This window comes from Vulpes lagopus, chromosome 11 (genome assembly GCF_018345385.1).
Source record: "Vulpes lagopus strain Blue_001 chromosome 11, ASM1834538v1, whole genome shotgun sequence".
Classification (NCBI taxonomy): Eukaryota; Metazoa; Chordata; class Mammalia; order Carnivora; family Canidae; genus Vulpes; species Vulpes lagopus.
The window spans coordinates 64,945,233-64,996,365 of NC_054834.1; the positions used below are offsets into that span (position 1 = coordinate 64,945,233).

At 37.9% G+C, this 51,133-nt stretch overlaps 3 protein-coding genes and 1 pseudogene across 3 annotated transcripts; 1 reads left to right on the plus strand and 3 right to left on the minus strand.

Annotated features, from left to right (window-relative positions):
* Positions 1–670: 670 nt before the first annotated feature.
* LOC121471641 lies at positions 671–8,950 on the minus strand (annotated as a pseudogene).
* A 5,359-nt stretch (positions 8,951–14,309) lies between these two features.
* On the minus strand, positions 14,310–15,220 carry LOC121471877 (olfactory receptor 4C12-like). Its single transcript, XM_041722751.1, is given in 2 exon segments — positions 14,310–14,800; positions 14,803–15,220. Coding segments are annotated over 2 exon segments (909 nt in total).
* An 18,123-nt stretch (positions 15,221–33,343) lies between these two features.
* On the plus strand, positions 33,344–34,272 carry LOC121471900 (olfactory receptor 4C46-like). The gene is given in 2 exon segments (XM_041722783.1): positions 33,344–33,623; positions 33,626–34,272. Coding segments are annotated over 2 exon segments (927 nt in total).
* Positions 34,273–41,029: 6,757 nt separating this feature from the next.
* Positions 41,030–41,959, minus strand: LOC121471972 (olfactory receptor 4C12). Its single transcript, XM_041722908.1, has one exon. The coding sequence runs from the start codon at positions 41,957–41,959 to the stop codon at positions 41,030–41,032; it is 930 nt and encodes a 309-aa protein (XP_041578842.1).
* Between the last annotated feature and the right edge of the window lie 9,174 nt (positions 41,960–51,133).

Here is a 51,133-nt window from a genome sequence, read left to right on the forward strand (position 1 = left end):
AAAAGTAATAATATGAACAGGAATGGATACATTTATTGTGGTACATATTTATAAGTGAGTAATATGGAGTACAAGAAAAACTAAAGGATCTACATGGACTGGTGAGGGATATCTTCAAGATGTCACAAAAGATTTCACTTCCATGTGGAATTTAATCAAGAAACCAAAACAACCAAAGAACAAAACCAGACTCATAATACAGAGAACAAACTGGCAGCTGCCACAGGGGAGGGAGTAGAGGGATAGGCGAAATAGGTGAAGGGGCTGAAAGGTACAATGTTCTGGGAATAAAATAAATAACTCACAAGAATGAAAAGTACAGCTTAGGGAATATACTAGTAATATTATAGTAACTTTGCATGGTAACAGATTGAAGCTACACTTTTCATGATTAGTATTTCCTAAAGTTTTTTTTTTTTACTGTGTCCCAGGCTTCTTTATTTAAAAACAAAGTGATAAGTGATGTAGGGATTAAAAACAAGAGCATCCTTGAACTTAACCTTCCCTCCAACCCGTTCCCCCCAAACTCTGTTCCCACACCCGTTGTGGTGCCAAACCCTTTCTACAGTGAATGGAGAACTTTAATCCCGAAGCCCTGGTACTAACCCTAGGTTCTCATTCCCTAGCTCTTCCCCTTCCTCTGCCCCCATCCCTGGGAAGGGCTGGCTCCTCACTTTGAATGCAAGAGAGAGCCCAGAGCGGTGACCGACACAGAGGAAAAGGCTTCACCCTCAGAGAGAGGCACCAAGGAGACCAAAGTAGTAAAGTGGGGGCCCCCATAGCCTGGGGTACCAGAAAGGGGCCCTGGTGCCAGAGGGAAGGATACTGGTGCTCCTGAGAAAAGAGACCCAGCAGCCTCAAAGTCCTCTCCTTGCCATTAGTCACTACTAATTACAGAAATAAGCTTGGACCACATCCTGTTCACGCCCAAGCTGCGGGCCTGATCGGAAGCACAGTGGCTTTCCAGCCCTGCAGGAACATGTTCTCCAGGTTACCTCACTCGGTTCTCCATCCTGGTTCACTTCCTCTTTGCAGCCTGCACAAGGATCCTTGCTTTGTACCTACCTCCCCTGCAGATTTTCATTTTTGTCAGCTTCTACCCACACTTCTGCAGCAGGAGCCACAGCTTACATGTGTTCTAGAAATTGCACTGTTGAGCTTCAAAGGGACAGATGACTGTTTGGGGAAACACATTCCAAAGAGAATCAGCAGGGTGAGCCCCATATCAGCCTGAGTATATCCTAGAGTGATCCGCTTCTGCTTCAGGGGCTTGGCAAATTGTTCCAGGTCTTTCTGCAGAGCTTTGCTGTCCTGGAACTCCTTGGGATTTTGCTCCAGTTTTTCCTTGTCTGGCTTCACAGATGGATCAGCGCTCTGCCCAAGGAAGGCACCCCCGGAGCTGACTCTCCACCTCGGAACATGGCTCGCCCTTCCACTGAGAGGACTCCAAGTTGCCTTGGGGCACCCATCCCAACCCAACATACAGTCCTCAGTATGCTCTCTCCTGCAGAATTCAACTTCCTCTTGGCATTCTTTACCTCCAAATTTCTGAGTACACAGGTTTATGTTTAACAAAAGAGTTACCATGGATTCTTGGCTTGATCAGTGGAGAAGCTGGTGATTGGATACAAATATATAAACACTCAGGACACAATATAAGGCCACTACAGTGACATGAGGACACAGGCAGATATGGCTTTGGGTCTCACTCCAAGCTACAGGCCCTCAGGGAGGACATGATGACCAGCTAGGAGACCATCAAGAGGAAAATGTTCACAGGCAGATGAACGCACATTTGACAGCAACAAAGAGACCAAGGGTATGAGTGTCCATGCAGATGGCTTTCAACCAAGGATTTACATCACACACAAATGGTCTATAACATTGGAGCCACACACAGGCAGCCACAATGTGACGAGGACCTGAGTGGTTGCAAGGACAAAGCCTCTAGCACATGCCACCTGAAAGACAAAGCTGTATCCCTGTCCTTGTGATGATTTCATACTACAGGGATTTGCAGATGGCCACATGGATGCTCAGCAAAAATTTCAGTCCTGCACCCTGTAAAAGAGATGGTTTCTCTATTGCAAAAATGCCAGGCAGCATTTCAGGGGTCATGGATGAAGAGCAACAGATATTTGGAAGGGTTGAGCTACACAGGCAGAAAATAGAAGCAATACCCAAGCTTATGAAAGATGAGTTGTTGAATGAAAAGATCCGTCCATGGATAACGGTTCTCAGTACTTGAAAGCTGTAAACTCTTCTTAGATTAAACTCCTTAAATTGAATTATTGAACCTAATAATTGACTTTGTTTTGGAACTAAACCATGTTAAACTTATTTTACTCAACTTATTTTAATGTTAAGATTATTTATCTTATTTGCTAAGTTATTTTTTTACACTTGAATTTGAAATATATATATGCAAGACTAGGCATAAATCTGAAAAAGAACAGAAATAAGTAATATTAGTCCCATCACAAATCAAAATGTATTATGTATCAAAACAATGTACTGCATATCAATTGAGCCATGAACAAAGAAGTCAGTAAAACAGAATAGGGGATCCCAGGTGGCTCACCGGTTTAGCACCTGCCTTTGGCCTAGGGCACGATCCTGGAGTCCCGGGATCAAGTCCCACGTCAGGCTCCCGGCATGGAGCCTGCTTCTCCCTCCTCCTGTGTCTTTGCCTCTCACTCTCTCTCTCTCTATGTCTATCATAAATAAATAAATAAATAAATAAATAAATAAATAAATAAATAAATCTTTTAAAAAATAAATAAAAATTTTAAAAACTATTTAAAAAATAAAATAAAACAGAATAGAAAGAACCAAATATAAATGGAATATATAGTCAGGAATCCAAGTCAAAAGATAACTATGCAACTATAAAAAAACTATGCAACAAAACTTTAGGGGAACAAATAAAATTCAATCCCTACTTAATTCCTATGTCAAAATAAATTTTGAGGCATTTTACATCATATGAAAGAAGTTAAAAATATGACAAGCCAGAAAAATAATGCATCTACCATAGTAAAAGGGATCATTTTTTAGTATATAAAAGACTCAAAAATCAGCATTGGAGATATCAACAATGAACGAAATAGTCTTTAATAGTTAATCCACAGGAAAAGAAGTACAAGTCATGTTAAATTTATGAGAAGATGTTAAAACTCAACTATATTAAAAGGATTTTGAAAAGCTGTGGTCATCAAGACAGTGTGGTACTGGCACAAAAACAGACACATAGATCAATGGAACAGAATAGAGAACCCAGAAGTGGACCCTGAACTTTATGGTCAACTAATATTCGATAAAGGAGGAAAGACTATCCACTGGAAAAAAGACAGTCTCTTCAATAAATGGTGCTGGGAAAATTGGACATCTACATGCAGAAGAATGAAACTAGACCACTCTCTTGCACCATACACAAAGATAAACTCAAAATGGATGAAAGATCTAAATGTGAGACAAGATTCCATCAAAATCCTAGAGGAGAACACAGGCAACACCCTTTTTGAACTCGGGCACAGTAACTTCTTGCAAGATACATCCACGAAGGCAAAAGAAACAAAAGCAAAAATTAACTATTGGGACTTCATCAAGATAAGAAGCTTTTGCACAGCAAAGGATACAGTCAACAAAACTCAAAGACAACCTACAGAATGGGAGAAGATATTTGCAAATGACGTTTGAGATAAAGGGCTAGTTTCCAAGATCTATAAAGAACTTATTAAACTCAACACCAAAGAAACAAACAATCCAATCATGAAATGGGCAAAAGACATGAAGAGAAATCTCACAGAGGAAGACATAGACATGGCCAACAACCCCATGAGAAAATGCTCTGCATCACTTGCCCTCAGGGAAATACAAATCAAAACCACAATGAGATACCACCTCACACCAGTGAGAATGCGGAAAGTTAACAAGGCAGGAAACCACAAAGGTTGGAGAGGATGCGGAGAAAAGGGAACCCTCTTACACTGTTGGTGGGAATGTGAACTGGTGCAGCCACTCTGGAAAACTGTGTGGAGGTTCCTCAAAGAGTTAAAAATAGACCTGCCCTACGACCCAGCAATTGCACTGTTGGGGATTTACCCCAAAGATTCAGATGCAATGAAACGTCAGGACACCTACACCCTGATGTTTCTATCAGCAATGGCCACAATAGCCAAACTGTGGAAGGAGCCTCAGTGTCCATCGAAAGATGAATGGATAAAGAAGATGTGGTTTATGTATACAATGGAATATTACTCAGCAATTAGAAACGACAAATACCCACCATTTGCTTCAACGTGGATGGAACTGGAGGGTATTATGCTGAGTGCAGTAAGTCAATCGGAGAAGGACAAACAGTGTATGTTCTCATTCATTTGGGGAATATAAATAATAGTGAATGGGAATATAAAGGAAGGGAAAAGAAATGTTGGGAAATATCAGGAAGGGAGACAGAACATAAAGACTCCTAACTCTGGGAAACGAACTAGGGGTGGTGGAAGGGGAGGAGGGCAGGTGTTGGAGGGGAATGGGTGACCGGCACTGAGGTGGACACTTGACAGGATGAGCACTGGGTGTTTTTCTGTATGTTGGTAAATTGAACACCAATAAAAATTAATTAAAAAAAAAACTAACTTTGAACAAATAATTGAATCATATTTACAACAGAAATAAGCAGTAGTGTTTTTCCTCTGTACATATGTAAAATTTGCTTATTGTTTTAGAGTAGTATTTACTGTGTTACGCTGCAGATCATTAGTTAACATGTTTTCTCTGTGTTACACTGCAGATCATTAGTTAACATGTCTTCTCTGCTAGGTTGTCTATAACTCTATCATCTATGCCAGGGATTTATATTTTATTTTAATTGTATATTTTTGTTATAAACATTTATATATTAAATGTTAATATGTGATACATACATAATTTTGATAAACTTACTTTTATATTTCTACTTTTTTTCTTCTTCTTTTTTTTTCTATTTAGGTATCCTAACTAAGAGGACTCTCTAATATCCAATTCTGGTTACATGTTTAGACATTTAACATTTTTAATTATTATGGCAATTTTTTCAATTATGTATTCTCAATTCTTTACCATTCTGCATGCAAATAAAGCAGCTTATGAGTCAAAAAAAAAACTAACTCTGATTAACTTCAAAACTCCTGTGATTCTGAAGACCTTTTCAACTTTTAATTCTCATAAGCTCAAATTTGTAAGAATTTCCTGCATTATAAAATAATTCACACAATTGAAAATCTCCACCATTAACTCTTATAGGCTTACCTTTTGAAAGCTTGCTTACAGTCAGCAGGAGACTTTTAAACTAACTCATAAAGACCTGGAAATGCCTCTCTTATCCAGTATGACCAACGAGGTCAAAAAGCTGCATTAGTCCTTAAGGATATATTTTACTTCACATGACCAGATCTGTGCTTGTTCTGCAGAGTCCTCTAAGTACTTCAGAAAATTGTTATTACTTGATTGTAGATCGACTTAAAAGGAATTCCATGATGCAAATAGAAAACCAAAAATTTTCCACATTAGGGTAATTTATTGAGGCAGGCAACTCTATTGAAATAACAAGTCAGCAACAAGCTCTTTTAAAAGGAAAAATCTCTTCCAAAAAATAACTTTTTTTCTAGTACCTCAAAAAAAGAAAAATTACCATTCCCATTTTGGGGCCATCTCATTCTGTTTGTATGGCAAAATTAATTGTACTGAGATCTAGAGAGGACATTCTTGAAATGTTCTGAAAGAATAGTAACAGTGCTGAAGAGAATAGCATCTTCTCCCCAAAAATGCAAAGATCATGGGCCATTTTTTGCCTTCCAACCAGATATATTATCAAGTCATGCCCTGGGAGTATGTCCAAGAATGACTCTTGCTTTATTTTATTTACTTTGATTTTTCCACCAAATTTTAAAATTTTAAAAGAACATCTAGATGTAAATATTCTTTTAGGTCTATCACATTATGGACAGGTCAGATGAGAAGCACTGGTGAACTATACAGTCCCAGAGTACAAACTGACCAGAAGAGTTAGATTTTATCATAGAACTCCAGAACACTTGCCCTGTTATATCACTAAAGACAAGAACAGGTGGATAATGTAAGAAGACAGAGAAATTCTAAGGAAAAATTGAAAAGAAATGCTAGAGATCAAAAACACTGACAGAATTCAAGAATGCCTTTGATGAGCATTAGTAGACTGGACATAGCCTCAGGACATGGCAATAGAAATTTCCAAAACGGAAAATCAAAGAGAAAAAAAGCCTGAAAAAAATATAGACAAATAAACAAACTAGAACAGAATATGCAAAACAGTGGGACAACTACCAAACAGGTAACATACATGTAATGGGAATACTAGAAAAAGTGAAAATAACAGAGGCAAGATTTTAAGCAATAATGACTGAGAATTGCCCCCCAAATTAATGTTGAACACCAAGCCTCTGGAAGCTCAGGTAATACTTCATAAGATAAATGCCTAACAAAAACCAGATAGAAGTATGTCATATTCAAGCTTCAGAAAATCAAAGGTAAAATTTTTAATCTTGCAAGAAACCAAAGAAAAAGTATCTTACCTATGGGTAGTGTCTGACATTAAGCCCTTTGATTGTACTGTAAGTGCTTGCTTGACATTAAGTTTTTGATTGACAAAGCATCCATTTCAAAAGCATCTATCATGAATAAACATATTACCAACTATATGACACAGCTACTAGCAAATCAACCAGGTTAGGAATTAAGACACCTCCACTCATGAAGTTTCCTCTTTCAGAAAGCCCTGGGTAACTTCAACCACTGACCAGTTTAGTGACCCTGCTTCTCCTTTTCTGTGCCTTACTTCTCACTCTCATGCTTTAAATTAGCCAATAAGGAGTGAACCCATGAAACCCTGCATAGGCCCCCACTACCATCAGACCCTAATAAAGGCATAGCCTCAGGTCTGTACTCTTGCTCTCTTTAACTGCAATCTCAGATGTGGCCCTCAGATATGCTGTTTACCCTCTAAGACTAGTGTGTAGAAAATCTTGTACCTTGAAGCTCCCTGATCATTTTTAGTGCAGTCAAGTGTATCCTGAAATCATAGTAAGAACCACAAGAGCCAGTCCAGCCACAACACTGGCCTCAGTGGAGGAAATGTCTATGGGGACTTACTATAAGTAATACAAGCCCAGGTGAGTGCCGCAGGCATTCCTAGACAATCACATCACTATCACTAGACTGGGACCACCACCACAAGAAGAAAAAAGAATTAGATCCAACTTCTCAGAAACCATGCAAGAAAGAAGTGAATGGAGTATTTAAAGTGCTGAGAGAAAATAAATAAATAAATAAAGTGCTGAGAGAAAACAAAAGAAAAAAAAACCCCCACCAATCTAAATTACTGTGCTCTGTGTAATTATCCTTTAAAAGTGAAGAAGAAAGGTCAAACTCATAGAATCAGAAAGTAGAACAGTGGTTGCCAGGAGGTGGGGATAAGGAAAGAGGGAGATGTTGACCAAAAACTACTAACTTCTAGCTGAAGATGAATAAGTCCTGAATATCTAATAATCAGTATGGTGACATAGTTAACAATATTGTGTTATATACTTGAGAGTAAATTTTAAATGTTCTCCCCCCCAAAAAATGTAATTATGTGAAGGGATGAATGTTTTAACTTAAATTATTGTGGTAATAGTTTCACAACATATAAGTTTGACAAATCACATTGTACACATTAAACTTATATTATGTGCCAATTATACTTTAATCAATCTATGCCTAGATGTTTCTAGCAACTTTATCCACAATTGTCAAAACATGAAAACAACCAAGACACTCTTTGGTGGGTGAGTTGATATAAAAGCTGTGGTACAGACAGAAAATAAAGACTATTTGGCACTAAAAGGTTGACCTACCAAGTCAGAAAAGGACATGGAAGAAATTCAAATGTGTATTACTAAGTGAAAGAATGCAATCTCAAAAGGCTACATATTGTATGATTCCAACTATGTGCAATTGTGTCAAAGGAAAAATGATGCAGACAGTGAAAAGATCAGTGGCTGCCAGGAGTTAGGGGAGAGAGAAGGATGAACAGGCAGTGCACAGAATATTTTTAGGGCAGTGAAACTACTTTTCATGGTACTACAATGGTAGATACATGTCATTATACATTTGTCCAAACCTATAGAATGTACAGCACCAGAGGTGAACTCTAATGTAATTTATGGACTTTATGTGATAATGTTTCATAGGTTCATCAATTGTAACAAATGTACACAGTCTTGTGAGAGGTCCATAGTGGGAGAAATTTGCATGTGTGGGGACAAATATACAGGCACTCTCTGTACTTCCTGCTCAAATAGCCAGAAGCTGAAAACTTCTCTAAAAGTAAAGTTTGTTAATTTTTTTAAGGTGACATGTGTCCAGGAAGAGGAAGCACACAGATGCATGTGGATAAGCTGAATATCCTGGAGGCCTGCATTAAGAGCCAAGATCCAACTAGATGGAGATCTGAGGTAAGATGAAATGAGCGTACCATTTTAAACCTAGACAACTGTGGATTTTAAACAGAATTTCAAATGTGTTGGAGAGAGGTGACTAGGATTAATTTGCCTTCTTACCTAAAATAGCATAACTTTGAGAAAATTATTTTAAATATCCCTCAGCCTCATTTTTTAGCTCTAAGAGAATAATGTGCACTTCAAGAAATCATGATGATTGCATGATATAATGTATGCAAAGTGCCTGATACACATAGTACACAATACATTTTGGGGTGGTTTATTTAAAAAAGATGAGAGTCACTAAAGCAAGACAAGCATTTTTGTTTATTATTGAGAAAACTTTCCTTATAATAAACATTTCAAAATTAAGCTAGAAGAGGTATTTGGGAAGTGCTACTGCATCATACCCTACACTATGCTAATGCCACAAGGTGAAATACAATACTGTCCATTGCGTTTCTACTTTAGCACTAACCACAACTATTAGCACAGCAGGTATAAATGATATGAATAACTATGGTATCAACAATTTTCCTGCCCTCAGCTTCTCTGAGGTCACTTATTTCTGCTTCTTCTCCTAGATCTAGGATAGAGACTGGGATACTCTTATATTCTGTGGAAATTAAAAACTATCTATGGGATAAATGAAACCCATTTTGTGAGCTCCCATCCCCAATTGTGCACATCCGAGTGTGTGGCTGCCCCAAAATCTCTTAAAAGCATGCCACACATGTTAGTTTCCAAGGTATGTATCCACTATTCCAACATAAAATCCAAAGAATCTCATTTCCTTGTTTCCCTACAACAAAGGTGCAGACATGTGATGGGTTCCGTCAACCAAGAGTGTATGCAAGTCTTGGAGCAGAAGTCAGTTATCTGGCGATAGGTAGTTCCAAGCATCAGAGCAGCTTTGAGGTCAGGAATGTGATGGCACCAGTACAGTCTAGTCAGGGCAGGGTGATCCTGGTTAGGCACAAGCAGCATCTCCCTTGCATGCCAGTCCAGTCAGGTATGCTTCTGCAAGCTCTTCCTGATAGCTCAGCCATCAATTTGTGATTCCCACTCGTCCAAATATCCTTAAACTATTTAATTGCATATCAAATATCCCTTCTACTGAAACTAGCTACAGAGATGCTGGATCATCAGCTAAGAACCCCAGATGATATATTCAACTGACCTAAAATTCTCCATTTCAATTTATCACCAAGAATGGAAAGTCATCAACTTCAGGAGCTTCCAGTTAACAAGGGTCTCTTTTAAAAATGCATTTATTCTTGAGAGGGTTAAGTGGAAATGATGGCCTTTTATTCAGTAAGTCTGTAAAAAAAAAAAAAAAAGCATTTGCCGTGTGCCAAGTCTACTCTAAGTGCTGGCAATACAGTAGGGCGTAAAATAGCCAATACACCTACTTTTCGTGAAGCTTGCATTCTAATTGGAAGAGACAGAGAATAAACAAGTAAATCAGATAATCAGATGGCAAAAGTGCTATAGAGAAATTGTGAGTACTGTGACAGAATAACTCAGGGAGATAGAGGATGGCTTTACATGGTGATGGTGGTTAAAGACCTCTAAGAAGGTGGCCATTGTGTTGCAGACTGAGTGAGGACAACAATCCAAGCAATAGGAAGGCCTAGAGGAAGAGCATTTGGGGAATAAAGAACTAGTTCAAAGGCCTATAGGCAAAAGTGAAACCATTGCAGCTGAAGCTAGTGGGTAAGGGAAAGAATGATATAACAGGGTCAAAGAGATGTGCTTGAGTCGGGCAACTATATAGAGATGTGCAATTTAAGCAAATGCTTTCAAATGGGAAAAAAAATTGTAGAAATTAAAGAAGCCATGAAGAGGCAAAGTGGAGATGAATGTCATTGGCTACACCAAGTCCACCAAAGAAAACACCTGCCAGAAAGCACATACAGGTTTTGGGGAAAGACGATTGCTTGAGTCCAGATGTTTTATTTCACTTCATCTGACTTTAATTAGAGCTGAATTAATTGTAAGGTTAAGGTTGCTTGATGATGTCCGAGTCAGAAGGGAGTAGTTAATGACACTCACCCATATCAGATAAAAATCCCCTTCCCATGTACAGAAACTCCTCTCTAGTGGTTTTACTCATGACCTTTCAGCTCACTGTCTCTCATACCTGGACACAGATAAACACTATAAATTCTTGCTTTGAGGTCTTCCGTGAACACAAAACCTAGAGTGGCCCCTTGTCTTTTGAGTCACTATCACATTAACTACATCTTTAAATTTTTCAGCACTTGAATGTAACTTTTTTTCATACATATATATTAACTTATTTATTGTCTATCTCCCTACAAAGTGCTATGTGATCTGTCATTATTATGAAGTATACCATAGTGTTTAGGAGCACCGGTTCTAAACTGCATCTCAGGCATATCTAGCATGACCTACAGTAAATTATTTAAATTTTCCATACTTCAGTTCTTCTAGAAAGAAATAATAATAACATTATTTCATAGAGATCTTAGGGGATTAAACAGTAACTTGCCTTTGTAGCAGCAGTCAAATTTTAATAAGTAGGAACCACTTTTACTACAATTACTAATTATTGTAATACAGATTTTTTTTTAATTAACTTTTATTGGTGTTTAATTTACCAACATACAGAAAAACACCCAGTGCTCATCCCGTCAAGTGTCCACCTCAGTGCCCGTCACCCATTCCCCTCCAACACCCGCCCTCCTCCCCTTCCACCACCCCTAGTTCGTTTCCCCGAGTTAGGAGTCTTTATGTTCTGTCTCCCTTCCTGATATTTCCCAACATTTCTTTTCCCTTCCTTTATATTCCCTTTCACTATTATTCATATTCCCCAAATGAATGAGAACATACACTGTTTGTCCTTCTCCGATTGACTTATTTCACTCAGCATAATACCCTCCAGTTCCATCCACGTTGAAGCAAATGGTGGGTATTTGTCGTTTCTAATTGCAGATTTTTTTATCATAGAAAGTGTCTCAAAATTTGGTGTTTTCCTTCACCTAATTGTAACTTCAGAGACATTCACATTTTAAGGTGAATTTGTAGAGAGTGAATCTTATCCATCTTGTATTAATTTTGAGGGCTTTACTCTCAGAATTTCGAAAGTGTCTCATGACCTCATAATAGAAATATCTGCCTAGAGTTGAATAACATGTATAAATCAGAAGGTTTTTTTAAAAGTCAGACAGAAGGGAGAAGAAATGTGTGGGAAATATCAGAAAGGGAGACAGAACATAGAGACTCCTAACTCTGGGAAACGAACTAGGGTTGGTGGAAGGGGAGGAGGGCGGGGGTGGGGGTGAATGGGTGACGGGCACTGAGGGGGCACTTGACAGGATGAGCACTGGGTGTTATTCTGTATGTTGGCAAAGTGAACACCAATAAAAAATAAATGTATTATAAAAAAATAAAATAAAATAAAATAAAATAAAATAAAATTCAGAAATAGAACACAAATAAACAATTGAAGGAGCAACAAAGACAATGACGCTTATTAGGTACCCACTAAGTGACAAGCATTGTCCTGGATATTTGGCATGCAGTGTCTCATCTAATGCTTAAAACTACTGTTTGAAAAATGTATTACCATTTCACTGTCCATGGGAGCTCAGATTAAAATAAAACCCTGAGGAATGCCTGGGTGGTTCAGTGATTAAGGGCTCTGCCTTCAGCCCAGGGTGTGATCCTGAAGTCCTGGGATCAAGTCCCATGTTGGGCTCCCAGCATGGAGCCTGCTTCTCCCCTGCCAATGTCTCTGCCTCTGTCCTTCTGTGTCTCTCATGAATGGATAAATAAAATCTTTAAAAATAAATAAATAAATAAATTAAATAAGATCCTCAGAGTTGATGAAATTCACACAATATTACACAAACTTAACCAGAATTCAATACTAATTCCGTTTACTCCATAACTCAAATCTTTCCACATCACCCAAAACTGCCATTAACACTAACTTCCAGAGGCTGAATAATAACATAAAGTCAATTATGCTTTTACCTAAACTTCAAGGAAAAGGTTACCTGACATAGTATTGATAATATATAAGGAACTAGTTGTCTTTTTTCACCTTAGGAGACAGGGACCAACATCCATAAAGGTGCTGACCCAAACACAATGAAGACCCTGCTAGTTCAAAAAGAGATATAAGCAAAAATCTGTCCATACTAAGAGTTGGGCCAGCAGTGTTTTTTTTTATTCTTTTAAATATGCTTTTATAATGTTTACTATGTGCCAGGAACTTTCATAAGCATTTAGCATTAAAAACTCATTTACATAGCCCAAATATATTATGAAATTCGTATTATTGTTACTATTTTTACACATAAAAAAATATTGTATAAAGATAAAATAATTTCCTCAGGTTGCATTCAAACTCATGAAATCTGACTCCAGATCTACTTTCACCACACCACCTCCTCTAAACAAGTATCTCAATTCTGTTCACATTCTGGTTGCCTTTTTTTGTTGACCTCAGGTTCATAATAAAATGACTTTTTGGCCCTTCAATTAAGACTTGTCAGAAGAAAATCATACCGATAAGTGGACCAGCCCCAAGGCCTAGGAAGCACGAGGCCAATGGAAATGAGAAAAACAGGAGAATGCAAGAAAGTAATGGTCAAGGATGTTGGGAAACATTCCAGACACCAAGAATTTTACAAGGCCAGTGAGTATAGAATATTATTCTTCAAAGAAGGTAGAAAGAAATTACGTATTATCCATTCCAATTCTCAAAAACTAGATTAAGTGGTTCTGCAATATTATAGAGACTCCAGTAATGAATTTCATAATCAGCTAACAGCCTTTGAGAATTTATTGGTAATACAAGATTTACAAGAATTATGTATTAATCCTAATAATATCTCTATCACTCTCCTTTAACTCAAAGATACTGTAGTTTCCTAAAGTTCACAATGAATGTAGTAAAACTAAGTTTTGACTCAGAACTATCTTACTTAGAGACTATTCTCTTAACGATTAGAATACACTAAACTCATTCCTACAAATGTGCATATAAAAATGCTACATAATGTCTTCTTCACACAGCAAAATCATGACAATGATATTCTCAATGTAAATGACTAATTGTTATTACAGTAACAATAAATTTTAGTCCAAATAACCCAGCAAGGATAGTAGGTCTTCCCTTTGGAAATAGAGAGGAAAAGAGAGAATCAGACCAGATGTAGCAAAAGATTTAAAAGTATAGGAAGTGAAGATAAAGAACAGAGAAAGCTTCACAGAATACTACATTTTTGTTTTGCCATTGCAAAGGTAGTAAGCTTGCACTGCATGACTTATGAAGAGTTGAGTTTCAAATGCTCATTGCATAGCAACTGCTATGAAATATACTTCCCAGGAAATGCTGTAACAAAGTGATCTGATAATAAGCTAAGGATGCAAACATAATCTATAGCATTGTTGCTCAAAGTGTATGCATAGATCACCTGCTTAGACACATCTACATAATTTGTTTAAAATGCAAATATGCCAATCCAAGAACAGTGCCCCACTGAGTTAGAATCTCCCCAGTCTATATCTTGGAAATGTGTGTTTTAACAAGAATTCCAACTGATTCTGAAAGTAATCAAAGTTTGACTAAATGGGCAATAAATAAATCTAAATGTCATAGTTTTAAATTATTAATAATTTCTTGCCTGGGCCTTTCCTCAGAAAACTTACATGCCAACATCAACATACTTTTACATACAATGTTCACTTGGCCCTGAACCATTGAAATTATATTATCTTCTCTTTGCCATTTAAAAGATAAGGTCATTTTATGCTATTATGATTATTTCTCCATTGAAGTCACCTTTTGATCCAGAGCTTCTTCATAGCATTTTTCACCTCTGCATTTCTCAAGGTGTAGATTAAAGGATTTAACATAGGAGTTATCATGGTATAAAACACAGCCACAGCTTTATCAATGGAAAAGGTGATCGCTGGACGCAAATACACAAATATACAGGGCACAAAGAATAAAGTGACCACGGTGATGTGAGAGACACAAGTAGAGAGGGCTTTACGTCTCCCCTCCAAGCTGTAGGTCCCTAGGGAGAACAAAATGACTATGTAGGAGACCACCAAAAGGAGAAAGTTTAACAAACAGATGAACCCACTATTGGCAGCAACAAAGAGACCAAGGGTATGAGTGTCCATGCAGACAAGTTTCAACAAAGGGTTTAAGTCACACATGAAATGATCTATAACATTGGGCCCACAGAAAGGCAGCCAGACTGTGAAGAAGATCTGAATGGTTACATGGACAAAGGCTCCAGCCCAGGCCATGCCCACAAGGGGCTACAGACCTGTTGACTCATGATGGTTGTGTAGTGCAAGGGTTTGCAGATGGCCACATAGCGGTCATAGGCCATCACTGTAAGGAGGATAATCTCAGCAGCACCAAAAAAATGCTCAGCAAAGACCTGAGTCATACATCCCCTAAAAGAGATGATTTTTCTCATAGTAAGAGTGTCAGCAAGCATTTTAGGGGTCATGGAGGAAGAACAGCAGCCATCTATAAGGGACAAGTAAGACAGGAAGAAGTACATGGGTGTTTCCAGGGCCTTGCTGGTGCTGATGGTGATCATGATAAGCAAGTTGCCTGCCAAGGTGACCAAGTAGACAATTAAAAACACAACAAATGAAAATTTCTGAAGTTCCACATTTTGAGTCAAGCCCAGGAGAATGAATTCCGTCACATTATTCATCTTCTCCATCAAATCCGTTCAGGTGACAAGTGACATCCCTGAAAAGAGAGTCACACTCTTCCTCAATAATGACACTTTCACCTAATGAATATTCATGGCATGCCTTATTTTTTCTAGTTTTGCAGAAGGTGAAAACAAGCCCAAAACCCTATTGACGGTTTCATATTAGGTATTCTTATAAGTGACAATGTAGGTGCTATTGTTTTGTTTTTTATAATTTCCTGATTTTTTCTTTGAGAGAGAAAGAGAAGGAACGACAGCACAAGTTAGGGAGAGGGGCAGAAGGAGATGGGGTGGCAGAGAATCTTAAGCAAGCTCCACACCCAGTACAGGTTCAATCCCATGACCCTGAAATCATGACCTAAGCTGAAATCAAGAGGCTTACTCAACTGAGCCACCCAGGCATCCCTTGTTTTAATTTTCTACAACAAAAGTGTGCAACATTTAAAATCAGAAAAAAAAATGCCATGCATCAATTTGGAAGAGCCAGTCAATGATATAGCCATGGATGTGGCAGATTCACAAATACCCAAAGATTTGTGTATTTTACCTCCAAAGTGGCTGAACATGTTTACTAGTGAAAAATCCAATTTTTTCTAAATGAGGTCATGCAAAATACTAAAAGATATATAAAGATTCTTTCACAGGCCATACTTTTTCATACTTTACATGTCTGGTAGCTTCTCAGCTTCCTCAAGACTTAAAATAGTATTGCTACTTCCTTCCAATCTCACTGAAGATTCTAAATCGCCCCAAAGGCCTGTGCCACATTGTCTGGTACTCATCTCTCATTCTTCAACAGGGTGCATCCCTGAAGGCAAAAATGTGCCTTGATGCAATTGTAATCATTCATTCTTGTATTCCCAGTGATGGCCAAAAGTAAACAGTCATAAAGCATCACTGAGAGGAAGAAGAAAAAAAGAGGCAAAAGAAAGAGGGATGAAAATATAAGGAAAAAGAGCAAAGAGAAGTGAGCTTAAAATTCAAAGACTTAGCTTAAAATCTGGGATACACCACTTATTAACTACATAGCATCAATTTATTTTATCTCTCTGGGATTCAATGTTTTCATCTGTTAAAGTGGGGAATAAATATATCTGTATCTAGGAGTGTCATGAAGATCAAATCATTTTAAATTTACTATTGTTGTTGTTAATATGATTTTACTGGTCTCACAAGAGTATCACCAAAGAAATATTTCAAAATTGTCTCTGACCATCTCCAAAAGGCAAAGATGCTAAAAATATAAGCTAACCAAGTGAGAAGAAACAGGAGAAAAAGAAAAAGTAATAAATGGCAAAAAGAAAGGTCATCAGATTTAAGAAAAAAATTTGAAAGCAAGTGATTAAAAGACTCTTTAATATAAATATTAAGTTATTTAATTTGCTTGCTTTGTTTCTGGAATTTATCCTCTATTCATTAATTAATTTGTTGAAGACGTATTCTAAATACAAAATAACATACTCCTTCCAAATTTAACTTTATGACCAAGCATGGATTTTTCCAGGAAACAGGAAACAATATAAACCTTGTTCATTATTCAAATAAGTGCTTTGTACAGTGTTGTGTCTTACTAGTTTTATAACCCTATTCAATTTTGCATCCACAGTGATGACCAACTTTAGGTATTAGAAAATATTTGAACACTAGGGTATAAGAAATAGGTCAGAAGAGCATGAGGGGAAGGGAGGGAAAACTGAATGGGAAGTCATCAGAAAGGGAGACAAATCATGAGAGACTCAACTATACAAAACAAACTGAGGGTTTTTGGAGGGGAGGTAGGAGAGTGGATGGGGTAACTGTGTGATGGACATTAAGGAGGGTCTGTAATGTGATAAGTACTAAGTGTTATAGGCAACTGATGAATTATTGAACACTACATCTGCAACTAATAATGTACTATAAGTTGACTTACTGAATTTAAATTTTTAAAAGGGGGGGAAGCATTTGAGAGAGAGCAACAAAGGAGATGTAGAGACAGAACAAAGGGAGAAAGTGAGAAAGAAAAAGGATAAAAGGTAAAACCAAAAAGGAAAAGAGAAAAAAAGGCAAGGGGGGGAATTAAAACACTACACACTAAAGTAATCTCAGACTTTAGTAAGTGTATTGTAATATTTCCAACATGTGCTGCATCTGAAATCTGAACTTTTATCAAATATACTTGCTGATTATAGTCCTCCAGGTCAATATCAGAGAAAAATGCTGACAAATCAAGAAGTCATAGGTTGTCCTTACAAACACACTGGTCAGAAAAAAAAGTTGCTTTTGCCTACCTTGGTGCTGAGGGTTATAAACTACTGTCTTGTCAACAGTTGGTCCTTTGCAGCTTCAATAATACTTAACTCCATTAGGGTTATCTTCAATTCAAGGTATATGAAACCCAAGTCATAGTCATTTAATTTATGTAAATTTACTGTTCAAAGAAAAGAATCAAAGTGTTTCCAGAAATCAAAAAGAAGAAAATTATGCTCTTCTTACATACCCACCCTCCCTATATCTTGTATGTCTGGGACTTCTCACCCTGGCATGATTTGTTCAGATAAGAAACTATTCCTGATAGTAGACACATTCACTTTGTATTTAAAAAAAATTTGGGTTGGGAGGAATAGGGAGGAGCTTCAGCAGATTAGCACATTTCTATTTCTGTGGGATTCACATCAATCTATAGGTTTTTAAGTTTTTTATGTAGACGTTGTTGTGAGAGACTTAATACAAGCCCTAAGCACATGGAGCCAGAAAAGTAAACTCAATTACCAAAACATCAGCAGTTGACTAAGAGTCGCTGAGATGAGGAATCCCTTGAAGCCAATTCTGAGCCTTTTTTCAGAGCATTTATGCTTAGTGCTGAGCCACGTACTTTGGTCCTTGGGGTGCACTGCTTTCTACCATCATTTCACTAGCTCCCCATGTCCAGGCACAGACATAGTCAAGAAGAGGTGCTGCCTTTATGGTTCACTCTGCCAAGGAATCTTCACAGTCCTGCTTCTCAACTCCTTCAATTCTCAGGAGAAAGGCATCAGTTTTATTTAAATGGTGACTCACCTCTATGCTATTCCCCCAAAGGAAGAGTAGTTAATTTTAGGAATCTTTGCCAAAATGGTAGCCAAATGCTTCTCTCTTCCTCCTATAGTACCTCTGACTACAGAAGGACTTTTTTGACAAGGGTTAGAATTGATCTCCAGGAATAGGATAATTATTCCTAGTTAGAACCTTAGATTATTTGTTTCTTTTTTTCCCCAATAAATATTCATGGAACATCTAAAATATACCAGGCACAGTGTTGTTCAATAATAACAACGGTAACTAGTGAGTGCTATATGCCAAGCCCTGTATTAAACACAATACGTGACGTACACGTTGTGATGGGCACTATTATTAATTTTCATTCTACAAATGAGGAAACAGGCACTATGAATATAGGTAATTTACCCAAGATTAGAAGCTTAGTAGTGACAGAACTAAATTTATTTATTCATTCTTTTAAAGATTTATTTATTTTTTAGAGACGTCCAGAGAGCATGCATGAGGGGGAGGAGGGTCACAGGGAGAGAACCCTGAAGCAGACTCCCCACTGACCATGGAGCCCAACATGGGGCTCAATCCCAGGACCCCAAGATCATGACCTGAGCTGAAATCAGGAGTTGGATGCTTAACTGACCGAGCCACACAGGCAACCCATAAATCTAAACTTTAAATACATATTTGCCCCCACAGCCCAAATTGTGTCTCTGCCCTCATATGAAAGAATTCAACTATTAAAAAAAGAAGAGACAGCGTGAGCATTATAAAAAAAGAACACAGTGCCATAATAGGCACATGCCTTAAACTAGTGTGGATGTGGAATTCTTGGAGACAAAGTAATGTTGAAGTTGAACCTACAAAAACATTACCCAAGGTCTAGATTAGATATGTAAGAGAGGAGATTGAGCCAGACTATACCATTTGGTGAATGTCAACAATGAACAAGGTTTATGTGTAAGCCCACCAATGGCATTTGTGGTTTTATTCTGTTAGAGTTAAGACCAATTAATTGTACTTTTCCAATCATATATTCAAGTTGACTGCAAGCTTTCATTGCCACTATCAATTAGCTGAAAATTACTTTAGTAGAAGAGTTAAAAATGCATAAAGCAGCTGAAAAACCCCAATTGTAACCAGCTTCTTGAAAGGAGGAATAATTAAAACTCTGATACATTACTTATAAGCATATAAAATGGTCTAGAGCTCATCTGCCACCCAGTCACCCCCCGCCCCGGCCTCCTCCCCTTCCACCACCCCTAGTTCGTTTCCTAGAGTTAGGAGTCTTCATGTTCTGTCTCCCTTTCTGATACTTCCTATTCTGCATGTTGGCAAATTGAACACCAATAAAAAATAAATTTATTATTAAAAAAATAAAATAAATAAAATTAAATGGTCTAGAGATGAGGAAAAACAGTTGGTGGTTCTCAAAAAGTTATTTATGTATATAAAATATCCAGAATCAACAAATCTATAGAAATGGAAAACAGGTTAGTGGCTGGCTAAGGGGCTAGGGAAGGGGAGAACTAGAAATGGACTATGTAACTGGTATAGGGTGATAAAAATGTTCTGCAATTAGGTAGTTGTCATGATTACACAGGTAGAAAAATAAGAGGAAATTAATCAGAAAGTAGAAGATAGGAAATCATAAGGATAAGAACAAAAATTGATGAAACAGAAAAGGAAAAACAATAGAAAAAAATCAATGAAATGAAAAGCTGGTTCTTTGAAAAGCTTAAATAAAATTGACAAAACTTTAGCTAGAATAACAAAGAGGAAGGGAGAGAGAAGGAGGAAGAGTAAGAAAGGATAAGAGAGAAAAAAGAGGCAAATCACTCATATCGAGAATAAAACATGGGGTGTCTGGTGGCTCCATCAGTTAAGCATCCAACTCTTGATTTTGGCTCAGGTGATGATCTCAGGGTTGGGATCCACAGTGGGCATGGAGCCTGCTTCAGATTCGCTCTCTCCCTCTTCCTCAGCCCTCTCCCACCACCTCTCATATGCAAGTGTACTCTCTCTCTCTCTAAAAAAAGGAAAGAATAAAAGATAATAGAGCATTACATATTCTGCAGACATTAACAGGATACTAGGAAATATTATGACAAACTAATGCCATTTGACAACTAAAACCCAATTATTTTGAAAAGTATTACAAGATCTGACTGAAAAAGAAATAGAAAACCAGAATAGTCTTATATTAGGTAAAGATAAAGAATTTGTGGTTAAAATCATTCTCAAAATAACTCCAGTCCCAATGGCTTCAAGTTTTAATTACACATTTTTTTTTCAAATTCCATACATTTTAAAAATAAGGAATGCTGCTTTTGCTTAGCTGGTGCCAAGATAGATTCTCAGTCCTCAGAAGAAGGTAAGTCTACATCAGGGTGAGGCCCTAACTTTACCCAGGAACTAGAACCAAGCCCAGGAGGCCCACCAGCAACTCTCCCACACTATCACCTTGGTTTCAGACCTCACCTGCATCTACTCAGCCTACATCCCAAGAAGGTGAATGAATGTTAAGGAGGAAAATATCAATGCCATCATTAAAGCAGTCAGTGTAAATGTTCGACTTTTCTGGCCAGACTTGTTTGTAAAGACCCTGGCCAATGGCAACATCAGGAGCCTCACCTACAACACAGGGGCTGGTGAACTTGCCCAGCAGTTCCTGCTACACCAGCAGGAGGTTTGCTCCATCTGCCATCACTGCCCCAGATGAGGAGAAGAAAGTGGAAACAGACAAAGAAGAATCTGAGGAGAGTGATGACAACATGAGTTTTGGTCTTTTTGACTAAACCTCCTTTGTGACATGTTCAATAAAAAAAAAAAAATGACTGACTGAATAAATATGTAAGGAAATAAAACTAATCCTATACAAACTCTTTCAAAACATAGAGGAGAAAACAGTATGCAGCTCATTATTTGACCCTGCATTAGCTAAATTACAAATGACATTACAAGAACATGTGCAAAAGACATTTAACAAAATGAGTAAATCTAATCCATTAGTAATTTCAAAAATAATAATGCACCAAAATCATACACAGATTGCCCTAAGAATAAAAGTTAGTATAACATTCAAATATCAGAAAAAAAGCTTTAGGGGGCGGGGGAAAGATGGCGGAAGAGCAGGGTCCCCAAGTCACCTGTCCCCAACAAATTACCTAGATAACCTTCAAATCATCCTGAAAATCTACGAATTCGGCCTGAGATCTAAAGAGAGACCAGCTGGAATACTACAGTGAGAAGAGTTCGCGCTTCTATCAAGGTAGGAAGACGGGGAAAAAGAAATAAAGGAACAAAAGGCCTCCAAGGGGGAGGGGCCCCGCGAGGAGCCGGGCTGAGGCCGGGGCGAGTGTCCCCAGGACAGGAGAGCCCCGTCCCGGAGGAGCAGGAGCTGCACCAACCTTCCCCGCGGAAAGGGGCTCCCCGGGAATTGGAGCAGGATCCCCAGAAAGGCGGGGATGCCCTCGGGCTCCCTGGGACAGTAACAGAGGAACTGCGCCCCGGGGAGTGCGCCGAGCTCCCTAAGGGCTGCAGCGCTCGGCGGGACCCGGAGCAGCTCGGAGGGGCTCGGGCGGCGGCTCCGCGGAGGGGGCTGCGGGGCGGGAGCGAATCCAACAGCGCAGGCCCCGGGGCACAGGGCGCCCGGGACACAGCCCAGGATCCGGCCTCCCCCGGGACAGGCAGAGGCCGGGAGGGCCCAGGACAGCAAGGACGCTCCTGCCCCGAGCTGAGCAGATCAGCGGCCCCGCCCGGAGCCCCCAGGCCCTGCAGACGGAGAGCCCCGGAGCTACTGCGGGGGCTGATCCAGGGCCCTAGAGCTGGCCCCGCCACTGTGGCTTCCTCCCGGGGCCTCACAGGGTAAGCAACCCCCACTGAGGCTCACAGTGACCTCACCGGATAAACAGCTTAAACATCTTTCACTGAGCCCTGCACCAGGCAGGGGGGCTGAGCAGCTCCCCCAAGTGCTAACACCTGAGAATCAGCACAACAGGCCACTCGCCCAGAAGACCAGCTACACGGACAGGGGGAAAAAAAATTATTGACCAAGCAGCACTGGAAAGTTCCAGAGGTAGTCGAGGGATTTACAGTATAAAGAATCATAGGATACTCCCCCTTGTTTTGGGGGGGGGGGTTTGTTTGTTTATTTATTTCTGTTTGCTTCCCCCCTCTTTTTTTTCTTTTCTTCTTTTCTTCTCTTAATTTTCATTTTTTTCCTCTTTTTTTCTACCTTTTTTTCTTTTTCTTTTCTTCTTCTTCTCTCTTTTTTTCCTTTCCCAATACAACTTGTTTTTGGCCACTCTGCACTGAGCAAAATGACTAGAAGGAAAACCTCACCTCAAAAGAATCAGAATCAGTCCTCTTTCCCACAGAAGTACAAAATCTGGATTACAATTCAATGTCAGAAAGCCAGTTCAGAAGCACTGTTATAAAGCTAATGGTGGCTCTAGAAAAAAGCATAAGGGACTCAAGAGATTTCATGACTGCAGAATTTAGATCTAATCAGGCAAAAATTAAAAATCAATTGAATGAGATCCAATCCAAACTAGAGGTCCGAACGACGAGGGTTAACGAGGTGGAAGAACGAGTGAGTGACATAGAAGACAAGTTGATGGCAAAGAGGGAAACTGAGGAAAAAAGAGACAATTAAAAGACCATGAGGATAGATTAAGGGAAATAAGTGACAGTCTGAGGAAGAAAAATCTACGTTTAATTGGGAACCAGGAGTTGGTTCTTTGAAAGAATTAATAAGATAGATAAACCATTAGCCAGCCTTATTAAAAAGAGGAAAGAGAAGACTCAAATTAATAAAATCATGAATGAGAAAGGAAAGGTCACTACCAACACCAAGGAAATACAAACGATTTTAAAAACATATTATGAACAGCTATACGCCAATAAATTAGGTAATCTAGAAGAAATGGACACATTTCTGGAAAACCGCAAACTACCAAAACTGGAACTGGAAGAAATAGAAAACCTGAACAGGCCAATAACCAGGGAGGAAATTGAAGCAGTCATCAAAAACCTCCCAACACACAAAAGTCCAGGCCCAGATGGCTTCCCTGGGGAACTCTATCAAACGTTTAAAGAAGAAACCATACCTATTCTACTAAAGCTGTTTGGAAATATAGAGAGAGAGATGGAGTACTTCCAAACTCGTTCTATGAGGCCAGCATCACCTTAATTCCAAAACCAGACAAAGACCCCACCAAAAAGAAAAACTATAGACCAATATCTCTGATTAATATGGATGCAAAAATTCTCAACAAGATACTAGCCAATAGGATCCAACAGGACATTAAGAAGATTATTCACCATAACCAAGTAGGATTTATCCCCAGGATGCAAGGCTGGTTCAACACTCGTAAAACAATCAATGTAATTCATCATATCAGCAAGAGAAAAAACAAGAACCATATGATCCTTTCAAAAGATGCAGAGAAAGCATTTGACAAAATACAGCATCCATTCCTTATCAAAACTCTTCAGAGTATAGGGATAGAGGAAATATTCATCAACATCTTAAAAGCCATCTACTAAAAGCCCACAGTAAATATCATTCTCAAAGGGGAAGCACTGGGAGCCTTTCCCCTAAGATCAGGAACAAGACAGGGATGTCCACTCTCACCACTGCTATCCAACATAGTACTAGATGTCCTAGCCTCAGCAATCAGACAACAAAAAGAAATAAAAGGCATTCAAATTGGCAAAGAAGAGGTCAAAATCTCCCTCTGTGCCAATGATATGATACTCTACATAGAAAACCCAAAAGACTCCACCCCCAGATTGCTAGAACTCATACACCAATTTGACAGTATGGCAGGATACAAAACCAATGCCCAGAAGTCAGTGGCATTTCTATACACTAACCATGAGATTGAAGAAAGAGAAATTGAGGACTCAATCCCATTTACAATTGCACCCAAAAGCATAAGATACCTAGGAATAAACCTAACCAAAGTGGTAAAGGATCTATACCCTAAAAACTATAGAACACTTCTGAAAGAAATTGAGGAAGACACAAAGAAATGGAAAAATATTCCATGCTCATGGATTGGCAGAATTAATATTGTAAAAATGTCAATGTTACCCAGGGCAATTTACACATTTAATGCAATCCCTATCAAAATACCATGGACTTTCTTCAGAGAGTTAGAACAAATTATTTTAATATTTGTGTGGAATCAGAAAAGACCCCGAATAGCCAGGGGAATTTTAAAAAAGAAAACCATAGCTGGGGGCATCACAATGCCAGATTTCAGGTTGTACTACAACGCTGTGGTCATCAAGACAGTGTGGTACTGGCACAAAAACAGACACATAACCAATGGAACTGAATAGAGAATCCAGAAGTGGACCCTCAACTTTATGGTCAACTAATATTCGACAAAGGAGGAAAGACTATCCACTGGAAAAAAGAGAGTCTCTTCAATAAATGGTGCTGGGAAAATTGGACATCCACATACAGAAGAATGAAACTGGACCACTCTCTTGCACCATATCAAAGATAAACTCACAATGGATGAAAGATTTAAATGTGAGACAAGATTCCATCAAAATCCTAGAGGCAAACACAGTCAACACCCTTTTTGAACTCGGGCACAGTAACTTCTTGCAAGATACATCCATGAAGGCAAAAGAAACAAAAGCGAAAATGAACTATTGGGACTTCATCAAGGTAAGCTTTTGTACAGCAAAGGATACAGTCAACAAAACTCAAAGACAACCTACAGAATGGGAGAAGATATTTGCAAATGATGTATCAGATAAAGGGCTAGTTTCCAAGATCTATAAAGAACTTATTAAACTCAACACCAAAGAAACAAACAATCTAATCATGAAATGGGCTAGAGACATGAACAAAAATCTCACAGAGGAAGACATAGACATGGCCAACATGCACATGAGAAAATGCTCCGCATCACTTGCCATCAGGGAAATACAAATCATAACCACAATGAGATACCACCTCACACCAGTGAGAATGGGGAAAATTAACAAGGCAGGAAACCACAAATGTTGGAGAGGATGCAGAGAAAAGGGAACCCTCTTGCACTGTTGGTGGGAATATGAACTGGTACAGCCACTCTGGAAACCTGTGTGGAGGTTCCTCAAAGAGTTAAAAATAGATGTGCCCTACCACCCAGCAATTGCACTGCTGGGGATTTACCCCAAGGATACAGATGCAATGAAACGCCAGGACACCTTCACCCCAATGTTTCTAGCTGCAATGTCCACAATAGCCAAACTGTGGAAGGAGCCTCGGTGTCCATCGAAAGGTGAATGGATAAAGAAGATGTGGTCTATGTATACAATGGAATATTACTCAGCCATTAGAAATGACAAATACCCACCATTTGCTTTGATGTGGATGGAACTGGAGGGTATTATGCTGAGTTTAATAAGTAAATCAGAGAAGGACAAACATTATAAATTCTCATTCATTTGGGGAATATAAATAATAGTGAAAGGGAATAAAGTGGATAGGAGAAAAAATAAGTGGGAAATATCAGAAAGGGAGACAGAACATGGAAAACTCCTAACTCTGGGAACAAACTAGGGGTGGTGGAAGGGGAGGAGGGTAGGGGGTGGGAGTGACTGGGTTGTGGGCACTGAAGTGGGCACTTGATGGGATGAGCACTGTGTGTTATTCTGTATGTTGGCAAATTGAACACCAATAAAACATAAATTTATTATTAAAAAAAACAACAAAAACAGTCAAATATCACTCAATATAAGTCACTACAGAAGGAAGGAGAACTACATGATCATGTCAAAAGATGCCTAAAAATGGAATAGTTTCAACCCATATTTAAGGATTCTTTTAGAAGTTAATGAATGAACAATAGAAAATTATTTGTTCAAACTGATAAAATCATCTTCATAAGATCTTCATAAAATCTACAAATGTCATCATATTAATGATGTATACTCCCCCCTTGAGAGCATGCCATTCAAGATCTTGAAGACGGATAGGGATATACACTATTGCTATTATATATTGTACTCTAGGTCCTCATCATTGAAACAAGAAAAAAAGAAAAAACACATAGAGACTTGAAATGTAAAAGTAAAATTGTAAAAATTTTTGTGCAGATGGCATTATTGTGTAAAGAGAAAATGTCAAGTGTGCTAAAATAAATAATTTACCTAATCAGTAAATTTGGCAAAGCCATAGTTTATTTCAATATTAAAAAATCAACTATACTTCTACGAAAAATTTAAACAATTAGAAATTATAACCAATATTTTAAGAAATGAAATATTAGGGTTACATTTTTTACATTTACATTAAAAAATATTAGGGTTACATATAGGTAATATTTATTCCACATGTGTATGAAAAGCAGATAACATTGCTAAGAAAATTTAATACATAAAGGGAGATGTGTACATGTGACAGACTAGCAAACACAATATTTCTACCATATCATTTGTGAAATTTCAATGTGATTTCCATCAAAACCCCAACAGGATTATTGGAGAAATCAATAAATCTGTTCTAAATTTATCAAAAATGTAGAAATTTTAAAGTGTCTATAATAGTAAATCACTCTCAAAAAAAGAACACATTTGAGGAACTTATTTGACATCTAATTTCAGGGTTAATTCTTAAGGTCCTAAAAACAATATTGTGTCCTAATTGGCATAAAGACAAACAGATAGATATGCCCAGAAACATAACAGAATGTTCATAAATAAACTCAAATGTATTTTTTACAAAGATAGCAAAGTATTTTAATGGTTAAAGAATAGGCTTTTATTTATTTTTTATATTTTTTATTTAAATTCAATCAGCCAACATATAGTTCATCATTAGTTTCAGACATAGACTTCAGTAATTCATCAGTTCTATATAACACCTGGTACTCATCATATCACATGACCTCCTTAATGCCAGTCACCCAATTACCACATCCTCCTACCCACCTCCCCTACAGCAACCCTCAGTTGTTTGCTATACTTAAGAGTCTCTCATGGTTTGTCTCCCTCTCTGATTTCTTTCTATTCCATTTTCCCTCCCTTCCCCTATGATTCTCTGCACTGTTTCTTATATTCCACATGAATGGTAAGTATTCATCCTTTCTGATGGCTGAGTAATATTACATTATATATATATATATACATATATATATATAACATAAAACACATTTTACATCTATATAAAACACATCTTTGTCCATTCATTTGTCGATGGACATCTCAGCTCTTTCCAGCTATTGTGGACATTGCTGCTATAAACATTAAGGTGCAGGTGCACCTTTGGATCTTTACATTTGTACCTTTGGAGTAAATACCTAGTAGTACAATGGCTGGATCATAGGGTAGTTCTATTTTCAACTTCTCGAGGAACCTCTATCTTGTTTCCAGAGTGGCTGCACCAACTTGCATTCCCACCAACAGTGTAAGATGTTTCCCCTTTATCCACATCCTCACCATTTGTTTTTTCCTATCTTAATTTTAGCCATTCTGACTGGTGTGAGGTGGTATCTCATTGTGGTTTTGATTTGTCATCTCCTGACGACAAGTGATGTGGAGAATTTTTCATGTGTCTGTTGGCCATTTGTATGTCTTCTTTGGGGAAATGTCTGTTCATGTCTTCTGCCCATTTCTTGACTGGATTGTTTGTCTTTCGGATGTTTAGTTTGATAAGTTCTTTATAGGTTTTGGATACTAAAAAAGGTTTTCCTTTATGTGATATGTCATTTGCAAATATCTTCTTTTTTTTTTTATTAACTTTTATTGGTGTTTAATTTACCAACATACAGAAAAACACCCAGTGCTCATCCCGTCAAGTGTCCACCTCAGTGCCCGTCACCCATTCCCCTCCAACACCCGCCCTCCTCCCCTTCCACCACCCCTAGTTCGTTTCCCCGAGTTAGGAGTCTTTATGTTCTGTCTCCCTTCCTGATATTTCCCAACATTTCTTTTCCCTTCCTTTATATTCCCTTTCACTATTATTCATATTCTCCAAATGAATGAGAACATACACTGTTTGTCCTTCTCCGATTGACTTATTTCACTCAGCATAATACCCTCCAGTTCCATCCACGTTGAAGCAAATGGTGGGTATTTGTCGTTTCTAATTGCTGAGTAATATTCCATTGTATACATAAACCACCTCTTCTTTATCCATTCATCTTTCGATGGACACCGAGGCTCCTTCCACAGTTTGGCTATTGTGGCCATTGCCCATTCTATATGTTGCCTTTAGATTTGTTGACTGTTTCCTTTGCTGTGCAGAAGCTTTTTAGCTTGATGAAGTCCAAATAGTTCATTTTTGTTTTTGTTTCCATTGTCTTTGGAGATGTTTCTAGCAAGAAGTTCCTGCAGCTGAGATCAAAGAGGTTGCCACCTCTGTTTTCCTCTACAGTTTTGATGGATTCTTGTCTCACATGTAGGTCTTTCATCCATTTTTAATTTATTTTTGTCTGGTTTCATTCTACATGTGACTGTCCAATTATCCAAACAGCACTTGTTGAAAACACTGTCTTTTCTCCATTGGATACTCTTTCCTGAGTTGACCATAGAGTTGAGGGTCCATTTCTAGGTTTTCTATTCTGTTCCACTGACCTAAGTGCCTATTTTTGTGTCAGTACATACGGTCTTGATGATCACAGCTTTGTAATGTGGCTTGAAGTCTGGCATTGAGATGCACCAGTTTTAGTTTTCTTCTTCAAGATTCCTCTGGCTATTCAGGGTCTTTTTTGATTCCATACGAATTTTAGGATTACTTTTTCCAGTTTTGTGAAAAATGTCAATGGTATTCTGATAGGGATTGCATTGAATGCATAGATTGCTCTGGGGAGCATAGACATTTTCACATTAACTATTCTTCCAATCCATGAGCATGGAAGGTTTTTCTATTCCTCTGTGTCTTCTTCATTTTCTTTCATAAGTGTTCTATAGTTTTTAGAGTACAGATCCTTTACTTCTTTGGTTAGGTTTATTCCTACATATCTTATGATTTTGGTGCAATTATAAATGAGATTGATTCCTTAATTTCTCTTTCTTCTGTCTCATTGTTAGTGTATAGAAATGCAACTTATTTCTGTGCATTGATTTTTATATCCAGCCACTTTGCTGAATTGTGGTATCAGTGTTAGTAATTTTGGGGTGGAGTCTTTGGGTTTTCCACAAAAAGTATCATGTCATCTGTGAAGAGAGAGAGTTTGGCTCCTTCTTTATCAATTTGTTGTTTTTTTTTTAATAAATTTATTTTTTATTGGTGTTCAATTTGCCATTATACAGAATAACCCCCAGTGATCATCCCATCAAGTGCCCCCCTCAGTGCCCATCACCCATTCACCCCCACCCCCCACCCTCCTCCCCTTCCACCACCCCTAGTTTATTTCCCAGAATTAGGAGTCTTCATGTTCTGTCTCCCTTTCTGATATTTCCTACCCTTTTCTTCTTCCTTCCCTTCTATTCCCTTTCACTATTATTTATATTCCCCAAATGAATGAGACCATATAATGTTGTTTATCAATTTGAATGCCTTTTGTTTCTTTTTGTTTTCTGATTGCTGGGGCTAGGACTTCTAGTATTATATTGAACAACAGTGGGGAGTGGGCATCCCTGTCATGTTTCTGACCTTAGAGGAAAAGTTCTTTTTCCTGAGTGATAAAATGTTAAATAGCTTGGTTGTGGTGATTATTTCACAATGTATACTTATGTTAACATATCAAGTTATACATCTTAAATTCACACAACTTTATTTGTTCATGATATTTCAATAAGCCAAAGAAAAAGAGGTCCAAGAATTTTAAAATGGCTGTCCTATTGCTTTATGCCCTCACTGCTCTAGCTCTTAAGGAATCATTAGTGGGTTCCTAAAAAGATTTAATATTGATTATTAAGGAGAAACTCCTCTGTGACGTGAGCCTAGAGGGGAACTACATCACAGTTCCACTGGAATTATGGCATCCTTCTATTTACATGGAATCTGGCTTTCTTTCTATCTTTGTAATTTTATTTATTTATTCATGAGAGACACATAGAGAGAGGCAGAGAAATAGGCAGAGGGAGAAGTTGCTCCCTGCAGGGAGCCTGATGCAAGTCTCTTCATCCAAGGGTCCCAGGATCATGACCTGAGCTAAAGGCAGATGCTCAATCCCTGAGCCATTCAAGTGCCCTGGTATTCAGTTTTCTGAACAGCCCAGGATACAGAGAGGAAGGAGACCCACAAGCTTAGGTTCCAAGTGTAGGAAATACAATTCTCCACCTAAGAATGAGTGTTTGTCAACATGTCTCCATAGAATACTGTTTCTAAGACAAAGCCTTTCCATCAAAGGAGATAATTAATTCCTGGGAGAGGAAACAAGAGCTCCAAGACAAGGTCCCTGAACCTTGATGCAAACCTCTTTAAATATCTTTACAGGGAAAAGTTAAAATGTTTCTGTTCACCTCTCCAGAGCAAGATTCATCATGAGCAGAATGAACCACGTGAATGTAATTTCTCCACACTGTCTGCCTCTTGCTCCACAGGACAAAAGCCATAAATAGATTATTTCTCTGTAGTGTTTCGAGTGAATCCATTCTAAATTCAAAACCTGTATGTTGGTAAATTGAACACCAAAAAAAAAATAAATTTATTATTAAAAAGAAACGGAAAACACATTTCAAATAGATTTTCTGTGAAAAAGTTTTGAGGTGTTAGGCTCAATGGAAAGGTTTGGACTCATAAGAGTGCTCTTTTATTTTAGTAGACTCATTGAGGAATAATGATATACTCCCCAAAATTGCACATATCTAATGTATACAGTTTCTTAATATCTGTTGAATTGATAGTTAATTATCTGAATAGGCCCTTCCCAAGTGTGACATATTTTTCATATTGAAAATTACTTATTACAAGTAGAGGACAGATTGAAGATGGAACTGTTGCTGAATACCCCCAAACATCACTAAGATCATCCAAGAGAGCTAAGGTAAGTTTTTCAATAGTGTTGATACTTTATTAAAGTACTTCCCACATATATTACTCATTATTTTTCAACACTTTCCAAACATACTAATGAATAATTTATCCTTATCCCAATGCTTCAAAAGATGATTTATGAATTTTATTAGCTAATTTGACACTTTAAAAATTGGGGGCTCATTAAGCAAATGGTAGGACCCTGCTTTCTGACACTAGGCACCATGCTTTGACCATAAGGCACCTCCTAATAATGAAGAAAAATCATAATAATTAAAACACATTTTATTATATTACAAACCCACAAATATGAAAATTAAATGAAAAAGATCGCCAGCTGTTTGTCCAAGCACAAACATGGAGAACAGTTCCTGGGATTAACTTCTATGCATTACACAAGTCTCTATTGTTTCTTTGAGTGTAAAATTGGTGGTGATCCTTCCTAAACTCATTGCATAGTTAAATATTTCTGTGATATTATTACCCAAACTGTCAATTCTTCCTATCTCGTAGGGGCAATCACAGTCATAAAATTAAATGAAAGTCCTTTTTGTGTCCCAAACAGTGTGGTCAATGTTTCAAATAATTGGGATAACCTGTGAGGTGGATATTATTGTTCTTGCTTTATAGATGAGGAAACAAGGATGTAAGGTACTAAGGTAATGCACCCCAGATAAAAGAAATTGCAAATGGAAGAACAAGGATTCTACTCTGGTCTTTCTGATTTTCAAACCAATACAATTAACCACGGGGATAATTGGTTTTTATATTTTGGAGAAGAGTGTGGCAGCCCATTTTTTAGAGGAGGATACGGTAAGAAAGACTTAGTACTCGGGGAGAGCATCAAGAAAAAAAAGGGTTGTTCAATGAAAGAGCACCACATTTTTAAGATTTGTGAGTTCCAGTATGCCATTGTGTGTGCTGTGTGTCTGCTGATGAAACTGCTGCACATAAGCTTGCCTCTAAAGTTCTATTAAAGTAATTACAAGTATCATGGTTCATATCAAAAAGAGATGACTAATTCATCTTGTTGTTTCTTGTAAAGTAACGATATAGGGCATGGATTAAAAATTTGGAGGGCCAACAATTAACAAGTATAGCCACAAGTATAACCTGACCTTTCTTTGCTCCAGCCTTTATTAGCTGCTCAGTCATCTCGGCAAGATTCTTAACTTCTTCTCTATGCTTCTATTCCCTAATGTGTAAAATAGGGATTAAAATGAGCCATCCTGTAGGTTTGTAGTGAGGCTTACCAACCAAATATCTGCAAAAACACTTAAAGCACACTAAGTATTCAGTTAGCTTGGTTAATATTACCATCATCATTATAATTATTAACATTTATCTCTGAGATTGTTTCCTCATCTGCAAAATGAACGATATTAATACCAACCACACAGGTCATCACATGAAAAAGGACCATGTATACGAAGTACTTGCTACATACCATGCACACAGCAATCAATTGTTCAAAAGTATATATTTCTAGCTATTTTAAAGTCATTGGACTTAGGAAACATGCATTATGATTACGTGTAAGTAGCTCTTGTTTCCATCCAATACATTCCCATCACCATTGCCCTGTTACTCTTTATTCAACTACTATGAATAGTCTGCCACTGGGATTCCTGTGTCTTCCTTCCATCCCCTAAATGACCCTCAAATCATTTCAGGCAAAGAACACAAAGATCTTTATGAGAATAAAATCCAAGATTCTCCCTTCACAGTCTTCTTTATCCTCCCACTCATGTTCTCAATTACCTTCCATGGTTCTCCATTTCAAGAAATTAAAGAGAATCATCTGAGGTTCTGTATTTGGAGACTACATCCATATACTACCACACCTCAGGTTTGGCTACCATGGTGTATACAATCTACTACTTCAATTTAGACTCTTGGTCATCTGGGATGACTTATATGTGCACATGTAGTCTCCTGCCTGTGTGTTTCCAAAAGTTCCATATGCCCATAATCTTAACAAAGACTTCAACTGAGAGGCAATCTGAATAATTTTCAAGCACTCAGAATCTTTATTTCCAACACACACACAACCTCAAAAGAATTCACAGTTCAATAGAATCCAAGAATGTATTACATATTAGAATGGAAAGTTCAGCAAATTCAAGGTTGCATTAATAAAAATTATTTTCTTTTCAGGCAATATAATTAACTATCAGGTGAAGCACATGGAGATTAAGAACAATGTGACAGAGTTTGTTCTACTGGGGCTTACAGAGAATCCAAAGATGCAGAAAATTATATTTGTTGTGTTTTTTGTCATCTACACCATCACTGTGGTAGGTAATATGCTCATTGTGATCACGATCACTGCCAGCCCATTGTTGGGATCCCCCATGTACTTTTTCCTGGCCTATCTCTCCCTTATTGATGCCTGCTACTCCTCTGTCAATACTCCCAAACTGATCATAGATTCCCTCCATGAAAAGAAGACTACCCTATACAATGGATCATGACCCAAATATTTGGGGAACATTTTTTTGGAGGTGCTGAAGGCATCCTGCTTACTGTGATGGCCTATGACCGTTATGTGGCTATCTGCAAGCCACTGCACTACACAACCATCATGAATCGGCGAGTATGTGGCCTGTTAATGGGAGTGGTGTGGGTTGGAGGCTTTCTTCATGCAACTATACAGATCCTCTTCATTTTCCAATTACCCTTTTGTGGTCCGAATATCATAGATCATTTTATGTGTGATCTGAATCCTTTGCTCAATCTTGCCTGCACTGATACCCACACTTTAGGGCTCTTCGTTGCTGCCAACAGTGGATTCATCTGTCTGTTAAACTTCCTCCTCTTAATGGTCTCCTACGTGGTCATTCTACGCTCCCTCCGGAATCACAACTTGGAGGCAAAGCGCAAAGCCCTCTCCACCTGTGTCTCCCACATCACAGTGGTCGTCCTATTCTTTGTGCCCTGCATATTTGTGTACATGAGACCCGCAGCTACGTTATCCATTGATAAAGCAGTTGCAGTGTTCTACACTATTATAACTCCCATGTTAAACCCCTTAATCTATACCTTGAGAAATGCCCAAATGAAAAATGCTATTAGGAAATTGTGTAGTAAGAAAGCTATTTCAGGTGACATATAAATGTGCCTGGGGCTCAACATTGATTCAATGGAAACAAAGGCCAAAATGACATTTTGGATGATTTCCACAAGGAATGCCTAAGGGAGGGAGAAATAAATTAACCACTATGAATCATAAATTCTGTATTGAGAGTGGCAGCAATGGATGCAAGAAAAGAGAAAACATAACCCAGGACCACTTTGCATATTCAGAAAACTCTACCAAATTGGGGTTTAGTTTTACTAGTTTCAACCATATATACGGATTCATAGGCTTTCCTTCTGATAACAACTTAAAGAAAGAATTTATTGTTATCAAGCAATAATCTCTATAAAAATCCAAGGAGGTAGGCCCTGCTATCATCACTGATTATAGAAACTGATAGAAAGGGGAAACGGGTGAGGAAACAGAGAAAGGGAAAGATACCGATACATTGGAAAGCCAGTAATAATCAGAACTGACTGATTTCCCAGATCATGTTCTTAAATGCTGTTAAATGCCAGACAAATATACTAGTTCATTATCTACAACAAAAAAGCCTAATAGTTTTTCATGAATAACTTCTTGTTTTCGCATATCACAATTGATTGTACATGTTGCCTATAACATTATGGCATGTAACTGTTTAGGGCTATAAAAGCATTAGCCATTTAACCTCTGAAGGGGTAAGTGAAGATTAGGCCAGGTTTCTAAGTTCCTTTGTAGGCTTCATAACCATTTTTTATTGCTCATATCAGCCATCTTACACTGTTACACTATCAGAAACAGTAATGACTCAAAGAATATTTTGATTTCAGACAGAACATTCTATTTATTAAATATACAGTCATACTCTCTAAAGTACTTGCCTACTATGTAACAATAGTCTCTACGAGGTAGCATGATGTCTGGTGCACAATAAATATTGAGTGAATGAATGAATGAATGAAAAATATAAAGGAGATGAATAAATTCAAAAATAAAGAGCAAGAAAGTAGTACTGGAAGCTAGGGAATTCTTTCCCACTTTTATCTGATTCAATTCTATGGAGAATTCTGGTTAGGCTCTCAGGGGAACTACAATTTGTTTTTATTCCTGCTTATACTAAGGATGGAAAATAAATTTAAACTATAATTCTCAACATATAAGCAGATAGTTTCACCTTGATATTCTCCCACCTTCGGTGACATTTTAGTATCTTATGAATGTGGCCTGCTTATGTTATGATTTTTTGTTAATCAGCTTACTTTCTTAAAGACCTTATTTATATATTCATGAGAGACACACACAGAGAGAGAGAGAGACAGACAGACAGACAGACAGACACAGGCAGAGGGAGAAGCGGGCTTCCTGCGGGGAGCCCCATGGAGGACGCGATCCCAGGACCTCCGGATCAAAACCTAAGCCAAGCCAGATGCTCAACCATGAGCGACCCAGGTGTCCCAATCAGTTTAGTTTTTGGTACCACATCTTTATTAAAATATGTGGCTCTTTCTAAACACAAGTCTCAGGATAAACATATACCATCCGTTCCTTTTGTCCTTCCTTTTAATTTATCAACAAATATTTTTGAGCCCAAGAAATGTATCAGGCATGTTGATAGCTGCTGGGGCTTCAGTGGTGAATAAAAAGAGAACCAGATTCTCCCTTCACAGACCTTGTGAAGATTCCATTGAAAGAATCCCAGGAGGAAGTTTTACAAGTTTTACAAATGGTAAGAGAGTGGAGTCACGAGGTGCTATGAAACTACATTGGAGAGACATATAGGATCAGAAGATTCCTAGATGAAAAAACATAACAAGCAGAACCCAGTGGTGGAAATAAGTCAATTGGCAGAGTGTCCTGAAAGATGGAATACATTAAAAAGGCCAGGAGGTAACAAAGAGTGCGGAGGAAACCTAGTCAATTCAATATGGCTAACCAATTCAAAAACATTGAAAGTTTGCTTTTAATCCAGAGAGTGGTACAGTTACATTTGAGTTTCAGAATGATAACTCTGGCTACAGTGTGGGAAATGGATTGAAGGGGATAAGACTAGCAAAGGAGAGTAGTTAGAGGTTGCAGTGATGATTGGGATGTGAAAGTTTGGAGCCCTACACTCTGGTAGTGTAGGAACCTTGAGTATATAGATGGCAATTAAAGCCATAAAAGTATCAGATATCAGTTATGGAAAGCGTGACTTGGTCAACTATGGGTGGTCTTCAGTGGTCTATCAAATAGCCATTTTGACATTTTTAGAAAGAAAAAAAGCAAAAAAAAATCTAAAAATCAAACTATAGAAATGTCAATTTGTCTATTATTAGAAATTCAGTAGGATACCAAATCTATAAAATAAAAAACAGGCTATGAAAGAAATTTTAAAAATCAGATTGGCATCAGAATTTTTGTTGGCAAAAGTAGAAATTAGGAGCTAATGAAAAAAATCTTTTATGTTCTCAAGGAAAAAAGCTGTAACCAGTAATTCTGTATCATGCAACATAGGATTTAAATATGAGAATAAAATTCGTTTTCAGACATGCAAAGACTCATAAATTTTATTGGTCAAAAATTAAACCTCAGCAAAACTGAATTCAAGGCATTCAAGACCATGCACCATGACCAAGGGGGATTAGCCCCATGATGCTAGATTTGAGTTTAAAATATGCAAATAAATTTGATATTGATTTTTTTATTTTTTTATTTATATTTTTCTATTTGCTAGACATGTTTAATAAGTCAATAATGTGACAATATCATGAAGGACCAAAAATCATGATGTGTAAATAATGGTTATAGTAACTGAAGATATTTAATCTAGAGAAGAAAAGACTTGGGTAACACATGATAGCTATTTTTATATATACTTAAAAGGGCAATCATAGGGAAAAAGGACTAGATTTCCTATTACACATGGTGAAATTTATAGAAGCATACTCTTTGACTTGATATAAAGGAAGATTTTTTTTTAAACATGACTGCTTAGGAGTGTTCAAGGAGGGTCAGATGACCAGTGATTGGGAATATTTCATAAGCAGGAGAGAGTAGCAGGAGTGAGATGATCATGCAATCATCTCGATAGAGACAGAATGTATTTAACAAAGTTCAACCACCTTTCATGATTAAAATTCTCAACAAAAGAATTCGAAGGAAGTTTCCTCAACACATAAAAAAAGACCATTTACAAAAAGCCCACTGCTAACATGATAATCAATGGGAGAAAACTAATAGCTTTTCCTCTGAGATCCAGTACAAGGAAAGGAAGCCCATGCCACTTCTATTCAACATAGTACTTGAAGAACCAGCAAGAGCCATCAGTCAAGAAAAATAAATAAGACATCCAAATTGGAAAGAAAAAGGTAAAATTATCTCTTTGTAGATGACATAATCATATATGTTGAAAACCCTAACCGCCACACACAAAAAAAACTATTAAAACTAATAAATAAATTCAGTAGAGATGCAGAATACATACAAAAATTCTTTGCATTTCTTTACATTAACAATAAACTATACAAAAAGGAAATGAACAAACTAAGGGTGGTGGAAGGGGAGGAGGGTGGGGGGTGGGGGTGAAAGGGTGACGGGCACTGAGGGGGGCACTTGATGGGATGAGCACTGAGTGTTATTCTGTATGTTGGCAAATTAAACACCAATAAAAAATAAATTTGTTATTAAAAAAAACAAAAAGGAAATAAAATAATTCCATTTACAATAGCATCAAAAAGAAAAAATACTTAGGAATAAATGTAATCAATAAATGAAAAATCTCTACACTTAAAACTATAAGACATTGAAGAAATTGAAAAAGACACAAGCAAATGGAAAGATCCCATGTTCATATATTGGAAAAATTAATATTGTTAAAACGTTAACAGGGATGCCTGGGTGGCTCAGTGGTTGGGTGACTGCCTTCCACCCAGAGCATAATCCTGGAGTCCTGGGATCAAGTCCCACATCATGTACCCTGCATGAAGCCTGCTTCTCCCTCTGCCTGTGTCTCTGCCTCTCTCCTTCTGTGTCTCTCATGAATAAATAAATAAAATATTTTAAAAAATAAATAATAAAAAACATTACCCAAAGCCATCCATAGATTCAATAAAATGCCCACCAAAATTCAAATGATATTTGTCACAGAAATGAAACAATCCTAAAATACATCTGAAACCACCAAAAACCCTAAATTGCCAAAGCAACCCTGAGCAAGAAGACAAAGTTGAAAGCATCACACTTCCATTTCCTAACTTCAAACTAGTATATTTCAAACTGTAGTAATGGAACCACTATGGTATTAGAATAAAAATAGATACCTATTTAAATAGAATAGAATTGAGAGCCCAGAAATAAACCCTTACATACATAGCCAATTAATATTTGACAAGGTTATCAGGGTGCCTGGGTAGCTCAGTCAGTTAAGCATCTGCCTTCAGCTTGTGTCATAATCCCAGGGTCCTGGGATCAAACCCTGCATCAGGGTCCCTGCTCAGTTGGGAGTCTGCTTCTCCCTCCCCCACTTCCCCTGCTTGTGTTCTCTCTCTCTCTCTCTCTCTCAAATAAATAAATAAACAAAATCCTTAAATATATATATTTGACAAGGATATCAAGACTATTCAGGAAAGGGATCCCTGGGTGGCTCAACAGTTTAGCACCTGTGCCTGCCTTCGGCCCAGGGTGCGATCCTGGAGTCCTGAGATCGAATCCCACACAGAGCTCCTTGCATGGAGACACATGCCTGTATCTCTGCTTCTCTCCCTCTCTCTGTGTCTCTCATGAATAAATAAATAAAAATCTTTTTTAAAAAAGACTACTAAGGAGGAAAGGATAGTCTCTTCAATAAATCATATTAGGAAAACTGGATATTTACATGCAAAAGAATGAAATTGGATCCTTGTACCAGGTACAAAAATCACCTCAAAATGGATTAAAGACTTAATGTAAGACCTGAAGTCATAAAACTGATAGAAGAAAATATAGGGGAAAGCTTATTAACTTTGGGCTGGTAATGATTTCTCGAATATGTTTCTTTTTTTTAATTTTATTTATTTATGATAGTCACACAGAGAGAGAGAGAGTCAGAGACATAGGCAGAGGGGGAAGCAGGCTCCATGCACCGGGAGCCCGACGTGGGATTCAATCCCGGGTCTCCAGGATCGCGCCCTGGGCCAAAGGCAGGCGCCAAACTGCTGCGCCACCCAGGGATCCCCTCGGATATGTTTCTTATCTCAGCTTGCTCTATATCATTTCCAAGAGTGTGTACTTGAGGGAAGAGGCCGGAAAGACATCTAGTGGTATTGACACTGCCACCTCCATGGATGACTTCCCAATGAGTTTCAGTAGCACTTCTGCAGGCAGGTTCCAGGGAATCTCACAGGGACCCAGAAATCAGGTTCTCAGTTCAGTCGATCTGCACCATAATTGGGGTGTTTTCCACCAGCCTTGGTCCAACTGCAGCCTTGAGGGTTGTTTCCTGCTTGCCAGTCCAGGCCACAGTCCTCTGTTTACATACCTCAGACAACCAGTGACCCAGTGGGATGTTCCCACCTTACTAGTCCCTTTTTTGCCTGTCAGTCTCTCTCCATCTACCATGAACTAGTTCTGGCCCAAGACAAGCTAGTGAACGTCACCATCCAATGGGCAACAACTACTCCTTCTCCAAAAGATGAATCCCTGCCTTGGGGAAGGATTCCACCTTCTAAACATGTTCCTTTCTTTGATATTCATCTCTCAGTCCCAGGGCGTTCTTTGGAGTAATCATTAGCCATTTCCAGTTAATGCTCTGATATAGCAAACAATTGTATGTAAACATCCCCTTTTCAAATTACTGTGTTATCTGTCTCCTATATGGGCCCTGAGTGCTACAATATGGAAAATACCTAATACACCTATAGGCTTTATAGGCATTTGATAAATACTATCTTTTTTCACTGTACAACCAAAATGTAATAAGCAAGAAAAATCACAAAAGAAAGAAGTTATATTGATACCAGAGCCCAAAATAAAGGAACATCATTAACCCTGTTATTCTCAATAATCAGTAGTAATCAACATCTCACTATTACATAAGATTAGTTTTTTAAATTTCTTTTTATTGGAGTTCAATTTGCCAACATATAGGATAATGTGTTCATCCCATCAAGTGCTCCCTCAGTGCCCGTCACCCAGTCACCCCAACTCCACGCCCACCTCCCTTTCCACTACCCCTTGTTCGTCACCCAGAGTTAGCTGTCTCTCATGTTCTGTCACCCTCTCTGATATTTCCCACTCATTTTCTCTCCTTTCCCATTTATTCCCTTTCACTATTTTTTATATTCCCCAAATGAATTAGACCATATAATGTTTGTCCTTCTCTGATTGACTTCAGAGCGGTTTAGCACTGCCTTCAGCCCAGGGTGTGATCCTGGAGACCAGGATCACCCGCATCGGGCTCCCTGCAAGGAGCCTGCTTCTCCCTCTGCCTGTGTCTCTGCCTCTCTCTGTGTATATCACGAATAGATTTTTAAAAATATTTTTAAAAAACAAACATAAGATTATTTTAATACCAATCCAATATTCTAGATTCATATGTTCTAGCTTCTAAAGATATTTGAGATTTTCAAGTAATAGGTAAATATTTATGGATTAAAAAGCAGTAAATTGTGATGACAAGAGTATGGGATAAGAGACAGTAAGTCTGGAGTCCAGTCTGAGCCGTAGTTCTGTGCTTAAGTGGTAATCTGCTGATGTTTTCCAACTCCTTGTTAGAGTTGATGTCTTCATCTGTAGACCAAGAGGCTTGCACTAGATTACCTCTATTACTTCTAGGTGTGGTGCTCAAAGATTCTGTTTATTCATTATCTGAAGTCACTTTTTTTCTCCAGAGCTTCCTCATAGCATTTTTTACCTCAGCATTTCTGAGGGTGTAGATTAAGGGATTTAACATTGGGACCACCATAGTGTAAAAGACAGCAACAGCTTTATGAATTGGCAGAGTGCTCACTGGGCGCAGATACACAAATATGCAAGGCACAAAGGAGAAAACAACCACTGTAATGTGAGAGACACAGGTGGAAAGGGCTTTGCGCCTCCCCTCCAAGCTATAGTTCTTTAGGGAGTACAGGATGACCACATAGGACACCACCAATAGGAGGAAGTTTAAAAGGCAGATGAAACCACTGTTGAGAGCAACAAAGAAACCAAGGGTATGAGTGTCCATGCAAACAAGTTTCAACAAAGGGTACAAATCACACATGAAATGATCTATGACATTAGGGCCACAGAAGGGCAGCCAGACTGTGAAGAGGATCTGAATGGTTGCATGGAGAAATCCTCCAGTCCAGGCCACGCCCAGCAGGAGAATGCACAGCCTATGGTTCATGACAGTAGTATAGTGAAGAGGTTTGCAGATGGCCACATAGCGATCATAGGCCATCACTATCAGCAGGATGATCTCTGTAGCACCAAAAATGTGTTCTGCATAGACTTGAGCCATACACCCATTAAAGGAGATAACTTTCTTTTCATGAAGGGAGTCCACAATCAGCTTAGGAGCTGAAGAAGAAGAATAAATTGTGTCTATCACAGAAAGATGAGTCAGAAAGAAGTACGTGGGGGACTTCAGAGCCTGGCTGGTGGTAATGGTAACCACAATGAGCAGGTTGCCTGAGAGTGTTACCATGTACAGAATCAAAAATCCCAGAAATACTATATTCTGCATTGTGGGGTTCTGTGTAAGACCTATTAAAATAAATTCAGTCACATTTCTTTGATTTTCCATCTATGTGGTATAGGTGATTAAAACTCCAGGGAGGAATGCTTTACCTTTAAAAAATGAAAGAAAGAAAAAAGGAACCATAAAATCATGAAACAGTCCAAAACGTTGACTTTTAACAGTACTCTAGCAATCTCACAGATGATTCCTTCTCTTTCTAAAACTCTGAAGGAATAGGTACTTCAAAACTTCTCTTAGTGGACACTCAAATTTCAATATAGTATTTAAATATACTATTCATTGCTGTACAAAAGCTTCTTATCTTGATGAAGTCCCAATAGTTCATTTTTGCTTTTGTTTCTTTTGCCTTTGTGGATGTATCTTGCAAGAAGTTACTGTGGCCAAGTTCAAAAAGGGTGTTGCCTGTGTTCTCCTCTAGGATTTGGATGGAATCTTGTCTCACATTTAGATCTCTCATCCATTTTGAGTTTATCTTTGTGTATGGTGAAAGAGAGTGGTCCAGTTTCATTCTTCTGCATGTGGATGTCCAATTTTCCCAGCACCATTTATTGAAGAGACTGTCTTTCTTCCAATGGATAGTCTTTCCTCCTTTATCGAATATTAGATGACCGTACATTTCACGGTCCACTTCTGGGTTCTCTATTCTGTTCCATGGATCTATGTGTCTGTTTTTGTGCCAGTACCACACTGTCTTGATGACCACAACTTTGTAGTACAACCTGAAATCTGGCATTGTGATGCCCCCAGATATGGTTTTCTTTTTTAAAATTCCCCTGGCTATTCGGGGTCTTTTCTGATTCCACACAAATCCTAAAATAATTTGTTCTAACTCTCTGAAGAAAGTCCATGGTATTTTGATAGGATTGCATTAAATGTATAAATTTCCCTGGGTAACATTGACATTTTTACAATATTAATTCTGCCAATCCATGAGCATGGAATATTTTTCCATCTCTTTGTGTCTTCCTCAATTTCTTTCAGAAGTGTTCTATAGTTTTTAGGGTATAGATCTTTTACCTCTTTGGTTAGGTTTATTCCTAGGTATCTTATGCTTTTGGGTGCAATTGTAAATGGGATTGACTCCTTAATTTCTCTTTCTTCAGTCTCATTGTTAGTGTATAGAAATGCCATTGATTTCTGGGTATTGATTTTGTATCCTGCCACGCTACCAAATTTCTGTATGAGTTCTAGCAATCTTGGGGTGGAGGCTTTTGGGTTTTCTATGTAGAGTATCATGTCATCGGCGAAGAGGGAGAGTTTGATTTCTTCTTTGCCAATTTGAATGCCTTTAATGTCTTTTTGTTGTCTGATTGCTGAGGCGAGGACTTCCAGAACTATGTTGAACAGCAGTGGTGAGAGTGGACATCCCTGTCTTGATCCTGATCTTAGAGGAAAGGCTCCCAGTGCTTCCCCATTGAGAATGATATTTGCTGTGGGCTTTTCGTAAATGGCTTTTAAGATGTCGAGGAAAGTTCCCTCTATCCCAACACTCTGAAGGGTTTTGATCAGGAATGGATGCTGTATTTTGTCAAATGCTTTCTCTGCATCTAATGAGAGTATCATATGGTTCTTGGTTTTTCTCTTGCTGATATGATGAATCACATTGATGGTTCTACGAGTGTTGAACCAGCCTGTGTCCCAGGGATAAATCCTACTTGGTCATGGTGAATAATTTTCTTAATGTGTTGTTGGATCCTATTGGCTAGTAGTTTGTTGAGGATTTTTGCATCCATGTTCATCAGGGATATTGGTCTGTAATTCTCCTTTTTGGTGGGGTCTTTGTCTGGTTTCGAAATTAAGGTGATGCTGGCCTCATAGAACGAATTTGGAAGTACTCCATCTCTTTCTATCTTTCCAAACAGCTTTAGTAGAATAGGTATGATTTCTTCTTTAAACGTTTGATAGAATTCCCCTGGGAAGCCATCTGGCCCTGGACTCTTGTGTCTCGGGAGGTTTTTGATAACTGCTTCAATTTCCTCCCTGGTTATTGGCCTGTTCAGGTTTTCTATTTCTTCCTGCTCCAGTTTTGGTAGTTTGTGGCTTTCCAGGAATGCGTCCATTTCTTCTAGATTTCCTAATTTATTGGCGTACAGATGTTCATAATATGTTTTTAAAATCGTTTGTATTTCCTTGGTGTTGGTAGTGATGTCCCCTTTCTCATTCATGATTTTATTAATTTGAGTCTTCTCTCTCTTCTTTTTAATAAGGTTGGCTAATGGTTTATCTATCTTATTAATTCTTTCAAAGAACCAACTCCTGGTTCTGTTGATCTGTTCCACAGTTCTTTTGGTCTCGATATCATTGAGTTCTGCTCGAATTTTAATTAACTGTCTTCTTCTGCTGGGGGTGGGGTCTATTTGTTGCTTTTTCTCTAGTTCCTTTATCTGTAAGGTGATCTTTTGAATTTGAGATCTTTCCAGTTTTTGAATGGATGCTTGTATTGCAACCTACAGAATGGGAGAAGATATTTGCAAATGACATATCAGATAAAGGGCTAGTTTCCAAAATCTATAAAGAACTTATTAAACTCAACACCAAAGAAACAAACAATCCAATCATGAAATGGGCAAAAGACATGAAGAGAAATCTCACAGAGGAAGACATGGACATGGCCAACAAGCACATGAGAAAATGCTCTGCATCACTTGCCATCAGGGAAATACAAATCAAAACCACAATGAGATACCACCTCACACCAGTGAGAATAGGGAAAATTAACAAGGCAGGAAACAACAAATGTTGGAGAGGATGCGGAGAAAAGGGAACCCTCTTACACTGTTGGTGGGAATGTGAACTGGTGCAGCCACTCTGGAAAACTGTGTGGAGGTTCCTCAAAGAGTTAAAAATAGACCTGCCCTACGACCCAGCAACTGCACTGTTGGGGATTTACCCCAAAGATTCAGATGCAATGAAACGTCGGGACACCTGCACCCCGATGTTTCTAGCAGCAATGGCCACAATAGCCAAACTGTGGAAGGAGCCTCAGTGTCCATCGAAAGATGAATGGATAAAGAAGATGTGGTTTATGTATACAATGGAATATTACTCAGCAATTAGAGGGTATTATGCTGAGTGAAATAAGTCAATCGGAGAAGGACAAACAGTGTATGTTCTCATTCATTTGGGGAATATGAATAATAGTGAAAGGGAATATAAAGGAAGGGCAAAGAAATGTTGGGAAATATCAGGAAGGGAGACAGAACATAAAAACTCCTAACTCGGGGAAACGAACTAGGGGTGGTGGAAGGGGAGGAGGGCGGGTGTTGGAGGGGAATGGGTGACGGGCACTGAGGTGGACACTTGACGGGATGAGCACTGGGTGTTTTTCTGTATGTTGGTAAATTGAACACCAATAAAAGTTAATTTAAAAAATAAATAAATAAATAAATATAGTATTCAAAGCTAAGTTTTGCCACTTTTTCCTGGACCTCAGATTGCTTTATTCTCTGTATCTCAATGTATTCTTAAATGTCAAAGACGGGCACTGAGGTGGACACTTGACGGGATGAGCACTGGGTGTTTTTCTGTATGTTGGTAAATTAAACACCAATAAAAGTTAATTAAAAAAAAAAAAAGAAAGAAAAAAAAATGTCAAAGGCAGTGAAGTGTAAGATAAACTGTCCCTGTTACACATGGGCAAGGTACACAATGAGGAATATGGAAAGAACACCTCTTCCAGATGATCCCACAAATTCTTCACTGAGAAGCTCGCCTTAGAGTTCCAAGGCCCTAGATAGTGGCCTCCATTCTGGAAGCCCAATGCATCAGAGAATCCTTCCAGGGACAAGAACCCTTTAGAGGAAAATTCAGCACACTTCTAATTGCCAATTCTTCTCCAGAGGAGATGGCCTTTGGGAGAACCAAAAATCGACTAATGTGTTTTTATAGCTTCTTGAAGGTCCAGGCTAAAAATGGAGTTTCATGGTCAAAATCAGACAGAAAACCCCAAATTTGACTCATTAATTATCATTATTTCATTTATTATTTCTTTCTTATCAATCTGAAGTAAATTGAGTATATTTTTAAATGATTGTCTATTACAATTTTCATCTGTCCCATACCATATAGAAACTAACATACAGTTCATATTCCTACCAACAGTGAAAGAGGGTTCCCCTTTCTTCACTCTGGAAAACTGTGTGGAGGTTCCTCAAAGAGTTAAAAATAGTGCTGCCCTACAACCCAGCAATTGCACAGCTAGGGACTTACCCCAAGGATACATAGGCAGTAAAACACCGGGACACCTGCACCCCGATGTTTATAGCAGCAATGTCTACAATAGCCAAACTGTGGAATGAGCCTCGGTGTCCATTGAAAGATTAATGGATAAAGAAGATGTGGTATATGTATACAATGGAATATTACTCAGCCATTAGAAACGACAAATACCCACCATTTGCTTCGACGTGGATGGAACTGGAGGGTCTTATGCTGAGTGAAATAAGTCCGTTGGAAAAGGACAAACAGTATATGGTCTCATTCATTTGGGGAAATTAAAAACTAGTGAAAGGGAATAAAGGGAAAAGAGAGAAAATGAGTGAAAATATCAGTGAGGGTGACAAAACATGAGAGACACCTAACTCTGGGAAATGAACAAGGGGTAGTGGAAGGGGAAGTGGGTGGGGGGTTGGGGTGACTGGCTGATGGGCATTGAGGGGGGCACTTAGCGGGATGAGCACTGGGTGTTAAGCTATATGTTGGCAAATTGAACTCCAATAAAAAATTTTAAAAAACTAACATACAAACATAGCAACTTGGTCTTATGTCAAAATTGATGTGTTTGATATCCTCTATTAATTGACAGAATCAAGCACAGGATGTTTCTTTTCTTGTCCTTGTCAAAGACCAATAGTGTACATATTACCACTCAAACCCTCTAATTCCCACATCTTTGGGTAAATGAGAACTACAGAAAAGTGTTGATATAGCAGGATGACCCTGATCTTCCATGAAAGAACCCTCAGACTGCAATTGAAAGTAAGGACCGAAGCAGACAAACTTCTTCCAAGGACAGAAATCTTTGTTGTTTAAATTCCATATATTCAAATATTCCAAAATGGAAACTTTTATTATAGCTGTTTTACCCCATTCTTAATAGCAGGCAGAGATTTGTTTTTATACTATGTAGTTCCTACAATAATAGTTCATTTTTTGAGAGTTGGTCATGTGTTAGGCACTGTACTAAGTACTTCACATGCATTATTTCACTTAATCTTCAAATAGTGCAATGACGTGGTACACTGTTATCTATCTTTTAAATAAAATGAACCTCTAGTTAATAATAATAATAATAAATGACTTGCTGAAAGTGATAATGGTTTTTTAAAAAGAGGCAACTGTTTTTAAACCCAGGATGTCTGTCTCTAGCTCTTCAGCAGTAGTGCCTCTCCAGTACAGATACAGTTTACTTCTGAGAATCCACGAAAGTCGGAGTTTGAACAAGTGGGTTGGTACCGAAAGCCACCACCTGTGACCATATAAAATCCATGGCAGTTATTTTGCTAAGCTATTAAATGTAGAGTCAGATGTTAATGAGTTCAAGGATGCATAGAACACTAAAATTGTTATACGTTAAAAATGCACCAGTACTTTGCTCTTAAAAGATGAGTACTTTGCTCTTAAAAGATAAAAGATGAGCTCTCTGGACACTGAGGTCCAGAAAGACAAAGTCCAAGAAAACAGACCACAGGAAAAAGTCTTCTAATGCTCAATACAATGATTTTTTCTCTCCATCTTGCTTCCCTTAAGATGAATGTTTACAAGGAAAAACCACTGTAAGGTGACAAAGAGAATTAACCTTCATCTCTTATCTTTAGTAATACCTATCTTGAATCCGTAAGAAAAAGGGCTAAGTCCGAGTTAAGAATGCAAAATTCCATTATATTGTTGGCACTACATCCACTCTATCAGATATAAGATCTTACCTAAGTTAGAACAAAATCCAAGAAACTTTAACAGAGTCAGAATAACAAGTGCCCCTGAGCCTGGAGTTTAGTTTAGTTTCCCAACCACAGCAGGAAGTATATTCTTTCGTGTAGATCTTATATATTAACACATTCTCTTTATGGTTCTCAGTTTTAGGGCTTAAGATTTCCTTAAGAAATTGAATCCAGAAGTTGTCCTTCTCTTCTCTCCCATGCTGACCTATCTTGACCACAGTGAAAGTCATACACCCTATATTGGCTTCATCTCAAATTTCCCTTTCTGTCTTTTCAGCTGCCTCTCATATCTCCTTCTATCACTAGAAATGATTCCCCACCACCACCTCTTACACTAGAAATTATGAAAATCAGAGCACTGCTTCAAGAATATGAGTGACCATACAAAAGCCAATCTCCGTCTATCCAAACCACCACATCATATGCTCTATCACTGACAGAAACCCTTCAGTGACCATCTAGTTTCAATCTGCTGCCCTGCTGTACTGTCTCCAGGTTCAAAAACCTAGCAATTGATTCAGGAATCCATAAAATGTGAAATTATTCCTGGTATATTATAGATATATCTAATACAGTGATGAGAACAAATATTTCTCTAAAACATCCTATATCATCTCAAAGTGGTTCCCGATAAAATATCAGAAAACCATATTTCAATGATTTTCATTATAAACCCCTTGAGGTAAAATGGAAATATAAGAAACTGGATTAAAAATCAGCAATTCTAGTTAACTTACCATGGTTGCCTCTATTGTTAGGGAGAATGCTCAATGTATTTAAGAAAAAGAAATAACCATTATATACCGTTGTACAAATTTCATGGTATGTACATGTATATTTCTCAAGTCCTCACTGATTAGACAATGGTATTTTCAAAGCTCCAATGCCTTGGAAATTCAAGTCAAAGAAAAAGAAAATATTGAATTTGAATTTGGAATCCAAAGTCCTTAGGTACTAAGGAGAATCTTCTGATATTCAGCACCTAGTTCCATGGCTATAGAAAAACAAAAGACAAAAATATTTTTATCACTTAATACCCCCCTCTTATTCTACCCTTAAAATAAGAAAACAGTTTCTTCTTGAATCATCACGTTTAGAGATGATACTGAGAACATCAAGGCTTTCTATCTAAGGCTTTGCTCTCTCAGGAATTAATTATAGCTGTTTTCTTTTAAGATTTTGCTTTAGAAATAGATATTTGGGAGAATTGTCTATGAACAACACATCTTCACCTGAATGGCTCTTCTCCCTGAACTTTAAGTTAATGTATTAACAGCCTACATTCCTGGTCTATAAATTGTGTTGTAAAGCACTCCTCCTCCAAGCCCTTGAGTATTACAAAATGGAGCATGAAGGATGCTAAAAGCTGTAAAAATAACTTGGAGTTTCATTCAGATCACATATCCCTGAGGAAATATCCTCCCTGGCTGAGGTCACCAGAGGAGGTTGAGATACTAAGTCAATCTATTGACTGTATGTACTATAAACAAGCACATAAGGACCTTGAGACTTAATATATTTTCAGGCAGAGTGAGATCTAGAGTTGGAGACCAAATTAAGGTAAAAATCCTTGTCCAACTTGTCTGATGTAGAAATCTAAAAAAAAAAAAAAAAAGATTTGTATACCTTTTCAATTACTTTTTTTTAGAAGTGTAAGAGTTCCACTCACCACCTGAAAATAGAAACCTTACCTAGGCAAACAGATTTCTTCAAATTTCTTCACACATAGTATTCTCAGGACAGTGGAGATGAGAACAGCCAAATATGTTCTGCAATCTTGCAAATGCATACTGAAACAAATACTCTACAGCCTGAAAGAAAGGATAATGTTAAAATCACTTATTGTGAGAATTGAAGCAGCTGCTATGTTTAAATGTATGGCTAGGCAGTTGATAGCAGACTGGGAAAAATGTAATAGCTATCCTTACTGAGCATTATGTCTTTCTTCCCTTAATTTGGTGTAGTACATTGATTGATTTTCCTATCTTGAACCAACTTTGCATTCCTGGATCAATCCCACTTGCCCTTGGTATATAACCCTTTTTATAGACTATTGGATTCAATTTAGTAGTGTTTTGTTGAGGATTTTTGTATGCTTACATAAAAGATCTTGGTTATAGTGTTCTAGTGATAGCATTGTCTAGTTTTCATATTAGGACAACACTGATCTTGTTGAATATGTTCCCTCCTCTCCTATTTTTTTGGAAGAATTTGTGAAGGACTCGTGTTAATTCTTCTTTAAATGATAAAATTCACTTCAAGGTGAAACCACCTTGGCATGAGTTTTCTTGTGGCAAGGTTTATTACTAATCCAATCTATTTGTTATAAGTATATTCAGTTTATCCATTTATCTTGAGTTCCTAGTTTGTGCCTTAGTAAGAATTTGTTCATTTCATCTAACCTATGTAAGTTGTTGGCATAGAACTGTTCATAGGATGTCTTTATATTTTCTAATTTTGTAAAGCTGATAATAATTTCCTAGCTTTTATTTCTGATTTTAGTTATTTGAGTCTGAAATCCTTTTTTTTTTTTTTAAGTCAGTCTAGCTAAAGGTTTGTCATTTTGGTGATCTTGTAAATGAACCCACTTTTGGTTTGATTATTTTTCTGTTCTCTATTCCTTTCTTTACTTCATTTGCTTCTGTTCTAATATTTATTTATATTTGTTTGTTTTGCTTTTAGTTCGTTCTTTTTCAATTGTCTTAAGGGGGAAGTTTAAACTATCTGACGTCTTCTTTTTTTCTTTATTTTTTATTATATATATTTTTTATTGGAGTTCAATTTGCCAACATATAGCATAACACCCAGTGCTCATCCCATCAAGTGCCCCACTCAGAGCCCATCACCCAGATAACCCCAACCCCCTGTCCATGTCCCCTTCCACCACCCCTTGTTACTTTCCCAGAGTTAAGAGTCTTTCATGTTCTGTCTCCCTCTCTGATATTTCCCACTCATTTTTTCTCCTTTCCCTTTTATTCCCTTTCATTATTTTTTATATTCCCCAATGAATGAGACCATATAAAGTTTGTCATTCTCTGATTCACTTACTTCACTCAGCATAATATCCTCCAGTTCGATCCACGTTGAAGCAAAGAGTGGGTATTTGTCATTTCTAATGGCTGAGTAACATTCCATTGTATACATAGACCACATCTTCTTTATCCATTCATCTTTTATGGACATTAAGGCTCCTTCAATAGTTTGGCTATTGTGGACATGCTGCTATAAACATTGGGGTGCAGGTGTCCAGCGTTTCACTGCACTTGTATCTTTCTACAAA

What these genes read in the sequence shown, in the direction of transcription:
- LOC121471972 (XM_041722908.1), bottom strand. Translation starts at nt 41,959, where the DNA reads ATGGAAAATCAAAGAAATGTGACTGAATTTATTTTAATAGGTCTTACA.